This window comes from Panthera tigris, chromosome A2 (assembly GCF_018350195.1).
Source record: "Panthera tigris isolate Pti1 chromosome A2, P.tigris_Pti1_mat1.1, whole genome shotgun sequence".
Classification (NCBI taxonomy): Eukaryota; Metazoa; Chordata; class Mammalia; order Carnivora; family Felidae; genus Panthera; species Panthera tigris.
In genome coordinates, this window is record NC_056661.1 from 120,882,927 (window position 1) to 120,952,317 (window position 69,391).

The 69,391-nt window shown below is 52.8% G+C and overlaps 1 protein-coding gene across 1 annotated transcript; it reads right to left on the minus strand.

Annotated features, from left to right (window-relative positions):
* Positions 1–1,122: 1,122 nt before the first annotated feature.
* CRHR2 (corticotropin releasing hormone receptor 2) lies at positions 1,123–31,376 on the minus strand. The gene is made up of 12 exons (XM_042969327.1): positions 31,236–31,376; positions 30,972–31,097; positions 17,337–17,422; positions 15,568–15,677; positions 15,107–15,224; positions 12,819–12,972; positions 12,242–12,302; positions 10,658–10,730; positions 4,431–4,516; positions 4,113–4,248; positions 3,665–3,706; positions 1,123–2,250 (listed from the first exon to the last, which is right to left on the minus strand). The coding sequence occupies exons 1-12, from the start codon at positions 31,336–31,338 to the stop codon at positions 2,110–2,112; spliced, it is 1,236 nt and encodes a 411-aa protein (XP_042825261.1). The 5' UTR covers positions 31,339–31,376; the 3' UTR covers positions 1,123–2,109.
* Between the last annotated feature and the right edge of the window lie 38,015 nt (positions 31,377–69,391).

Genomic DNA, 69,391 nt, shown 5'->3' on the forward strand with positions numbered 1-69,391 from the left:
TGACCTCTACTTATTTATGTGCAAAGGCTTCTCTGCGTGTGGGGGTATAAAAATGAAGAAAAGAAAAAAGAAAAGAAACGATGCCGAGTCCTGATTCGTTCTGGCAATAAACATTCACCCACGGATTCATGAACGATGAAATGCCTATCCATTCCATTAAGATGTGTTTCCAATACATTTCCCTTTTGAGGTTTAACATCGACTTACAAAAACGTTTAGTGTCTGTGTTGTGTGATTCAATTGTATACTATATCTTATATGAAAAATAGTGGTAACAACTCAATCTGGAAGACGTTTTCAAAAAACTTACAGATTTCGGTCGCAGAAAATTAAATATCTCTATTTCAATTTATAAACATATTTTGTGGCAGAGAAGTATGATAAGGTGAGCAAAGAAAGACTTTCAACCGTAAAAATACTGCATTACTAGAAAATTCCATAGGGGAAATGGAATGAAGATACAAGTTCAAAGTGAAAAGGAACAATGTAAAATTTTTTGCTGTTGAGGGAGAGTTAGCTGGTTAGCATGTTTTTTTAAACAGGTGAGGGTGGTTATTAAATCACTGTTGTGTTGGGATTCTGAACGATGTATTTTAAAGTGTTGTGGCAGGTTTGTGTTAAAATGTGAATATTTGCCAAATGCCAGATATCACTCTCTCTTGCACATTTGAAAATGTATGTAGAAATTTTAGATGTCAACTTAAAAACATGCAAGATGGGATACCGGATTACAAAAAAAAAAATGTTCTGGGGGTATTCCTAGAGCAAAAGCCCTTTTGAATCCTGGCCTGATGGCTCCTCAGTCCCTTCCACTCCCACCGTCTCCTGGAAACTCCCTCATGGTTGTTTCCATGTGGGGCCCCATGTGGGGCCTTGTCTACACTTGCCTCTGGATTTCAGGACACTGGCCTTTGGGACGGGCTGCGGCCTGCTGTGTGAATTGCACCGGTCCTCTGTGCTGAATTAAACTGCCCTTGGTTGGGGAGGAGGGGCAGACACTGTCCCGGGGAATGATAATGGACAGACCTGCAGACACACAGGTCAGAGATGGAGAACCAGCCCTAGGCCAGGGCCATGGGCTCTGCAAACGAGAATGGATCCAGCCCCCCATCCTTGGCCACAGCACCCCTTCGCATGCCTGGTTGACTTGACCTGAGGGGAGGCTGTTTCCACAGAGGCATGGTTTATTTTGCAGAGAGCAGAGACATGGTTTCTGAAGGGGAGGCTGAAATGAAGCCCAGTCTGAGGTGGGGGTTGGGAGATTGGTTCTGATCATCAAAGACCCACTTTGGTTTCTGATATTCCAGTCCTACTCCTTGCCCCGGTGGAGGAGTGGGGGGCAGCCTCCTCCTCCCTTGTCCTGCACTACACCTTTTGGTTGGCCTAACAGTGTATGGCTGCCCTAACTGTGTCTTCCTCCCCACAAGTCCCTCCCCAAGGTCCCGAGCCTGTGGAGAAGAGGTCTCCCAAGACAGGAAGCAGCATCCTTCCTAGGACCCCAGGGACAGGAGCATGGCTGGGGAGGGGCAGAGAGATGACCTGATCTGGGGTGGGGGGTAGGTGAGAGCCCCTGGGATGAAGCCAAATTAATCCTTTACTTCCTATTGCTGTGACCACCACCCTCAACCGCAGAGGGCAGCACTGAGCATGGAGGCAGAAGGCAAGGAGGGCCAACCGCATTGAAGGAGGCAGTGGGGACCCCCGGCTCTGCTGAGAACTAGCTGTAGGACTTGGGCAGGCCCCTCCTGGCTCGGGGCCTCAGTTTCCTCATCTGTGAATGGGGCTACGGTGAGGATGCAGTGAGAGGCTGGTGTGGGCAAATGCCTGAAGACTTGTAAACTGCTCCTCTGTGGGGAGGGGGGGGCTGGTCCCTGTGACTCCCCTCTGCTCCCTCTGCACTGACACTTCTGGCCTGGCTGGCCCTGGCTCCTGAGAGCCTCTCAGGCCACCTGCCGCACAGCCTCTCTCCAGCTGGCCGGGCTGGTCTCTTCTCTCCCTTCCGCCCCCACCAGGGCCCGCGCAGCAAGGTGAACCCAGAGACAGGCGCCAGACAAGGATGGGGAAGCCGTCCCTAAGGTGGAGTGATGGGCGAGCGGGGTGGCGGAGGGGTCACACGGCGGCCGTCTGCTTGATGCTGTGGAAGCTGATCCGTGTGGGCGACGTGGGGATGGACGTGGCCCGGGCCACGGGCACTCGGAGGGAGTGGTGGTCTTGCCAGCGGTGCCACCTCTTTCTCACAGCCGAGCGCACCTGCGGGAGAGGCAGAGGCTTAGCTGGGCCTGCGGGGGCCAGTCCTGGGACCCAGAGTCTTCTCCCCTGCCCCCTGCCCCTCGCAGGGCCCTTCAAGGGAGGTGGGGCGCCCTTCTGACCGCCACCCTCACACCCAGGCACTGGCTGGTTCCAAAGGCAGGTCCTCCCCCTGAAGCCCCTGTTGGCCTTGGAATCTCAGCCTTGGCGCCTCTCCCCTCCTCTGCACTGACCAGGGCCCTCTGGCCTCATCCCTCTCCTGGAGAAGCTCCCAGCCCCCACTCTTCCTTGGGACACCCTGCCTTCCCTGCCCCATCCCTCTGCCACCTCATAGCTATGGTGGGACCACAGCAGCTTCTCAGATCTGCCTCTCGCTCTCCCGGGGCATCTGCCGAACTGTGAGCTCCTCATGCATACTCAGCATCGCTCTCCCTCCTGAAAGTCCTTCCTCCAACCTCCTCCACCTGCTGACAGACCCTACCTCACTGACAGCATGTGCTGCAGAGATGGAGAGCCAACGGTTCTATTCGTTTCAAAACCTGACCGTCGCTGATGCCGTATTATTCTCATTTGCATGGTAAGAATTTTTCTGCACAATGGATCGTGTTCCCCATATGCTAGCTTAGCACACGGCTGGACAGAAGAAATGCCCCAGAGACATTCATTGTTTGTTTGCTTTCACGGCTCTTTCTCTCCCTGCCCCGGCCAGTCTCCACTGCTGGACTTTGCCGTCTGCGGTCTGCATTCATCGACCGAGACCTAAGCGAGCAGAGACACCCCACCGTCATCCCCTACGTCGGCAGGTGACGTGCCTCAGGATGGCACTGGCCCTCCTCCTGTTTGGAAGCTCTCAGCACCTGGGGACTGTGTCTAGTCTTTGCCCCATAACCCACCGTGTGTCCTCAACCACCACCGGCCTGTGTGAGCATCTCTCCCAAGCTGGTCACACTAAGATTCTGGGCTTTGCGAGCTAACCAACCAGGCCGCCCCCGGTGCCTCGCTCCCTGGAGCTGGCCTGAGGGTGTATGGTCCTCCCTGTGGTGGGGGAATGTGCTGGTGTCTTTCCTGCTCCCTGGGTCCATAAAGGCCTGGCTGCGTGGCTCACACCTGACTCGCTCCCGGAATGCTTTCCCCTGTCTGCCTGTGTTCTGCTTCCCTCTCCTATGGGACCCCTGCAGCCCGGGCTCCTCTGCTCATTGCTCGTCCGGCTCTCCGAGTGCATTTGTGAAGCGCTGGCGTGTTGTTTCTGGCCAGCACGGTTGGCCTTCTAAACTGGTTTGAGACCCTCAGGCAGGATTCCCGTTTCCCGAAGTTGGGTGGTAGAGCTCGGCAGAGCCAGGGACCCAGGCACTTCCAAAAGGCTGGGCTACTCCACCAGAGTGGGAACTCAGGACTAACCCGGAGCCTGGTCTCCTACCTCTCCATTGAAGAAGCAGTAGAAGACAGACACAAAGAAACCCTGGAAAGGAAGGAGGGAGGCGTCAGTGACTTGCTTGGTGAGCCACGCGGCAGGGCTGGCCCGGAACACTCTGCCCCCGAGGACCCCAGAGGCTAAGGGCTGCGGGGAGCCAACCCCTCATGGCGCGGGTGTCCTGGGGTCCACTGCAAGCGACAGGCTGCCACGAATCCTCAGAACAGGTGCCAGACCTTCGGTAGGTGCAGGCTAGGGTGACTGAGACCCAGTCAGGAGGGGAGCCCACCCTGGGGTGGGGGTGCCAGGGGCCGGGGCTCGGGACCAGTGTGTGCATGCATTCATATTGCAGTGTGCACATGTATACACCAGTCCCGGCGGAAGTCTCTGTGAGGGCACTGGTGCCCGAGCATTCTAGGGCAGGAAGGAGTCCCCATCAGGTCACACGCCCCACCTGGAATGACTGCAGGAAGGAGTTGAAGTAGACGAACACGATCTGCGACAGGTCGTCCTCCCCAGGGTTGATGAAGAAGAGCATGTAGGTGATGCCCAGGAGGGGCAGGAGAACCAGGGTGGCCTTCACTGCCTTCCTGGGGGGGGCGGGGGTGAGAGGGTGACAGGACTGGTCTGAGACCACACTGCAGGCAGGGCCCCACTCGGGTGCTGTTTCTTCTGGGACCCCTCAGCAAGCTCCCCGGCTGAGGACCAGGAGGACTAAGAGGGCCAGGCCGGAGGCAGGCTCCCCTCGGGGGGCTAAGGCGCCCACGCTCACCGGTACTGGATTGTTTCCGATGTGGTGGATGCTCGCAATTTCGTCATTAGGATCCTGACGATGTTGAAGAGAAATACAAAGTTGATCTGGAGGGGGAGGCAGGGAAAAAGGAAGGCGCATGAGGTGGGGAAAGAACCGACAGGCAGCCACTGACACCTGGAGCCCACCGAGACGCATGCCCCATGCACACATCCATCCTACCGGTCACCCCAGCCCCTGCCTGGGGGCCGGAGGCCTCTGTTTCTCCCGCACCAGGACCGGCAGGCACTTTGCTCAATTCCTTGTCACCCAAGGGCTCCAGAGCCTGCTTCTCCACCTCCAGAGCCAAGAGGAAAAGCAGCCTTAGAAAGCAGTGAACAAGGGCACAAAGGCCGCTTCTCCTGAGCCGCAGCTCCTCAGAGAGTCCCCAAGCCCCTGCTCCTGCCTTGTCGATTGAGGGTTCCCCTGAGGCCCTTCAACCCTTGGAGCAGACCTGGCCAGGAGTGACTAATCTCTCCCCATCCATCCCCTGCATCCAGGAAAACTCTAGAACCGTCACAGACACATCTGAGGCCACGGAGATGAACGATCTGCTGGGCTGACTCCCAGGCTCCTGGAAGGACCTCATTTATCTTCATCCTGAGCCTCTTCCTCAGCATCAGAGCCCACGCACGCAGCCTCTTCCTGGGACCTGCCCGTGGGCCCTCCTCCTGAGTCATCCTCACGCTGTGTACGGTCACCGTGGGCCGCAAGCGTCCCGTCCATCCGCGTCAGCTCGTCTGTGCGACTGATCTGGGGCGGGTCGAACCTTCCGGTGGGTCTGTTCTCCGTGCCTGTGTGTGTTTGCCTCAGAGAGTGTGTGTTCGTGTGTGAGCGTGTATCTGGGGGCGTGGGCAATGCCAGTGTTTCTCTCTATCCATCTCCAAGTGTGAGCAGACAGGAAAGTGAGACTCCCTTTCTTGGGAATCTCTCCCGAGAAAGTGCACTTGAGTCACAGGGTGTCTGCTGGCTCATGCAGATGCACACACACGAGTACATATGTGTGCACATGCATACACACAAACTCCTCCCGTGTCTCTGTCCTGAGAATCCGTCACTTCTTAAGCCCTCCTAGGTTCTGGGTATATACCAGGCTGGGAGTTGGGCTATACCGGCAGACATGATCAACCACAGCCTGCTGCTCTCGTGCCCATGGAGGCATGGCCAGGGTATGGGGTGGGAGGGATGCCTGCAGCCAGCGGCCCGCTGGGCTCTGCTTCTTCTTCAGGCTCGTCTCATTTCTAGCCCCTGCGTTTCTGGTATATTTCCTTGGATCACAAGAGCACCATAACACATAGGTCAATCCTAATTTTCTCGTACAAGTGATACAAAATACTTGACCTTTTCTGATTCTTTCTCACTTCTCTGAGAGTAGAGGCAATATATTCTCATTTCTGCCACATTCCCTGCGTTATATCCATTTACCCATCATCTATCAACCCGCTACCAATTCATTCAATTATCCATCCATCATCCATCCAAGTATCTACTCAACAATCCATTCATCAGTTTATCTACTCACCCGTCCATCCACCCACACACCCATCCATTCTGTCAGTTGCAGAGCACCTGCAGGGTCCTGTCCCATGTGCTGAGGCAAAAGCAGGGACAGGGTCAAGCGTGGAGGATCTGGGAGATAAGGCCTTATCCTCTCTACTCCGTGAGGCAGGCAGTTAGTGATGCTGCCCCTGCCGCATCACAGCCTGGGTCTGTGCAGCCCGGAAGTCACTCTTCCCTTGTGAGCGTGGTTCCCAGCCTCCCCCTCCACCACACCTTCTCCACCTCACCCTCTCACAGGCACCTTCCCCCTCCTCCAGGGAGCCTCTCACCATCCAGCCCACACGGAGCTTTCCCTTCCTGGCCTCCCAACCCTGCCCCAAATCCCAGCTCTTCAGTGAGCACTGCTTACTGTCCCAAAGCCTTGACCAGCCTAGTCTCTTCATTCATTCATTCATCTAACTGACTTGCTATGTGTCAGGCCCCTGCTCCCAGAAGTCTTGTGGTCTGGAGGGAGGGGGGGGGGCATGCGTCTTTCCTAAGGGGTCAGAAAGGCCTAGAGAAATGGCACTGAAGGAAGGTGGGGGATTGTGTCCCAAGCAGAGAAAGGGCCAGGGGAGAAAGCCTTGGGGTGGGGGAGATAGGCCGGCTGGGGCCACTGCAGTGAGTCCAGACAGTGGAATCTATCTACCTCCTTCTACAACAGCAGCTGCAGGGCCCTCCCGGCCTGGGATGTTCCCAGGGCAGCCTGTGTGGCATAGGCTCTGGGAATGTTGAGGGGTGAGGGTGCAGGATGAGAGGGCAAGGCCAGACCCCGTGGAAAAACTCCTCCAGAGAAGTCCAGCCTCGCATCCTCCTGCCCCGTGTGTCCGGAAGCTCTGATGCCGGCAGCTTGGGTTCCCACTGGCACGTTAGGTCCTCGTGAGGCGCTACAGGAAGAATGCCCCAGGCTGGTCAGAGCTCTGGCAGGTGGTGGGTGTCAGGCCCAAGCTGGGGGTCTGGACATTACGGTTGCTACCAGGACCGACACGGGAGGTTCGGTGTTCCCTAACGTGGCCCAGGACTCACACCATTCCAGGTTTTGTTTTAAGCACTACACAGCTACTCCTCAAGCAGCAGCTGTGATCGTTATTCCTATTTTACAGATGGACAAACTGAGGCTCAGATAGGCTACATCACTTGCCCCTGCCACAGACGTAGAAGGCGTTGGTATCAGGATTCGAACTGAGGCAGCTGGCCTCGGCATCCTTCTCCTCACTCCCACATCATGCTGCTGCTCCTGCAGGGGTTAATGAAATCTGGGCCAGACGGAAGGAACTAGAGTGAAGGCCCTCAGCACAGGGCCGGGGAGGGGTGATCGGAGCTCAGGATAGCACCGCATGGCCTGTCAGCACAGGATCCAAACCTGTGGCTCCAGGGGCTAGGCAGTGCCCCTGTGTCCCGGGCCGCTGGTCCTCACGGTGACCCCATGAAGCAGGGACTGGCATCCTCGTGTTACAGGTAAGAAACTGAGGCTCCGAGCAAAGAGCTCCCTCGGGGTCACCCCGCAAATCCCAGGCGGCTGCCGCCAGTGCTCGTTCCAGGATGCCACAGAGCATATCGCCTCCCACCAAGGCAGAGACGATGAACAGACGCAGCTCACTGGCTCTTAACCTCCAGCGCATGAGTCCCATGGACCCGCTCCACCCCTGCGAGGGGCAGGGTGCTTGCTGACTCCTGGTGCTCATGGGAGACCCTCCTCCAACTTCACTGTCACACCTGCAGTGGCAGGCAGGGAGGGAGGGAGAAGGAAAGGGGATGACATTTCTGCCTCCTGCCTTCAGACACGGTTCCCAGCCTTGGGGATGTCCTCTGCTCCTTCCAGTTTGGGTATCCAGTGGGTTTAATGGGGGTGCTGCGAGGTTCCTCCTCTCACCGCTCCACAGTTCTCAGCCTCCTATACTGCACATGCACCCGGGCAGTTAAACACGGCCAGCCTGCCTGAGCCCCGTGTATCCGTGGAGCCTGGTAACTTGTCAAGATGGAATTGGGGGTGCCCTCAAAACCTGGAGACCAGTCTGTTTCACGGCCCCTGGGGGCCTGGTCCTCACTGGATGCCTCTGTTTTCTCCTCCTGTTGGCATTTTCTAGGCAGGTGAAGCCTTAAAGGCCTATGTCCTGAATCCTATGATGTGCGGGGTCCTGGCTGGGCCGTAGAGAACCGGACAACACATGTCCCTGCTTGGCAGGGCCCCGGACGCTGTGCTTCTCCAACTAGAGTGTGCGCATCAAAGGTACTTGGGGCCATTGGTCCAAATGCAGATCTGGCCCCCTGCCCCAGGCATTCCCAGTGGTGGGTGAGGGGCCTGGAATTTCTATTTGGAACAGGGGCTGCTAGGACATTGCTGGGGGGAGCACCGAGCGAGGAGACTTTAGTCAGACCCGATGTGGCACACCCTGTAGGCATGCGGGGTTCCGGGGTTCCGGGGACCTGCGTTCACCAGCAGCTGCAGGGGACGTTTCTCGGCCTCAGGCTTCCTCTGGGGCGGGGGAGCTAGTTCAGCCTCAAAGCAGGGGACCTGGAAATATGGGGGTCTCCTGTCCACAGAGCAACCTCCACTGATGGGGCGTGAAATGTGTAGATATGTAACCCAGCTTCCAAACCTTCCACGGGGAGTTCTGAGACTCTTCTGCGTGGTTGCCTCCATGGAAGCCAGCTCGTCACCTCACCCTTTGTTGGTTTCCTTCCTTCCTTGTCTTCCACTCCCTCCTCCCTCGCTGTACTTCCTTGGACCACCTCTCACTTGAACGCCTGGCACACGATCTTGTCACATGGTGCTAATTCTGGCTGTTCAACTGGCATTCAGGTGGCCCTGGGCAAGTTGCTTAATTAACCTCCCTAGCTTCTGCTTCATCACCGGTCCAAAAGGGATACCACAGAGCCTGTCTGAGAAGGTTGGCACAGGTTAAAATACTCATGGAGAGCACTGAGCCTCGGGCCTGGTCCAGAGCGGAACCCAAGAAGTGCCACATGCCTTTCCCATGACAACAGCCTCCTACAAACTGAACCAGCCAATTCACTTCCCGGAACCCAGAAATAAGCTCGTTCATGTCTTTCAGCAGCAGAAACGCAGCTGTGAACCATTGGGGGAGGGCAGAGCACTGAGCACGTATCCAATGCAGAGGACAGGCAGGTGGTGGGTGACTGGTCCCGAGTCTCAGCTCAGCAGGCAGTTTCATCTCAGTTCCTTCATCTGTAAAATGGGCATCATAATTCCCATTTCCAGGCAGTGACGATATGAGATTTGGAAGTAATGAAGACGGGGCTTCTGGACAGGCTCAGTCTGGAACCTGGAAGCCTTTTACGTGTGATGGCTGGCCGTGTGCTAGGCCCAAAGGGAGAAGCAAAGGGCTCTTGGACCGAGAGGTGAGGGCAGAAGCAGAGAGAGGCGTGGAACAACAGGTGAGGAGTGGGGGCTGGCACGGAGACCTCCGTGCCTTTCCCCCCTTCTTCATTTCCTTACTGCTGCCCAACATCCTTGCAGCTGGGAGTCCCTCCCCACTCTTGCTGACCATCCCCCCTCCCCCCCGCCCCCCAGGCCAGCCTTCCTTGGCAGGATCCCAGATTCACAAAAAGCCCTCTCCCTCCACGATGGGCTCTCAGCAGCTGGCTGGGAGGGGACGGGTCTCAAGGGGTTTCCGTTCACACTGGGGGTAGGGATGAGTGACTCATTGCAGCTGGGACTCCAAGGACACTCACTACTTCTGCCTTTAAAATGAGGTGGAATTTCTGATGGTGGAATTTCAGGCAGTGGGTAGAAACCTCCCTAGTCATCTCTAGTGCATATACATCAAGGACACTCCAAAGACGGGGGTCATATGAATCCCAGAAGAAGTCACAAAAAGGAGGAGAGTCAGGAAATGAAAGAGATAAACACTCATTGTCTCCAAGGTAGACCAAAGAACCCCCGTTAGGCACCTGCTGTGTACAAGAGGAGGATGGCGATTGTATCCCACAAGGAGCGGGTGGCCCTTTAAGGAAGCTGGTGCATACAGGAGCCCGAAATTACCAAGCCTGAAATAAGTCTTACGTAAATGCCAATTTCTTATGGGGCTTTTTTGCATGTCTCTTTTTTAAAATGTGTGATATATAGTGGGTTCGCTTTTGCAGAACACAGCCTCTACTTAAACTCTACCTTAATTAAAGCTCGTTATGGATTAAAGACGTGGTGCAATTATACCTTAGATGTGAATACATTTGGCAAAGGGCGGGGAGCTGGACAAGGAACAATTGCTCATTACGCTTCATTCTGGTACCACTGCTCCAGGCTGGGGGCGGTGGGCTGGGCCCCGGAGGGGGGCGCTGGGGGCTGAGGAGGATGTTGGTCTGAGCTGAACAGAAGTCCACACCCCCTTCTCTTGCCACCAGCTGCCCCCTCACCTGGCTGTCTCAGGACCTGGCAAGGGGATGTCAGATATGGGGGGCGCTAGAAATCTGCCGGTCAGAACCATTCTCTGCCCAGAGAGAGAACCCAAGGGCCAGAGGTGACGGGGCTGCGCCAGGGCATGAAGCTGGAGAAGGGATAGCGGGAGGGGGTTGCCGGGAATGGGCTGGCGAGTACGGAGTGTGTGCAGGGGCCATTCCAGGCCATGTCTTCCCCAGCATCCCTGCAGGGTAGGTCCTCTGCTGTCCTCCTGGTGCCCTCCCCATCCCAGTCCCCACTGAGGACCTACCAGGAGCACGAGGATGATGGGGCCTTGGTAGATATAGTCCACCAGGTCACCAGGCTCCTTGCCAAACCAGCACCTGCAAAGACGGGGTGGCTGTGAGTGGCCTGCTGAGCGGTAGTCTGGGCACCACAGTAGACCTGGGCCCAGGGTTCTCCGGCTTGACCCTTCCTGAGACCCAGTCTCTAGGGCTGTGCCTTCCCCAAAACCGTGGGACCTTCTTGGCTCACCCCCCGGGCTGCCTTTTACCTTCCATGGAGGGCCTGGTCTCCCCAGCTGGAGACCTGGGTCTCCTCCTCCTCCTCCCTCCCCTCCTCATTCCAGACTGCTGGGCCCAGGGCGGGCCATGCAGGAGGCTCGTGAGTGATGGGACAGCCAGTCCCCCCCTTGCTGGCCCAGGGCCCAACCACCCTGTACCACCTGTTTCTGCATCGCCTGGAACCTGCCGCCCCACGTGCCAGGCACTCGGCTGCACAAAGCAACAGATGTAGAGGCGGGAGCGGTCTCTGGGCCTGAACTCTGGCCTTTCTCTGAGCTGAGCCTCATTCACCCAGTGAGAGGAGCCCACTGCTCCCAGAGGCTTGGTTATTCTCTGGGGATGCCGGCGGGTGGAGAAGCTCGAGTCCAGGGGAAGGGTGGGCCCAGGACACAGTCTGGCTCTGTCAGCAACTCCTGCTGCACCTCCGGAAGGTCCACGTGGACTTTGGGCAATTCTGGCTGTGTCCTCGGAAACCTTAGAGGTCACCCAGTGCACACGGCCTTAGACAGGAATCTGCCCCGGTACCTGCCAGCACTGAGGTTTCTGATCTTTGCTTCAACACCCCCTTGGACGGGAACCTCGCTACTTTACAAAGGCGGCCTTCCTACTCTTGGGTAGTTTTTGTCTTCAGGAGCTCTTCCCGATGTTGAGCTCTCGGAGCCCACCCAACTCTGCCCCTGCTCCCAAATCCCATCTGCTTTCTCTCGCCTCGGAGACCCCTTGGAGATTTTTATCCAGAGACTGACATTCCCCTGTCCCCTCTATTTTCAGCTGGAGGTACCCAACTTCCCAGCCACTTCTTGGCTGACACGTGGCCAGAACTGCCATCATCTGGGTGTGGCTTCTATTATCAGCATCTCTGGTGCAGGGAGGGTCCCAAGATGGGACAATGTACCCTCGGCAGAGACTGGGAGGCCTGAATAAAACAAGCATCCACTGCCCTGGTCCAGGGGTCTGTGAAAAAGGCTCAGTGACACAGCCTTGGATGTGCTCTAGGCTGAAAGCCTCCTGTATATATATACCCTTGGCCAGACCTGCCACTCCGACGGGGAGGCCTTACCAAAGGCCAAAGGCCTTACCAAAGGGGGTCAAGCGTTAGGGCACTTAAAGGAGCCATGACTCCTAACTCAGATCAACAAAGTTGACTTGACATCTACCACATGAGTACCCCTGGGTGCCAGGGATTTTTTTTTTTTTTTCAATTTTTAAGACAATGAGAAAATAAATCTGTCCTGGAAGGACTTCATTTCCTGCCCCATGGCTTGGCTGGAGCCCTTGGCTGACCTTTTCTAACACCCCGCGGGCCCCTGTGACAGGTCAGTCCTACTTACTGTTCATTTTCATAGTAGAGTTTGCCAATGGCCCAGGCGATGATGATGGGGCAGGGGATGCCTGAAAGAAGGACACACACAGGCTACAGCAGACAGACAGACGGACAAGGACCCTCCTGTAGAACACAGGGTGAGGGGACCACAAGGGGCCTGGAACCAATCGCCAAGTGCATGGCCATCCATGGTCCCAGGAGGGGCCTGCCCTAGACCCTGACCACACCCTTCCCCCTCTCAGCATGCCCCTGCTAAACAGGTCAGACTGATGAGGGGATGGCACGGTTTTCTGAGATTGTTGGATAGAGAAGTGATGCTGGCTAACTTCTCTTTCCCGGCGAGAGACAAAGGTCCTTGGATTAGCCTTTCCAGGCAGAGAGAGGAGGACTACTTGTAAAATGTTCTTTTGGAGGGACAATTTGCTCCTTCCTCACCAGCAATGGAAGGGAGTGTGCATCCTCAGACTGTCCTGGGGACAGCAGGCACGGCTGTGGACCTGTCCTTGGACCCAAGATGAAGGGAGGTGACCTTGTCAGCAGTGCCCCCTCCCCACCAGGCCCTGCGGCCTCCCCGGGAACCTCACACCATCCGATGAAGAGGAAGAGCCACTTGCGCAGGCGCTCGGTGGAGTAGGTCATGACAATGGCCGTGTGCAGGTAGCAGCCCTCCACGAACATCCAGAAGAAGTTGGTCACCACGAAGTAGTTGAAGATGGTGGTAATGCAGCGGCACCAGACCTGCACGGGGCAGGCGGCGGTCAGGGGCCGCCTGGGGCTGGGGCCCAAGTGCGCCACGGGCGCCCGTCTGAGTCGTCTAGTGGACACGGTGTTAAATACCCTCAAATCTCGCTCTGGGAAGCTTCAGCCGCCGCCATTTCTCTTTCATGGTTTTGGAACCAGGTAAGGCGCTGGTCTGCCCTGGTTCCTTCTTTGGCGTCTCCCCAGCACTTGCTAATCTCCCTTTTTAACAGAGAAAGAGGGAGCCTGGCTCTGAGCTTTCTGCAGGCAGGGGCTAGAACTGAACAACACTGTGGTGTTTTCGTGGTCATTTTTCTGAGAGTCACCTTCAATCCACAGCAAGTCAGACTGGTGTCCACTCAATATGAAATTGCATGTAGGAAAAAAGGAGGGGGTCAGTGAAAAGAAAGTTGTTATGTAAATAACAGAACGGGGTTCATGAAGGGGAGCTGTAGCTATGGAGGGGTTCTGTAGAATCTCCCGTTTGGGAAGATTCTGGGCTTAGTATGATTACTGCTGGCTACGGAGGGAGACTCACCAACGCCGGGTGAGTCGACACATCCCTCTGAGCCTCAGTGGGACATGGAGAAAGTAAGAATGCCATCTTACAGGGCAGTTGAAGAAGATGAGAGTGGCTAAGGCAGGCACCAAGAAATGAAGGTTACGTTGCCATCTGCCTTCCCGGCAGAGGGAAGGGGATTGGTCCTTGTCCCTTTGAGCAGGGCTACTTTCCTGATACCCTGCAGACTGAAGGTGGGCATGCAGACAGACAGAAAGCCTGTCTGGGGCCACAGCAAGCCATGGCCAGGCCTCAGGCCTCCAGGCCAGACCTCTACTCAGCAGACCCTCCCTGGCCACCTTTCCCCAGGCTTCGTCCCCCAGGCATACTCAGAGCCGAGGCTGAGATAAGGGAATGGTGGTCAGAAGAGCCCAAGTTCTCTGCCCCCACCTCCCCCCCCTCCGTGGACAGCGCATCCCCTCTCTGGCTGGCTCTGATGGCTGTCAGATGGTCCTGTGCCGCTCTGGTCTCTGCCTCTGCAGCTTTCCCCCATGGTCCCAGCCCTGATCTTGGGCCCCATGTGGTTGTCTGTCTCCTCTTCTCAAAAAGTCCTGCCGAGGGGGAAAGCTAAAGATCCCCTCCTCCCAGCCTTGCTTTTTCTCCAGGTTAAGCGACAGTTTATGAGCTCAAACTAACATCGGGCTGCAGCATACCCCAAATGGGGTTTAACTCAGTTAGCACTGAGGCAGGGCTTAATGCGGGGCCAAGTTAAGGGTCAAGCCAGGCCGCATGTCGGCGCAGGCCCGCTGTCCAAAGAAAATGTATTGAGAAGTCTCTGATGGGGTGCCACAGAACTCTGTGCTTGGCCTCATTAGTCTCAGTGGCCTGGACATACATAGTACAGCGGCAGTTGATGCAAATCCAGGGGCACATAGCAAACACATGGGGTGGCCTGGTCAAGATCCTGCTGGCTCAGATGTAGAGGCATCAGTAAAGACTCACATAACCTGGGGCGCCTGGGTGGCTCAGTCGGTTAAGCGGCAGACTTCGGCTCAGGTCATGATCTCACGGTCTGTGAGTTCAAGCCCCGCATCGGGCTCTGTGCTGACAGCTCAGAGCCTGGAGCCTGCTTCGGATTCTGTGTCTCCCTCTCTCTCTGACCCTCCCCCGTTCATGCTCTGTCTCTCTCTGTCTCAAAAATAAACAAACATTAAAAAAAAAAAAAAAAAAAAAGACTCACATAACCTCCCTGAGCCTCAGTTTCCATGTCTGTGTCATGGGGAAAATAATCCCTACAGGCGTCTCATTGGAATTAAGCGACATAAAGCTCAACAGAGCCGACTTCCAGCCTCTTCTTCTCTAAGGGGTCTTTGGGAGGCCCTGAATTCAGAAGATGGGGCGTGGGACAGGATCAACCAGTCTTGTGTGAGTTTAGGTCTGCTTCCAAGACCCGGGCCTGGCAGTGCCTCCCTGCCCCCACCCCTACCCAGCCCTGACTCTGGCCCCAGCTCTGGAGGGATAACGACTGGGGCAGAGGTGAGCTCAGGCCAGGCCTACACCTGAGGACTGGGCCCGAGAGGATGCCGCCAGAGCCCAGAGCCCCACCCCCCCAGCCCCAAGCCTCAGCCCAGTGACCTCGTTGCTCTCGTGCACTTCGTGGTCGATGAGCTGCAGCAGGAACCACATGATATTTCGCAGGATAAAGGTGGTGATGAGATTCCAGTGAATCACGTTCCGCAGACAGCGGATACTCCTGTGGGAGGCCCAGGTCAGGGGTCAGCCGGGGACGGGGAGTCGGCGGAGATGGGCTCTGCCTGGGGTCAGGGACCAGTGGGAATGGCGCCTCCCAAGGCCTGGGGTGAAGGCAGGTCTGCACCAGGAGCCACATTCCCGCCTGTGGCGGCCATGGCTGGGTCGCTCAGTTCCCCTTTTGCATCCTGCAGGCCTGCCACAGGTTGGTGGCCTGGCACCTCCCCGCACTCCTGTCCACTGGCTTCAGGGCCCTCTGAGTGGAGGCGAGAATGTCTGGGAGGGGTGAAGGGGGTGCTATGGGGGGAGGGGCAGGGAGAAGCGGCCGTGGGTAAGGATGGACTCACCGCAGAGCCAGGAAAAGCAGGAAAGCGGCCACCAGGGCTGCCACAGAGACACAGTGGCCCAGGTAGTTGACAACGAGGGCGACGTGGTAGTGTATGTCGTACTTCCTTTGCTGGACAGACAGACACGTACACAGGCAGACGGAGGCACGGGGCACATGAAGGTTTGGCTGGGCACTCTAGCTATGGCCACCCTGAGTGTCCTGACCTTGGAGGCAGAAGTGGCTTCAAGTGTCATCATCACACCTGGCTCCCAGGGCTCACGCCTGTTGGCCATGAGGCTTTTGGTATAAATGGCTGTAATCAGGCCTCCCGACATGCAATCTGGGGGCAGGCTTGGACACAAGGCATTCTGAGATATGCCCGAGGTGTGGCTCCCTAGATTTTATGGTCTCTTTAACTCTGGACTCAGGAGTTGCCACACCTGTGTTTCACCTCAGCTCAGACCCTTGCTGGCTGAGTGACTGTCAGTTGATTTCTATCTCTGGGCCTCGGTTTTGACATCTGTACAGTGGGCCAAAATGCCCTCCTGCCCCAGAAGCAGCAAGCCCTGGGAAGTCTGGGGGAAGCCTTGGGATCAGTCTGTCCCGGATGTAGCAGGGAGGGGGTGCAACGTCTGTAGAGAAGTTAAGAACAATATCAAAACCAAATAGAAGCCAGTCTCCTTGTACTGACCCCCATGTGCCGGCAATTGTAAACAGAAGCAGTGATAAAATACTCCTTCCTGCCAGGGCAGGCTGTCCCCCACCCCGTGCCCACTGTGGTCTGCCGCTGCTCAGAGGGGCCGTGAGGTGGGGAGGGGAGGACAGAGGTCTGGCAGGAACCTCCTTCTTTCCTTTATGACCTGTCCCACTAGCCATTCCTGTGGCCCCACTGCAGACCCCCTTTGGCTCGCATTTTGTAGAATCACTTTCTCAGAGTAGATAAATGTTTTTCCTCGGAACTTGAACTTCTTTGCGGGGGCAAGTTCCAGCCTCACTGGGGGCTGTAATGGGTGAAGGAAGAGGGAGATGAAGGGGGCACGTATCATTTTGGGCCAGGAGGGAGGCGTAGCTTCAAAGGAGAAGAGGCTGGCACTGTAAGCGGCAGGGGGTCTGGTTCCTGAGCAAGGGGGCTGGTGAGGTCTGAGCAGGACCAGCTTCTCATGGGGCTCACCCTTCTGGGGGCTGTGCTTATCTCCCTGCGGAGTCACAGAATCAGAATGCCAGATGGGTTGGGGCGCCTGGGAGGCTCAGTTGGCTAAGCATCCGACTTCGGCTCAGGTCGTGATCTCGTGGTTCGTGGGTTCGAGCCCCGCATGGGCTCTGCGCTGACAGCTCAGAGCCTGGAGCCTGCTTAGGATTCTGTGTCTCCCTCTCTCTCTGCCCCTCCCCAGTTGTCTGTCTCTCAAAAATAAATAAACATTAAAAAAAAATTTTTTTTTTTTGAAGAATGACAGATGGGGAGACTGAAGCCTGGGGAGGAAGGAAGTCACACAGCCTATTAGATGTTGGGACACTGATCACACCGTCATTCCTTTCTTATGTCACGTGCCATCTTGGTTGTGTCTTCTGCTAGCCGGAGCTCTCCCAAAGGTGGGGGTCCCTGTCCCCCTTCTCTACTATAGTGTCACTGAGCAGGGGACAGGACATGGGGGCAGGAGAAGCAAGTGCAAAAAGGTGTGGTTGGATTGCACAAGGACCGATTCTGTCACCCTTGGGATCCTCCTATGCTCAACCTGAGTCCTGATGCTTATACAAGGACCGGGGTTGGGGCTGGTGGGAGCCACTCACCTTGTCATCCAAAATGGGCTCGCACTGTGAGTAGTTGATCCGTGAAGCCCACGTCCCATTCTCCAAGCACTCTCTGTAGGCGTTCCCTACAAAAGATGCCAACCACCAAGGGGCAGGTCCCTCCTCTCCTCAAGAACACTCCCTGGCTCCCTGGGGCCCACAGGATGAGGGCCATACTTCTCAGCCTCTCTAAGCCAGGAAACACAACGCCCGTCTAAAAGTTCACGTGAAAGTCATTTATGTGAAGGTTGTGCAAAAGGCTGCCCACACATGGCAGCTAAAAGGCATGATAAAACCCGTTTCTGACACAATCTGTGACTAGCATTGTGTATACTTTCTTCAATTTTATTTGAAACGGAACCTGACTGTGAGCCCTGGGTTGTGGCTGAAGATTCGCTGCTTTCAGCACACCACATAATTTCCATTCTTCTCTCGTTTTATACTTATGAGATCTGTACCTTCCCCACCAGTACCAGCATTTCTGGTTTAGTAACTCTGGGGCACCTGAGTGGCTCAGTCTGGCACGTGTCTGACTCTTGATTTTGGCTCAGGATTATGGTCTCATGGTTCGTGAGATCGAGCCCCACATTGGGTTCTGCGCTGACACTGTGGAGCCTGCTTGGAAGTTTCTCTCTCTCTCCCCCTCTCCCCGCTGTGCTCTCTTCTCTCTCTAAAATGAATGAGTGAATGAATGAATGAATGAATGAATGAATAACAGCTACCATTCACATAGGCGTTTACCACAGACCAGAACCTCTTTTAACCGCTTTGGGTACGCTTGTCCATTCAGTCCTCCCAGCAGCCCCATGAGTAATATAAACCCATTTTACAGAGGAGGAAACTGAGGCACAAAGAGATTAACCTACTTGTCAAGGATATAAAAATGAGAAGAGGTAGAGCCAGGCTTCAAATCCAGAAGGTCTAGCTTCGGGTTGCCTGTTCTTAACCCCTAGGCTGCTGAGCAGGGGTACACGGGAATGAGGCATGTTTGGGGAAACAGGACTGTGTTGCCAGACTTGAGCTGCCACTGCCTGGGAGAGCACCCCCCATGTGAGATCTCCCAGTGTCTGACAACCGGCCTCCCTGTTAAAACTGGAACATGATACGTGAAAAGACATTTCAGAGCACCGATGTCTGAGATATACGAGTGCAGGTTTCGTCAGCGGGGAATGTAGGAAGGCCAGAGAAGGCTTAGACTTACTTTCCTTGAAATCCTAGCTTGACCGTCAGTCCTAGCTCTTAAGCCACCTCCTCCAGGGAGCCCACCCTCAACTACCACCCAGAAGGAACCCTCCCACCTGAGAACTCCAAAGCCCTTTGCCAGCCTCTGCTTTGCATCATTAGAGTGTATCTGACCTCCCCCACTTCATTAGGAATCCTGAACGATCCATTGTTTGGGAGTGACGTGTACTAGGGTTTTCTGCTCTCTGGCTAATGGGCAGTTGTTTGTAGATTTTTCTTTTGGGTTGATGTTAGATATGTGACATAAAGCTAATTAAAATAAATAGGTCACAGAGCACAGAATCACAGAGTTGGGAGGGGGAAACTTGGGTTGTTTTTGGAAGCAGTGAGTTCTAAAATAATGAAGGTACTTTAAAAACCCACTTCTGTTGAGCTGACAGTTAAAAGCAATGGAATTATTGAGGGAGCACTTGCTAAGGAGCAGAAACAATGGGGGAGATTCTACTAGCTTAATTGTTTTTTAATTTGGTGCTCTGAGCTCCCGGAGTTTCAAATTCAGGGTCGTTACTGGCCTGTTCCTACCTCCCGGGCCTGTCAGCTAGAGGCTGCCTTGGGCAGGGCTCTGGCCCTGGTGGGAGTCAAGGCAGTTCTGACCCCAACGTTGAAGACACCAGCTCTTCGCCCCTCACCCGGCACCCACATCCACTCTTGACACCCTTGGGTTTTCTCATTCCTCAGGGTTGTTTTGCTACAGAATGGTTGTGTGTTAAGAGAATTTGATGCACAGGGTTAGTGATGTTACTGAACTAAAGGACAGTGTGGAGTGAGTCAAAAGGACCCACGTAGAGGTATCCCGGGAGGACAGATCCTTTTGTAAGATGAACAATCCCTTTAGAGTCCCTCTCAACAGGCCTGGTTTAAAGCGCAGAACATTTATCTTCCGGGGATGTGTTCATAGATGTTATCCAGCTTTCCTGAAGTTCAGTGCTAAGCCCCTTCTTCCAGGAAGGCCTCTTTGATTGCTCCCATCTCACAGATTTCTCTCCCCTAAGCCCCCACCCCCACCCCCTACCTCACCCCAGAGTCCTCATAGCCTGAGCCTCACGCTTCATCCCTGGCTCATTACCTGGCCTGAGTTGTTCAGGTGTGTGAGTCTGGTCTTGCTGATCAGTGTGGGGCTAACCAAAGACGGGAACTCAAGAATACTTTCCCGAGCATGATAGCTCTTGATGGCACTGACTACAGGGTGGGCTTGAGGGTGGGAGGGAGTCAGGATAGAGATGCTGCAAATCTGAGACCATTCTGGTCCCTCACGTCAATGTCCCCCGGGGTACCAGGTTTTATGAATTCTGTCTCCTGGTTTTCTTTCTCTGGAACCCACCCCCTTCCCGCCACCTCTCCACATGGCACTTATCACTTGCCCTCGCAGGTCTGGCACCCAGCCGGATCTAGGCTGAGCCACCCCTTGAAACACACTCCTCGATGCTCTCACCCATGGCTCACTGACAAATGCCTACCTACCTTTGAAACCCCAGCTCAAATGCCATCTCCTCCTGAAGGCTTCCCCAACACCCTAGGCATTTAAGGAGTCACTTCTTCTTCTCCCTCTAAAAGCCTTCTCTAGGTCTTGCCATCTCTCGAAACATAGGCCTTCACATTCTACTGTGCTTGAACCACAGCAGTGTATCTATTTTATGTCAAAATCCCGTACTCACCCCCCTACCCCGCCTCACACACACCCCCTGCATTGGTGGGTCCCGTTTCACAAAGCAAAATTTATCTTGACCACAGCTATAATACTTCTCTTCCTATTCTGTTCTACTGAGTTCTATTTATTTTATGTACAAATGCTGGTCATGACTCACTAAATTGACTTCATAATCCACTATTGTGTTCTAACCCATAGTTTGAAAACCAAAAAGCTATTTTAGACGATTTGCCATAATTCACTACGGACTTCATCTTTTTGGACCTGATTCTTTTTTTTTTTTTTTTTTCCCTTTGCTGCTGAAGTCAAGCTCCCTGGGGTAGGTAGGCAGAGACCATATGGGAGTCTCTGGACCCCCCCCCCTTAGGAATCAGCCATCAAATACACCTTTTCAGCATCAAACAAACTCAGATGTGCCAAAACCTTGGAAAGCAGGGTCTGAGATGTGGGATGTGCTGGTGGAAAGGGGCTGCCCTCTTGGGGCCCAGTTGTGCCTGGAGATGAGGTTCTGGCTACAGACACCAGGTACCAGAGGACTGGAAGACAAATGTGCCCAGTTCTCCAGGGGAGCCGGCTAATGGGGACACTGTGCCCTCAAGCACAGCTTTGGACAGGAGAGACTAAAACAGGAGCCCCCTGCCCCCTACACCTGGGAATTATGGGAGGATGAGCACAGAAAGTCTGAGGGCAGGTGGCCAGACAAGAATCGCAGGGATGGATGCAGCGAGGTGGGTGCCTGTTACCACAGCAACACAAGCGCCCCTGCCGAAGATCAATGCTGATGGTGTGCGGCATGGCCTGCCAGGGGCATTAGGGTCTGGATGATGCAAGCAAGATCCTCTCTTCCAGGGCTCTGTGGCCTGGGAATCCTGGTCCCTATCACCAGCAGCGTGCCAGATCTCTTCCCGCAAAGTGGCCCTGGTCTGCTGAAAGCTCCCATTATAACAGCCTTTCCCTCTTTCAGATGCCGACCCCTTTTTGATAAGAGCTCCTCGTTCAGACAGTCACTTGCGTGGTTCAGAAGCCAGGCTGGGAGAAGATGAGGGCTTATATGCTAGCTGTGGTTTTGTCTCTGGCTGGTTGGCTAAGTGACCTTAGCTAAGTCCCTTCCCTCTTGGCCTCAGTTTCTCCTCTCAGTAAAAGTAATGTACATCATCTGAAGGATGTTATTTATTGGCATGTCAGGAAGGTCAGGTATCTATTGTGTGGGACTTTTCAATCCACTAAATGCCAGTGGAGCCATTATGGCAACCCCAAACACCCCTATGTCACTTTCAAGTGCTCTGTAGACTGGCATTTCTATCTCTGATAGTCTAGCTGACAAGGCATGGGGGACAGGGACTACAGGGCCCGTTTTGGGTGGGAGTTATGGGGGAGTGGGTGCCAGAGACAGGCTGGGCATGGGGAGTGAATGGGACTGGTGGAAGGGGCGCAACATGGTCATTGGATATCTGGAAAGAAAATGACAGGAAGTTAGGGCAAGAAGGTGCTGGCAGGGAGGTGGGAAGGGCCAGAAGCAATATTTACTGAAGGAATGGGGTCACTGTGCACGGCAGGACTTTTCAGCACTGCGGACAGCAGAATGACACCACTCTCCGCTCCCCACCAAGGCCTGTGTGAGACACTGGAAAGCTTCTGAGACACAGCCCTCCCACCCTGCATTCACCCTGTGTCCCTGGGCCCAGCCCAAGAAGATCACACTAATTCAGGCCCTGTCTCAAGGCCCAGCTTCAGCCCCAGCTCCTCTAGGTGCTTCCAAGGCTGCTCCGGCCCCTCGAGGGTTCCACTACTCACTTCTCCCAGCTCACTCTGGGTCAGGATTCCTCTTTCCCAGCTAGCGGGGCAAGGCCAAGGTTGCCCTCCCCTCCGGCCCTCTCTTAAGAGCTACATAGAATCGAGTGCACGGGATGGACCGAGATGGTGCTGTTGTCTATGTGACTCTGGATGAAGACAAGAGACTCACTTGGAGTGGGCCAAGAAGACCGCTGGCCACCGCGGGGGCCCAGGCTCTGGAAGCTGCACTTTGTAAATGCAAAACAGTCACACATGCAGGAGGCATCTCGGGTCTCATCCACATGCCACAGGTGGGCCGAGCACGACTGCCAGCGCTGCGGACACCGTCAGGACAACCCCACGAGGGGTAGGAATGGCAGTCCAAAATCGCAAAGCTGCTGTCAGGCATCCTCCAGATTCTAGGCAAGAAAGCCTCGACCATTCCCAGGAAAGCACGCTGGAAACGGAGTCAGCAGGCACCCCCTCTTGGGAATTTAAGAGGGGGAGGCAGTTTCTCCCTCATTTGGTCTGGAGGAGCCCGAAGAGGGACAATGACACGTTGGGGGTCGCCGAGCAACTGTGTTCCAGGAGATGTGGCAACTTGTGCCTCTACTGCGGTGTCTTAGCTACTTCATGTCCAGATCCCCAGTGCGGGAGATGCCTGCAGGAGATGCCCGACGTCCCATCCTCAGTCCCCTTACTGACCTTCCCTGGGAGTTGGGCTACTCCAGATGTGGCCATATCCTTCCCGTCTGGCTTGGGGCCTTGCTGGGAAACCGTGGCCCTTCACCTTGCTCACCTTTCTTATCTCTTAATCTCTACTGCCTGAACGAGGCAGTGATGCTGTGGGGCATGACAAACAGTTTTCTTGCCTCCAGTTAAGGCACCCTTTGGGAAGCAAGGCAAGGTCATGGCACCAGCGGTGAGTTCCCCTGAGCTTCCCAAACACAGGGCTTCTCCCTGAGTTAACACTCTTGCATCGCTGAAATGCTGCTGCGGCTGACCAGGGCCGGCCTGCTCTGGGGCCTGGCTTCAGCGTGTCCTGTCTTGGTCTGATCGCAGCCCGCTGGTGGCAGGGGCTGCAGTGGTGACGCTCCTCTAAGCTCAACCAGCATGACCTGGGTTGCGACACTGGGAATCTGCCATCGTCCACACGGTCATCAGGTTGGGAAGGGCCTCCCCAGGGCCATCTGCTCAGGATATGTGGGACGAGAGACAGGGAACTGCTATTCCATTTCTTCAGTGTCGTGTGGACACTGCTCCCGGGGCCCCAGCTGTCCGTCTAGACCTCCGAAAAACCCTCAGCTCCTTATTTCCAAAGGCCTTTTCACTAATGATGCCTTTCCCTCCTTGAGTACGCATGGCACGGTTAAGTGTCTAAACTTAGAGCAGACGGGGGGGGGGGGTGGAAACTGAGTCAGGGAGGCACGGAGCAGTTTAATGGAGACCACACTGGGCCCATGAAACAGGGAAGAGGTATGACTGGAAGGCAGCTCACTGTGTGAGGTCACTGCCCTCCCCAGGGTGGGTGCAAGTGGGAGGAGGTGCCTATCCCCTGCTCTCGCCTCTACTGTGCAAGGCTTCCTCCTTGTAGACTTCCCTAGCAACACTCAATGGGCTTGTCGCCATGACGCCAGTCTGTGGCCTGCAGGGGGAAATAGGGAAGAGAAGGCGAGCAGGGGACCCCTGAGGCAGAGGCTGCTGTGGCACAGAGGAACATCAGGGTTTGGGGACCATGAGAGCTTGTCAAGCTCACCCCCCGCCTAATACAGAGACACGAAGCCTCAAAGAGGATAACGTATAGCCCAAAGGGGAGACAAGCAGGCTGTGGCCTGGCCGGAATCAGAACAGGCCTTCAGGGGCGCCTGGGTGACTCAGTCGGTTAAGCGTCCGACTTCAGCTCAGGTCACGATCTCGCGGTTCGTGAGTTCGAGCCCTGTGCCGGGCTCTGTGCTGACAGTTCAGAGCCTGGAGCCTGCTTCAGATTCTGTGTCTCCCTCTCTCTCTGCCCCTCCTCTGCTCATGCTCCGTCTGTCTCTCTCAAAAATAAATAAACATTAAAAAAAATTTTTTTTAACAAAAAAATAAAAAAACAGGATTTCAACTTGAGTTTCTGTGAGGTAATGTGGAGTCAAGACATCTTTGTCTGGCAGAATCCTATGTCCTCCCTTTACCAACAATGGCATTTCTCTGGAGGGCCAAGGACCTGCCTCTCTCCAGAGGCCTTTGGGGATCAGGCCGCGGAGTGTAGGTGGATTGCTCCCTCCCACAACACCATCCAGGGGCCATAGACTTGTGGTGGCTCTCGGAGATGACAGAGGCCACACCCCCCAGAACGAGGACAGCCATCCTTGGCATGAACAGGACCCTCAAGGACATGATCCCAAGGATACAACTGCTCCTTGGTCTGGGCCCCATACCCCCCCCTTTATTCCTCCTGCTGACAACACTCCAGCTGTCCTCAGGAACCCCAAACAGCATCGTCTCCCCAGTTTTGACAGGGCCTCACAAGGTCAGCATGTTTTCTGTCCCTGTCACACAGATGAGGACACTGAGACTTGGATGAGGGGGACCTCCCTGTCACTCAGTGAATCAGGGCATAGCCAGGATTTAGATCTGCCCTCCTGAATCTGGGCCTGGGTTCCTCCTGGTCTCCTTCACCCCAGCCTCCACCCCTGCAGGTGCTAGGAAAGGAACTTCCCACCAGACTCTGGAGCGCCTGATTTCAGGTGGGTGGATTGCACTTGGGGCCTTTGGGAGGATGGTCCCTGGGAGTCAGTGGGGGTGGGGCTTTGCTGTGGGGTTCCAGACTCAGCAGGTGGTTGCTTAGCGGGTGGAGGGGGTGTTCTCAAAGTTCTCAACCAGCCTGGATTTAGATTTCAAAGGTACATCCTGAAAATGAAGCAGTGTCCCACCAGAATATTCTGTTCCTGCACCATGGGGCTATGAACAAGCATCTGGGAGCACTACCACTAGCAGAATCGAGGCCCACACCCTGGTTTGGCATTCAAAGCCTCCATGACCCTGTTCCCTTCACCCATGTCTCCTCTCCATCTATTCCCACTCTCCCTTCCAGCTGGCACAACACTGGCCCTAGTTTTCAAGGCCCCATCCAACAACACTTCCTCTGTGAAGTCTTCCCAGCTTGCTTTCCATTCCTTTTGGAATCGACCTCCTCCCATGTGCTCCTACAATCTTGACTTCACTTAAGAGTAAATATCAAAAAGTTCTCTTCAAGAGTCTCTCTTGGGAATCCCTGGAAGGCAGGCTCAGGTCTTCCGCACGTTTGAAAACCTTGTTTACAGTGAGAAGAGGCCAATACTCCCACGAAGCCAATGAGAGGTGAGCCTGGGCAGGAAAAGGGCCTGTAAGCAGCTGGAGAGGTCCTGGGGAGGGAGGGAGAGGAGATCGGGAGTGGCTGTGCTTTTGGTCCTCTCTGAGATGAAGGGTCCTCAGGCAGGGAACACCTGAGATTCCCCCAGCACACTTCTTGGCCACCTGGGCCCCATGCATGCAGAGGTGGAAAAATGCCAGAGCAGGTGCCAAGAGCTCTCACAGCCAGCAGATGCCGTTCAGGGCCCTGGCTTTCTGCGAGACCCTGGGCAAGTGTCTTTTGCTCTCTGGGCCAGTCATTTCCCACCCTTAAGTAGCAGGGGAGGAGAGGCCTGGACCGGAACAGGCTCCTGGCCTCAGGGGTCAAGGTGTGAACAGATCTCGCTGGGGACTAAGAATGCAGACCTGAGTTTCTGGACTCACGGCTTCTACTTCCTCAACCCAGAGGGGAGACTCTGTTTAGAGCTCTCCCTGAGGCTCATACCCTTGCCTCATGGGCCAATAGGTGTGACATCTCCACCATCAAGAAGCACTCCCACCTCCTCAAGGAAGCTTTCCAGGAATGCTCCAGTGCCCACCGCTGGAGCCCCCCTATCCAATCCCTGACTGCTGGCTTGTGTGAGTCTGGCCTTGAGGCAGCCTGGAGTTCTCCGAGGGCCGGGCTCAGCACTGATCACCGCATGCCCTCAGGGCTGAAGAGGCGATTTCTACAGAAGCGGGAGTTCCCAACAGTTTATGTGTTTCCAGCGCAAGCAGTGTTTCAGCATGTCTCTAGAGTGGGGTTCTGGGAAGTAGGGACCCACAGTCCTCTCCGTGGGGTTAGGTTAGGTGGCGTGTATGTTTTCCCCTTGTCCTGGCAGATGCCTCAGTACACATGGGCCCAAAAGTTCCTAATAGGTTATGGAGGGAGTCTGAGGTCAAGGAGACTGAGGCTGAGCTATGCTGGGTTTAGCAAGTCTGCAGGAGGAAATGAAAATGAACCCCATCCAGGGGGCAGCAGGACCCTCCTTTGCAGCCACAAGGGCCACAGGAACAAGCAGGAGGAGGTATGGGACCACGGCAGATAAAATGAGGGATGGGAGGAGGGAGAGGCAGAGGATTGAGCAGGGGGTGGAGAGGGGGAGGGAGGGAAAGAGGGAGTAAGGGAGCTGGAAAGGGAGAGTGGAGGGTGGGAAGGAGGGAAAGAGAAGGAAGCAGGGATAGAAAACGAGAGAAACTGGGAAAGACAGAGACATACACATAGAAAGAAATAGAAAATATACCCACAGACAAAGACAGAGCCACACACAGGCAGGAACAGAAACAGAGACAGGGAGACATACAGACATGCACACACAGACATGGGCTCAGAGTCTGCACAGGATGGTGGGAGGTGGGAGAGAAGGGAGTATATTGCCTGCTTCTGGCCAACCCACTGGGGCTAATCAATTTCCTTTCTCCTTGCAGACAGGGAGACTGAAGCCCCGGAAGGGTTTTAGAATTGCACCGGCTTATACTACGTACAGACATTATGGAATTTGGGTGGCCCAGGACTTGAACCTGCATGCTGTATGGGCTCCGGGAAACCTGTGGGGGCCAGAGGCCACTTCCTGCCACAGAGCTGAAATGCCAGGTTCTCACCTTCCAGGCTTCCCCGTAGTCAGAGCTGGAGTGTGGGACCTAGAGCCTCCCATAGTCCCCCACCCCACCAGATGCACCTGCTCCAAGGGAATTATGGAGCTGGGGGTCCACAAAACAGAAACGGAGAAGGCCTCCCTGAGGCCACTGCAGAAAGCTTAAGCATCACAGGCGGGGTTGGTAGCAGGAGTGTGGCCTATCTGGTGGCCGGTCTTAGAGAGAGTAAGGTTCCCTCACTGGGCCAGCTCTGCCCTGAGCTCTTGGCTGGGGGCCCCAGCCCACCCAGTGATTCCACAAGCTCCTTGATATTCTTTTACCCAATCCCTTCTCTGTTTAAACCGGCACAGTTGCTTTCTGAGAGGCAGCAGAGCCCGAGTTGGAATCCTTACTCTTTTATAAGCTGTGTGACTATCATCAAGTCAATTAACTTCTCTGTGTCTCCGTTTCCCCATGTGTAATATGAGGATAATATTACACCTCATCAAAGGGTCAATGTAAAGATTAACGAGTTAACAAAGGTCAAACGACAATACAGACACGTGGACCCTGGGCCACGGAAGTGTGGGTGGTGGGCAGAATCCTGGAGGGAACTCAGACACACAGACTCTTAACTTGGCTCTGCAGGGACAGCATGTGTGACCATGGACAAGTCCCATCCCTTCCTTTGGTCGTGCTGCAGCTGGAAATGGTCTCTGGGTGAAAATCATTAAGGCTCTGCATGGGCCTCCTGCATTGCCCCCTGCAGCAGTTAGCTAACCACACATCCAAGAACTCTCAATGCCTTGCTTCTAGCAGGAAGTGCTCTCCTGGGCTTTCCTCTTCCGGCCGACTGCATCCTGGATGGACACCTGCACTCAGATGTCTCTCCAGCACCTGAGGGACTACGTGTCCCCAACTATGCTCAGCATTTTCCTGGTGTCATCCCTGATTCCTCCCGCGTCCCCATCCCACCCCAGTCCTATACGTGACAAGTGCCCAAAGTCTCCTGCACCCATCCCCTCCTCTGCTCCCGCAGCCTCCATTAGACTTGGGCCAGCAGAAGTAGCCTCGTAACCCCTCCTCTTGTCTCTAGAGGCTCCGTGCTCCAAAGCTGAGCTCCTCTGCCCCAGGTTCCCTCCTGCACCTGACAGTGAAGTCCTCTGCAATGCCCTGCATCATCTGACCAACATCCACCCATCTGCTCTTGTCTGTTTCTGTCTCCTCCTACCTGTGCTCCACACAACACTCGCCAGTCCCGAGGCACAAAGCATGGTCCCATCTCCTCCTGTATACCTGTTACACTTTCACCTGCTCAAATCCCACTGGTCCTTAGAAGTCCAGCCCAGGGGGCTAAGCCCGCCCAGATCTTCCAGGGTAGAAGCAGCAGTCCTTTTCCTGTCTCCTCAAGAACTTTTTTCGAGGCAGTACTGCCCCAAAGAGAGCGAGGGCTGCGGATTCCTCTGCCTGCACTGGTGCATAGGAGGGGATTATATAACTTTGAAAAGTCACTTCGTGTCTCTAAGCCTCAGTTTTCCTGTCTGCAACATGGGCATAAAAGCAGTACATATCTCAGGGGGCCTTCGGGAGGTGGGGATCGGTGGGATCACGTGTGCAAAGCTCTCTCAGTGGTAGGTGGTGCCTGGAAATGATCCTCTTGGTAGCTTTGTGGCAGACTCTCTGTGCTCAGCTGAGTGGAAGAAAGTTCATGGGGACTACAGGCTAAGCTGCTGTCTTACCCTGGGAATGCTGGCCCTCTAAAGAATGAGGCTTCAGTGGGGGGTTGACTATAGCATAGCAGAACTGGGCAGGAAGAGGAACCAGGTCCTTGCTCCTTTTCCTCAAGGCTTCTCATAGGAGTTCATTTCCTCCCTGCATCCTTTATAAAGGAAAGATCCCATTGAGAAGGGAAAACAGCGTCCTGGCAGGGCAGGGGAGAAATCAATCACATTTCCATTGCCATTAGCTTCCTCGCTCTTCCCACCTCAGCCGGCCGCTCTGGTTAATGGCAGTGCTCCCAGCACCCCATGCTCCTGTTCCCCAGCAGCTGTAGTGTGGGCAGCACTTTGGTCCAAACGAGGAAAATTGCTCATTAGGTACCAGGAGCTAATTGGCACTCCATTTGCCAACCTCGGTGGCGCCCTGACCGTTTTTCAGCCTCTCACTTGATGTGACATGAGTGGTCTGGTATGTGCTCCAGCATCTCCTTTGGGAAGTCTTCCCTGCCTTGTCTGTCCCCTTCCCCCCATCCTACAGTCCCCTTGCTCTGCTCCATTTATCACTGTATTTCTGGGCATTTATCACTGTATTCCTTTGTCTGTTGCAATTGTGAGAGAGGGTGTCAATGATAGTGCAGTGGCTCGCATATAGTAGCTGATTAGTAAAAGGACTGACTCAGGACCGTGCTCAGCTCTGAAGAAGAGACCCAGGCTCTGCCCTCAAGGAGCTCCAGGCTGGTTGGGGAGAGCAGGGGACAGCCCAGGCTGAGGTAGAAACCAGAGTGGAGCCCCCTTAGGGCCACAGACCATGAGGTTGAGATGCCCCATCACCTCACTTGGCCCTTTGTCTCAGGCCCGGTCTGAACTAGAGACCCAATGATCCTGTGATCTGAAAGTACAGTTTTATAATCTCAGGACTGGAAAGGAGCATAAAAGTCACTCCTTCTGCTTGCATACTTCCTGGGTCGGGGAACTCACTTCCTCCCAGAGAGGTTGTTTTTTTAACACGGCCGGGAAGCACGTCCTTAGATAATGCAGAAATCTTCCTCAGCGGCTCCACTACCTCTACCACGGGCTTCCTTGGGAGCACCTCTCCCGATGGGCTCCTCAGAGCACAGCCCCTCCCTGGGCCCACCAGAGCCCTCTGTTGGGGCAGACAGGGAGTGCTGCTTAGCATCAGAGGCGGGCGAGGCTGTCTTGCTCTCTAGCCATCTCCTCAGCCCCTAAGAGTCTGGACAGGTGTGTGTGAGTCGGGGCGGTGGGGGCGGGGGGGGGGGCATACACATGTGCCAAGTGTGAGATAACAGGGGGGGCTATGCTACTGTTCAGGCACAGACATACAGAGAGAGGTTGCTACAACGTTTCCAGGTTCAGGGGCTTCAGATAAACAACCCAGCTTCCCTGAAGGTCTGAGAAGGACCTCTCTCTGCTGGTGGGCTGGGGCTGGAGATGTGAGTGGCCGGTCAGGGTGGCCAGTGATGCTGTGTCCCACAGCCTCACAAGACACTCCCACTTGGCACCCGTGAGGCCTTCCCCAGGGCACAGATTCTGGTCCCCTCACTCCCAGTGCCCATGCTGCATCACCCCACCTGGGTGCTCTGTGACTCCAGCAGCTTCCGCTGCCGTCTTCCCCAGAGTGTCAAGCCAGCCAGTGACTTGACAGGAGGAAGGAGGGCACAGGCTGTTCTCCCTGGGAGATGGGGGGTGGTCCTGATTCAGACACCACACATTACCTGGGCAGTAGGAGTAACGCTGCCCAGGAGCCCTGACTCACTGCCCAGAGGGCCACTCTCCCACATCCAGGTAGGGATGAGGTCACACCCACACACTCTGGCCCAGAAGTGCCTGTGCTCTGTCCCCACCCAACACAAGCGCACACTCCGTCTTTCCTGCCTCATGGCCCTCCTTCCTCTCTGGCAGGAAAGAGTCTGACCACCCCACTCACCCTGGGGTCTGGAAACCTAGCATGTGCGACCCCTCCTCCCTGGAGTGGATAGCATTGACTAAACAAAGAGGGGGAACTTCAGGCACTCAGTATATATTGTGAGAGGCAGGCCTGCCCTCAAAAGGGAGGAAGAATTTCCTCCTTCCCTTTCTGGGCTCTGGGCAAATCACTTTCTTAACTGAGGTCTGAAGCTACCGTGGGGTAGGGCCTGGGGGAGAGCCCCCGACATTACAAGGGGCTCAGCGTTACGACGCTGCCACCGCCTCAGCAGGTCTCCGACGCTAGGTCCGGAGCCGTCCCTACTCCCTAAACCGCTCTTCTGGGCGGCGGGCGCAGAGCCCGCGGCGGAGGATCGGGCGTGGGGGGGGGGGGTGGGCACTCACGGGTCGTGTTGTACTTGACGCCGTTGAAGTACTCAGGGCACGGCCTCTCCACCAGGGCTCCGGCGGCGCTCCGGGGCCAGCACGTCCCGATCTGGTCCAAGGTGGTGTTGCAGTAGGAGTCGGGACCTGGAGACGGGAGAGAGAGGAGAGAGGGGCTCCGGTAGGTGGCCGGCGGCGCGGGGCGCTCAGAGCGCGGGGCCTGGGGCGCACTCAGCACGCCGGGGAAGGAGCCCCGCGCCGCCCGCTGCGCTCGCCTCCGCCTACCCTCGGGGTCCAGGGGCAGCCCCCAGCCGTCCAAGAGCAGCTCTTCGGCCAGCGCCAGGCTGCAGTTGGCCTCCAGCAGGCTGTAGAGCAGCGCCGCGTCCATCGCGCCCGGGAGCCGCGCGCCGACAGGGAGTGTGAGTGCGCGCCCGGCGTGGCTGCGAGGGACTGGGTGCCAGAGTGAGCGGTCCCGAGAGCGCCGGGTCCCGGCCCCTGCCCGCCCAGCCCCGACCTGCCGGGCAGCCTCGGAGCGCCGCGCCCCGCCGCCCGTCGCTGCCAAGTCGGGACCCTCGCGGAGAGGAGCCGCGGAGCGCGCGGAGCCGCGGGTCCACCCGCTCGGTCGCGGCCAATGGCGGCGCCAGGGGGCGGGGCCGGATGGCTCCAGTCGGCCGGGCCCAGCCTCCAGCCCCCCGGCCACCAGTCCCCGCCGGTCCCCGGCCCTGCCCCGAGTCCGCCTTCTCAGGCGCGGGCGCCGTCCAGACGAGGGCGGCGGGGATGGACCAGGTGGGCCTGGGGTGGTGGAATGCCCCGTCCGAGGACCGCAGGCCCCGGGGCTGCACGGGGCAGCAAAGCGCGCTCGCCCCCGCGCCGGGGAGCCCCCCGCGGCAGGCATCCCTCACCGAGAGCCAGGACTGGGCGGCTTGACGCTTGAGTTTCCCCTCCTAGAGCCAGGGCACTGGAGACGGGAGCCGGGGGGAGGGGGGGAGCGGAGAGTCCACGTGCAAGTCTGTGCTCTAGAAGAGCCCCGGTGGCCGATGGGAAGGAAGTGGACTGGAGGGGCTTTGAGGGCAGCAGGGAGGCCACGGAACAGTCTAGCGAGATGTAGTGGGCTGAACGGGTGAACACTTGCACCAGGCGGTGGGGCTGGATGGAGCAGTATTTCAGAGGACAGCTTGCTCTGGTGAAGACGGATTGGAGAGAGGGTTCCAGCAGGAGCCAGGAAGGCAGGGATAGCAGCACGTCTTCCCCTTGGGTGACTGGGGAGGGGACAGTGTTGCCATTTAATGAGATGGGCAAGTCCAGGGGAGAAATTGGCTGAAATTATCTGGAGGACTTCAAACACCCTGGTCTTACTCTCCCAGGCTCCAGAGAGAATAAAGTGAGAAGTGAGAACCTCTCTCTGTTCTTCTTGGCTTTGGGCAGGGCCACCTGAAACTACTTTCCATATGTGTGTGTGTGCGCACGTGTGCCCACGCATGTGTGTGTAGTACCTAAACACCTTTATATGGAATTTGCCCCTAATGTGTTCTGATTTCACTGTCAGAGTGCGCAAGGTGGGCCGGCTGCTCACCCCTGCTGACCGGGGGGGGCGGGGGGGGGGGGAATCCTGGCTCAGCAGGCAGGGCCTGGGTGTGGTATGTGTCAGCTCAGGCTGGATTCTGGTTTTGCCTCTCTCTATTCTCCCTGCATGTTACCCCAGTTCCTGCCCTCCCTTTTGGGGCTGTTTCTCCATAAGGGAAAGGTTCTCTGAGGCCCCTCCCATCCCTGAGAGTCTCTGGTTCTGAGTTTTGAGACGCAAAGGCAGAGGGAGATGTGCATGTGAGTGTGTGTTGAGTGTTTCTATCTTTAGACGGCAGGGAGAGCTGGGACCCAGTCCCAGCTGGGCTGGAGGTCTCAGAGGAACTAGTCTTGTCCTCCCCCTTGCCGGTCTCCTCTGGGGACAAAGCTGCCAGAGAAGGTCAATAGCACCCTGAACCAGCACTATGCCCTAAGCAGAGAGAGGGGGAAGAGGCAGGCTGGGCTGCCTTTATGTGCTCCGGTTTCACCAGCCTCCGTATTAATGCTTCCGTCACTGCCCCGGCAGAGCCAGAGAGCACTGAGACCAGGGATGAGCACTGGACTCTCTCCAGGGCTTGCTGATTGGCAAGTATAAGGTGCAGATCAGCCAGCCAGCCTGTCCTCTGCCTCTTGAATGGACAGTTAGAGCCCTTGGCTCAGCTCTGGGCATCTGCAGAGGCAAAGATCCCTTGGTGTTCATAACAACCATTGCCAGGAGCAGGGGAAGATAGGTTGGGTCCCAACCCCAGCCTAAGATCTGAGTCTCAAACCCAACCCTAGCCAGAGCACTGTCCCCAGTCCCGGGCTAAGCCCTACCCCACAGGGTCCCACATAGGCCAGAATGTGGCAGGCAGGGTCAGCCCACGTCTTCACTGGGAAATAGTCTCATTCATGCACAAAGGAGGGCGCTCCACACGTGGATCGCAGTACAGGGGGAAAGGGAGACATCAAGCTTATGAATGTGCTTGTCACCAGAGACACCACGCAGGGGAATTAGCTATCTTGGGGTGTGGGGAGTGCCCAGCGACAAGAGGCCAAGACTTCTTGCCCCACGTGCAGAGCAGAATGGCCTGGGACACTTGGATCGCTCTTCACTGGGAGAGCACATGTAATAGAGATTCCTCTGGGAAGTGACTATTTTAACAGTAGAGCCAAAAGATGTTCTGCGTCCTGATGGACAGTCAGGGCCCGAGCACAGACCCATGGACCCAAGGTGCCCTGGCTTCCAGGATGAGGGGCATTTCTTCATGGACCTTTTTACAAGCACGATTGTTTGTCACCCTAGATGTGACAGAGAGGAAACAGCTTTGGAACGAGTTGGCTCTTATAGCTCACTTGAGTGTTTGAAAATAGGTGAATGAGGAAGAAATTGTAGAGAGCTAAAAATTTCCTCAATTAGGTTACATCCAACTGCAAATAAAGTCTGGGCCTTTTTGCCAACTAAGGAAGCAGAGGCAGAGGGGAGGCCCCTGGGACGGAGAGGGGCTCTCAGGCTGGGCACTGGGGGAGAGGTATTGGGATGGTTGTGTGCCCCCAGGCTGGTGAGACAGGTTGCAGGTAAGTTCAGGGACGTGTGACACCTGCGTGTCAGGAGCAGTATGGGGTGAGGTAGGAGCTCCTGGCCCACCTCTGACGTCAGCTGCAGTGGCAGGGGACAGTTTCAGACATCCTGGTCCTCCAGAGGGCACAGCCTAATAGGCAGGCAGAGCGCACTGGAAACACGCACAGCATCTCATGGTCATTGCCTCCACAGAATCACCCACTTCCTCCCATTCATCCCACCATCCATCACATGTCAGCTGGAAAACAGGGTTTGAGGAGATAGTCTGTCTCTGCCTCTCTGAGGGGCGATGCCTGGTCAGACAGAATACACAAGGAGTGAGCAGATCCGGGTCAACGCTGTGGGGTTTTCTGGGCGTTTTCATGGGTCTGCTCAGGGCATGGAGTCTTGGGAGAGGCCAGAAGGTGCCTTACGCTTGTCTGGTGGCACTGAAGTTGGTGGCCCCAGGGCGGACACTTCTCCCCTACACGTCCTACGCCATCTTGGCACAGGAGGATGGCCAAGCGGAGATGATATCTTCAAGTCCAACCATGGGCCAGGCTGTGGGATCAGGAAGGGCCCTCAGACACTGATTTTTCTACAATTAAGGTCATGGCATTCCTCCTAAGAGTGGCTCCCCATTGCCCTCAGGCTGGAGCCCAGCTTCTTTAGCAGTGCAAAGAACACTCTTCAAGATTGTCTATCCTTCCTGCTCTCCCTCCTGCCAACCTTGAGATGCTTTTTGGAACAACTTGTCATTCCCTGGAACCATTGTATACCCCCACACCTTTGCATGTGCTGTTCCCTCTGCTGGGATGCCCTTACCGCTCTACACTCCAGTTAGCCTCGCTGACTCCCGCTTGCCCTTCAAACGTTCCGCTTGGCTCTCCCCTTCTGGGTCTTGTCTGGGTTGGGTGGCCCTCCTCATTGCCTCCATCTCTTGGGACTGATCTATATCACGCCAAGGTTGTTAGTTTTTTACTGTCTCCTCTATCAACCCATGGCTCCCTGAGGACAGGGCTGGTCATGTTCACTGACTGGTCCCCAGCACCTATCAGAATGCTCTAGGCCTGTCTCCCTGACCAAGACTCTTTTCCCATTTGACCAGCCTTCGTGTGTGTGTGTGTGTGTGTGTGTGTGTGTGTGTGTGTGTGTGTGTGTGTTTGTGTGCACTCATGTTGGATTGGGGAGTTGCTTTATTTCAGGGGATCCATGAATCCATTGGGATCCTTATGTTGCCTAAAGACCGAATAAATAAAATGCCATACAGTCTATGCCCTAATAGGTGCCTCTGTGATGAACAAAACAAATAATCCATTTAAAGCCTGTCTGAAGTCTCTTGTGGTTATGTGTGGTTTTCCTTTATTTGCACCTCAGAGGCATACAATTTAACTGGTCATAGCCTTTGATTTATGACCACCTGTCATCGTTAGCCCACACATGGCCCAAATTTATTTTATTTTAATTTTTTCTTTTATGGAAGTTTGGGTACAGTGGTAAATAACACGGAATCTATCACTGAATCCAAAACTAGATCGTTGCCAGTCGCTTCCATTTTTATCTAAATACTTCTTCCCCGGAGGGAACATTCTCTTGGACATTTCATTGATCATTCTCTTGCTCTTAGTTTTTCGGTTTTATCATATGTACGTATGTCTAAAGAACAGATTGGTTTTACTTGTGTCCGCACTTTATGTTAGTCATGGTCCATTTTCTCAATCGGTGGAGATCACTGAAATCATGAAAGGAGATCATTTTCCTGTGGGAACCTCAGGTTGCAGGGCATCTTATCTGTCTGAGTCCCAACCTAAGGGCATGGTGAGTGAAGGAAGGTGAGTCCCACCACCGCTGCTGCTAAGAAGCATCATCAGTGATATGGTGGAGGCATATTTCATGACATGGGAAAGCGCTCACCCTGAGTTATAAGACCAAAAAAGCAGGTTACAGAATTGTGGACACAGGATCATCCCAGTTTGGTCAAAAAACATGAGGCTCTCTAGACCGATAGACTCCTAGGGGATATAATAATAAAAATTCCCAGATGGTGGGATAGTGAGTCCTCATGGTGTTCTTTGATTTGTAAAAACATCCCCCCCCCAAATTTATATTAATGTAATGTACCCCATTTACAAATGGATGAATGATATTATCAGTTATGTAGGGGAGGCCTGTTTGGAAAAGTTGAACCCCTCCCCACTAGACTCAGACCCGCATCCACCAGGGGTCAGGGGAAGGTGAGGATCTGTGCCATGTACTGGAGAAGGCAGGGGGTTTGCTGATAAACCAGTGTTTCCCTCCTGACAGCAGAGAGCTCTGGTCGGGGACCCCCTGAAATAGGGGTCTTTCATTGCCTGGCTCATGGAGCATGCTGGGTGTCTCCGTGACCTCTCATTCAAACTCCAGAGTAAGCCTCTGAGCCTGACTTAGATCTGTTCCTAACAGATGAGGAAACTGAGGCTCAGACGGTCTTATGGGCTGAATGGCTGAATTATGTCCCCCAAAATCTATATGTTAAAGCCCTAACCCCCAATAACTCAGAATGTGACCTTATTTGGAGACAGGTAATGAAATTAAGACGAGGTCGTCAGTGTCGGACCTCATCCAAATGTGACTGGGGTCCTTGCAAGAAAAGGAATCGAGAGGTGCCTGGGTGGCTCAGTGGCTTAAACATCGACTTGGTTTCAGCTCAGGTCATGATCTCACAGTTCGTGAGTTTGAGCCTCACGTTGCAGAGTGCAGAGCCTGCTTGGGATTCGTTCTCTCCTCTCTCTCTCTCTGCCCCTACCCTGCTTGTGCTCTCTCTCTCTCCAAAGAAATAAATAAACTTAACAAAATGAAAAATGAGTAAAATAAACAAAATTTAAAAAACAAACAAGAAGAAGAACCAAGGACCCAGACGTGCACAAAAGAAAGAGCACATGAAGACAAAAGGGAGGAGACGGCCACTGCAAGCCAAGGACAGAGGCCTCAGAAGAAACCACCTCTGCTGACATCTTGATCTTGGACTTCTAGCCTCCAGAATCGTGAGAAAATACATTTCCCCCATTTAAGCCACCCGGTCTGTGGTATGTTACATCAGCCCTCGCAAACTAATACAGATGGCTTAGGTGACTCAGCCATTGCTTCTAGGTGGAGAAGGTGGGACCCAGACTTGGGTCTGTCTGACCCCTGCACTGAAAGGCAGGCTGGTAACAGGGCCGTTCTCCTGGACACCTGACCCAGGCTGCGTGTGGGGCTGGGCCCCATTGCTGGGCAGCACCCTTACCTCCTTGTTGCCTTGCCAGCAACTTCAGATCCTGGGGCCCTCCCCAGGCCTCCTCCTTCCCTGCTGCTACCGTGGGTGCAGACCTGAGACCGCCACGACACCGGGCAGGGCTTGGGGACTGCTCTCCAGAGCCCGTGAGAGCCCAAGGCTTTTCTGAGCTCCGCAGGTGGCTGACCCTGACTCCAAGTCGGCGGTGGGGCGGGGGGGGGGGGGGGGACTCTGAGGAGTCAGAATTCAGAGGCCCAGCTGCTGTCTTGCAAGTCCTTACCAGGAGGTGACACCTGTATAAAGTTTATAAACAGAGGGTTACCCCCTCCTTGTGCTCTCGAATGCCAGCCCAGCTAGCTTCTGTTACGTGCGGGGAGCTGGGAGCTGAGGGCTGGAGGAGGATGTCCAGCCAAGTCCTTCATCATCAGTGAAGGGCCGGAGCCCCAAACGGGGAAGGGGCCTGCTCAAGGACAGAAGCCGGCATTCACCACCCCACATGGCTTGGGCTGGTCCAGGAGAGCGGCCTCATCCCTCCTGGCCCTGAGGCTCACCGTTCTCTCTTGGGGTCTGCCCCAGGGTGGCAGCGGTGGGCTTACCTGCGAGGTTGGCGAGAGTCATCACTGCCCGGCAGTACTGCTCCAGCATTGCCCACAGGGGCTGGTCTATGGGCGCCTGGCTTGGCCCGGCAGCCTAGGGGATAGGACGGATGAGGGTCAGAGGTCAGGCCCTGGCTAGCCCCTGTAGCACCCGTCTGCTCCCCTTACCCAGTTCTGTCACTCATGCATGCAGCAGAATGGCGGCCTGGCCTGGCCAGGAACCCCAAAAAGGTCTCAGAAGTGTTCCAGTGCGGCTTGACCTCGGAGGCAGGGATCTGTGCTTTCTAGCCCCTGGCGTCCAAAGCTCTCCTCCTCAGGACGGGATGTGCCCCGTGTCCTTCGGTCAGCAAAGCCAGGTGGGGAGTCCACCAGCTCTTTGTTTACCTAACAAATATTTGTAGAATGCCTGCTATGTGTCTGGCCCTAGTTGGAAGACCCAATGTCTGTCCTTGGGGTAGTCCCAGGCCAGGCAGGGATCCCCTCAACTTAGAAGGTACAGAAGGGAGGGGAGGAGAGTAGACAGTGTAACTTTGTTTCCCTCTCACACAGGGAAACAGGCAGTTAACAACAAAAGGCGTCTCCCCGTGGAAGAGATTTCCCTGGATTTGGGAAAACAGGGAAGGCTTCCTGGAAGAGGTAGCACTTTGGGGGCAAGCAGAAGAATGAGTAGGGGAAAAGGAAGGGACCACTGTGCCAATGTGGACACTCACCAGGGAACAGACATGGTTGTTGCTACCATGGCAATTCCATCCAAAAGATAAAAAACCATCCAGGATCCCATCTTCTGAAAACACCATGAGAATCGGTGCTGGGGATGGAGGAATAAAGTAAAGGTGGTTATCTCTGCCCCTGAGGAGCCCACCTTCTGGCGGGAAAGAGGGATGGGTGACCAGGTTGCTACAGCATCGATAACTTGCTGAGGTGGAATGGGGTAGCATCTCGGAGAAGGTCATGCTGATGTGGGCTTTGAAGGCTGAGTAGGAGTTTGCCCAGCTGATAAGGATGGTGCCGGGAAGAGCATCCTAGGTAGAGAGCACAGCATGTGCAAAGGCAGAGAGGCTGGGAAATGGCGTGAGACTGAACGAGAGTAATGGACTCTAGAATTCTAACTCTCGCCCACTATTTCTCCCAAAGGCACCACTTTTCCAACTCTGTGGCCTGTGTGTGTGTGTGTGTGTGTGTGTGTGTGTACGTGCATTTGTGTCCCCGTACGTATGTGCGTGTATACGCAAAATGACTTCTGTGCCTCTCCCAACCCTGACATTCCTGATTCCAAGATTGTAGAAGGCACTGCCCACCAGTGGGCAGCCCCTCCCCTTTCCCTGGCCAGTCACATGTTCTCTCCATGACAGCTGGATCAATGTTTGTCCCGGGATGTCCCCAGAGCTAGAGCCCAACAGCCCTCAAACATCACGTTCCCCACATCTGGCTCAATCCATTTCCTGTGCCGGGGCTGGAGGCTGCACGTTTAGCCTCAGCAGGCTGGCCTGGAGCTCCTAATAAATGACCCCACCTGGCCAGATGGGTTTACACTGCCTGCTGCTTCTCGGAAAGCCGAGGGCAGCGGGGACGCCATTCATAGGGAGTCACTGCACCTGGGACCAGCCAACTCTCTCCGAGGAGGCTGGGTACAGAAGGAGGTGCTGGGGAGCAGAGACATGTGTGCGTAAGGTGTATGTGTGTGGGTGTGTATTATGTCTGTGTAGCACCTGTGGTTGTGTGAGTAGTATATGTGTAGGGTGCATTGTGGGTATGTGTGTGTGTGTGTGTGTGTGTGTGTGTGTGTCTGTAAGGGGCTCTCTGGGCCATGAGCTGGGAGCTCTGGCCTCTCAGCCTGCAGGACAGACACTGGGGGCCATGGCCTTGCTGTTCACATATCCCGGAGGCTACTGGGAGCTTTCAGCATCAGCTTCTTGGGCATCAGGAAGGCCTCGCTGCCCAGTGAGTCCCTGCCAGCGGTGAGGTGGCTAGGAAGGAGAGGGGACACTCTTTGTCTTGGGATCTCCAGAAGAATTCTGAGGCCCCACACTCAGCTGGATCTGGGGAGATTGTGGGCTCTAGGCCTGACCCATCATACACTTCCCAGCCCTCTTCTTGTTTGAGAAGCAGCTAGTAATGCCCTCCCCGGGGTGGGAGACAGAAGTTCCAGGGAGTCAGCCTCATCTGGAGGTCATGGCAGAGGCAGTGCTCCACCCAGAGGTGCGTGGTGTTGCTGGTGGACCTCCAGGCTGATCAGATTTTGTGTCTTAGATGCAAGCTCCTTCTCTCAGAGCCCCCCAACTGCCACGTTTTGACCGCATCCCCCAGCTGTCTCATGTTCACCTTTGGGTGGGCAGTCTGAATCCCTGGCTCTGAGCCCACAGACGGAGGGGCGGGGTCCGGGCATCCTCACTCGGGCAATGCGGGGCTGTCCCTGCATCAGACGCTATGGTCTCAGGCTGCGGCTGGGTCCCCTTGCTGCGCAGAGCACTGGGGCGCAGGTGACCGCGCTCAGTATTGACGTGTGCCCTTCAGGCGTGGGCAGCATGGGCGAGCAGCTCAAAAGAGGTTTTGGAATGACTCCCAGATCTGGGCTCCATCTTCTGTAACCTCTCCACCGGTCCAATAAGCTGGCACAGCTAAAGATGTTCTTTCTCTTCAAGGGGGCTGGCTGGGTGGATTTGACTCAGTTCAAACCCATGACATCCCCTGCTGCCGGCGGCGGTGGTGGGTGGGCAGCGAGGAGGGAGAAGAGGCCGCCGCTCTCTGGAAGCACACAGTGGCCCCGGGAAAGCAGAGACACGGCCATGAACAGTTACACCTCAAGGCCTGGGCCGTGAGCTCTCGGAGCAGCTAGGCTGTAAACACCCCCATGTTCAGGGCTCCGGGCGTGGTGCTTGTTAGCCCTGTGGCCTTGGCCAAGTGAATTAACTTCTCTGAGCCTCGCTCTCCTCATCTGTAAAATGGAGACAATACAGAGCCCATAGGGCTTTGGAGGACATTAAACAAATGACTGTACGTCACGAGCCTGGCATATAGAAGGCATGTGTCACATGGTGGCCCCTGTCAAGGACTCGAGGAGGGGTCCAATTAGAGAGCTCAGAGATGGGGGTGGGGGTTCAAGCCCCACTGTGGGGAGTTCCGAGGCCCAACTCAAATCCTTCTCCAGAAAAGCTTCCTAGAACCGTGTGTCCCTCCTTCCCCACCTCTCTCGCCAGCACAGATACCCCTCAGCTTTCAGCACCCCTCCCAGCACTGGGCCCTGGCAATGCAGCCTGAAGCCCCCTCATTGGGCACACCGTTCAGCAGTGCCCAGTCAACGCTGGCTGGGGAAACTCAGGGCTCCGTGGAGGGCTGGGCACTGGAGCTCAATCCAAAAGCATGGGACCAGGGTCCAAGGTAGGGGGAAGGATAAGAAGAGCAGAAAGAGATCCCCGAGGCAGGAGCCGAGCAAAGGCTTGGAGGCAGGAAGGCACAGGGCCTGCTCAGGAAGCAGCCGGCCTCTGGTTTGAGGATGCCATTCACAGGGCAGAGGGAGACAGGAGAGAAGGAGAGGCTTCTTTAACCTGAAATCAGCACTCACAGTGTGCCACACACAGCTCTCAGGGCTTCACGACAGCTCATTTGAGCCTCACAACAGCCTCTGAGGTAGCGACAGATAACCCCATTGTACAGATGAGGCAACTGAGGCCCAGAGAGGTAAAGTCATCTCCCAAGGCCACGCAGCAAGCAGGTAAGGGGCGGAGGCAGGACTGGACAGCCAGTCTGGTAGGCTGTGGCCTGGTCAGATACACAGAGAGGCGTTGGTCCTGGGTGGGGAATTAAAGGAAGGCCTGTGGTCCACAGATGCCGAGAGTATCACACAGTCCCAAACAGGGTGGCTGTGGGGCTTAGGAGGCCACTCAAGTAAGAAGCTGTTGTCACCCGTGCGGTGGGGCCTATAGGCAGAAAGCTGGGTCACAGGAGGAGTGTGGGCGGACCCAGCCAGCCGGGCAGGACCTTGCACATGAAGTTTGGGCTCTATAACTTATCCTGAGCCCCCTGAAGACCCATTATTTTCTCTTCTGCAGAGAACACTTGAGGCTTCTGTACCCAGCTCTTGGGTGTCCTAGGGGCAGAGAGCCACCCTCCACCCCTCACCTCTACCCAGTGAGACCATAGGTGGCCCACATCTGCCTGGTTCGCATCTGTGTCCCCAGTTCCCAGTTCAGAGCCTGGCACATGGCAGGTGCTCAACAACTGTTTGCTTGGACGGACAGATGAATGCGACCACAGTCCCGTCAGCCAGGTGGAGCTGCACCCCTACCCCCAGTTCTGGGAAGCTCAGGTTCTGGGCTCTCTTCCTGCTTGTCGGATTCCTTCTCTCTCACTTTTCACTTTGAGGCCAGCCAGTTCCTGGTTCCAGCCTCTGCGTGTCTGGAATTGGAAGCCTTCGTGTTACAGAGGGCAGGGGAGAGGCCCCGGCAGGAGGAGGCAGCAGGTCAGAGCCAAGATGCCAGCTGCTCTTCTTCCACCTTGGGCCCTGTCCAGGCAGAACCTGTGCTCCAGGGACCAGGCAGGCCTCAAAGGTGTCACCTCCCTGGAGCCAGGGTGTCGGCCCAGCCTGGTGCTGCCTCCTGTTCTGGCTACAAAACTTCGTCTAAATTTAGCCCCTAGTCTAAGCCTGGGAGATTTACGGACCACAGGTCCTGTGGCCAGGCTGCCAGTCGCCAGAGAGGAATGGGGTGAGCTCCCTTCCTGCCTCCTCCCTCTCTGCCCAAGGTCAGGGAGGACTCCTCTGGGAGGGAGAGGATCCCTCCCCACTGTTTCCTCTCATTCACTGGTTTCACTGAGCCTGAGTTAGGGCTAGAGGAGGAAGAAACTCGGCCCTGAGAGAAAGAGGAGAGGAGGATGCTGGAGATGAGGAGAAGGTGGGATAGGGGAAGGGGGGAGGAGGGGGAAAAGGAGGTGCTGGGGGGATGGCAGGAAGGTGAGAAGGAGGGAGACCCTGGGCACTGAGCAGACCCACAGGAGGCAGTACTGGAGCTGAGGCTGGTTGAGGCAGAGGGGAAGGGACCGGAGGTCATAAGAAGGAAGTAGGCCATTATTTTCTGGAGTATCTGGGCAGGCTTCCTGGGAGGGGAGACTAGATACTCAGTTCTAACTTACCAGGTGCTACACTTCAAGTGAGGACCTCAAAAGCCCCAGCAGCTTCCTGTGGGTCCTCCCATCCCTGAGGGGTCCAGCAGGTGACTCTTCTTAAGATGCCCACTCTCCCATCCAGTTCTAACAGCCAACAACTCCCCTGGAGAAACTTCCAGGCCTCTTTTTACCATGTGCTCTCTGACAGCCTGTGACTCTCTCTTCTCCATGCCTCTCCCCTTCCTGTGCCAAGCTCTGGGCCCTCACGCAGATGTCTGAGGATGGGGGACGTGTAGGATGGGGAGGCCCACTAAAGGGGGAGGCAGCTGGCCAGCAGGAGGCCCTAGAACAGGTCACTAGGCCTCAAATGATCTCCTTACTTATCAACTCATCTAATGTCCAGTTGACCTAAAAGTCACTCCATTCTGATTTGTTTTAGTCTCTGAGTGTCCTAATTAAATTCTTGGAGAGGGAAGATAATCTGGAGTCAGGCTGCTCGGTTTGAATCCTGACCCTGCCACTACCAGAAGAGTGACCTTGGGCACGTGAGGTCACCTCAGCTCCCTCATCTGTAAAATGGGAGTATTGATGGTCTTATCCTCTAGGGATTTTACAAAGCTTAAAACAGGCAATGGGTACCAGGACTTAGGACAGTGCTGAGCATGTGCTGAGCCCAGTGTAGATGCTAAATAGAATAAACAAAATAAGCTTATTGGATAATCTATCCTTCCCTCTGGTGGATTTGAAATGACATTTTAAAAAAATTACAATTCTGAAGAAAGCGACTTTAGACAAACTGGCTGAGGATTCCTAATAATGGCTAAAATCAGATAAAAGGAGAAAATAGCAGCTAAGAGGATACAGAGTAGTCCTGTAATTCGTAAAGTGCTGCAAATTTAAGACTTACCAGGAATACAAAATTAAGTAAACAGTGCTCTCAGACAAATTGGTTTTTTAAAAAGTACATAAACATCAACAAAGTGGCAAGAAAAAAAAAAAAACAACCCAGAAAGATTAAATTAGATGATTGGCTTAGTCAACTACTCCGAGAGTAGTTGAATTTTAGGGAAAGGTTATTACGATTTAGCTCCTGGCAAATGGCCCTTGAGCCCCCTGCCCACACCCTGTAGACCCTGGGTGTGTAGGAGAGGTGTGCAGGGCCCTGGCCTTAGTCTTGGGGAGGGCTGTGCAGCTCAGGGAGGGTCCAGGCTTCTGGAGCCAGGGACTTTTCTTGTTGCTGAGCCTCCTCGGGCCAGAGCCCCCCACCAGAAGGCAGGACCTAGAGTAAGAGGCCACAGAAGCGCTATTCTGAGACCTTGGGGGTGCTACCCAAAGGTCCAAGAGGCTGAACCCAGCCAAGAGGAACTGATAGACTCCTGGGATCTTCACAGAGGGTAAGTCAACTACCTCAAGAGGTTAGAATCAAGAGTTTCAGAATCCAGCGGCCATAGTACTTAGCCTCACTCAACCTCGGTTTCCACCTTCCGCCCTTAGCCCAGCCTGGTGCACGAGATAGGCTTCATGATTCCATGCTGCCACCTGAAGCAGCTTCCCAAAGGCCTCGCAGGGCAACCAGGAACACCAAGGTCAAGGCTCGGCTCCTCTGGGCTCTTGCAGTGTGGGCTGGGTCCAGGGGTCTGCCCCGCTAAACTGCCAGTTGGAACTTCCACAATGGCAAGTCAGGGCAGCCCCCTCCCCTACTCAGGAAGCTTCCAGAGCTCCCCAAGCTTTCAGGACAGAAATCTGATCCCACCAGGGCCCAGCAGACCCCAAAAGCCTGGTGCCATCTCTTCTCAGGGTTGGGGCTTGTCCGGGGCCCTCACCCATTACTTGCTTTCCCCTTGGCCATCTTCCAGGGCTGCCCCATCCCTACCCCTGCTGTCCCATCTACCTCCACCAGACTTTATCATAACCCCCCCCCCCACTTTTCTTCGTTCCGAAGACCAGAGTTTATAAAGGCACACTTATTCCTAGCCATTATTTTCTTCCTGCCGGTGCCTCTGGCTGGGCCATCAACTCCAGAGGGCAGGAGCCCTGGGCGGGTGTTTTCACCTCCTTGTCCCTACCACGCATCATCCTCCTTAAATGCCAATTCAGTAAACGAGAGGCATCCTGGAGACCTGGCTCCTCCTGCATCACCTTCCTTCCCTACCGCCTGCTCTGGGTCCCATGTTCTCTTTTCACAGTGAGCAGAAATCTCAGAATAGTTGGACGAGGACCCAGAAATAAATTCTGTTACCACAAGGAAGCCTGCACTTTCGGGCCAGAGAGATCACAGTTCAGTTCCTCTCCAGGAGGTTATGTGCTGAGCAACTTTGGCCAAATAACTAATCTTCAGCCTCAGGCTGAGGTCTCCCGGGGAGGGTCTGGTTGACTCTAAGGGGCTACAGACTGTTGCCTCTGAGCTTCTCAGTTCTGACACCCCCAGAACCCAGGGGACCCTCCCACAGACTCCCTCCGCATTGGCCTGGCTCTGGGGCAGGGACCAGAAAGCTCTCCTTGGCTCACCAGCTTATGTAATCGGCATCATGGCCCCCCAGAGGGGAGGGTCAAGGGGCAGCCCTGGGCCTAACATCCGGCTCTCTTGGAAGGCATGTATCTTGAGAACACGTGGCAGGAGGCAAAAAAGAGCTTAAAACTCAGGGGATGTGGGGTGGGGGAAGCAGGTGAGAGTGAACCCATCCCACAGCCTCTACTCATCCCAAGTATAGACTTCAATGTCGTTAAAAGAACCTGGCAGATTTCAGGACCATCCGCCCATGGGGGGCACTGACCGCCCCTCTCCTGCACCTGACTGGACCCACCGGGAAGGCAGGGCCCTTAGTGGCATCATGCCTTATCTATAGTTCCTGGCACAAAACCGTAGCTGAATTTACTGACGGCTTACTCTGTGCCAGGCACGGTGCTAAGAGCTTTACTCTATTATCTAATATAGCCTAATATTATCTCAACTATTCCTCATGACAACTCTATCCAGTAGGCACTGATATCACCTTCATTTTACCCATGAGGAAACTGAGGCTTGGAAAATTGGAGTAACCTGTCCGAGGTTACACATTAAGCGGCAAAGCAGGGATTTGAATCAGGTGTGTTGGCAAAGCCACTTTGCCACAATGGATGCTCACTACCTCTCTGTTGAATGAGCGTTGAACAAATGAGTCCTCTGTGTACATACAGGACATGGCGACCCAGGCAGTCCCAGAGGCTGGCGTGTGGTACAGTAGGGACAAGACCTGGTTTTCTGACTTCTAGCCTGGTTCTTCTCCCCTGCACTGTGTGGCCCCGGGGCCCCTCTTGCCTCTCTGAACCCCTTTAATGTCTTGGCTCTTCATGAGAAGTGTGACTTAGGACAGATGTCCCTCCTTCTCTGAGCTTTGGTTTCCCCATCTGTAAAATGGGGAGAGGGTTAGAGGTGGACTCCTTCTGCATCTGTTTCTGGGAACCATCCCGTTCCAGCCTCACCTCCACTTCTTCAGCTCTTTCTGTATAGTCCCATCCCTCCACCCCTGTACCCACCTGTACACCTTGACTCTGGTCACAGGCAGGGGTGGGGGGTGTGCCCACAGTTTTCAGAAACCCTTGGCTAGATTGGTCCTCCCGGTGCCTCCTCTGCCTCATTGCTCAACGGGGACTGGGGGTTGCTGCTTTAAGGCACTGAGAGGAGGGTAGGCAAAGGGTGGCAGGAGATGGGGGGCACAGCTCTGGTGGGCTCTTGTGGGAAGGGCCAGAACTGAGGCGGGGTGAGGAAGGGTGTGATGGGAAGATGGAGAGGGACCCGCCGGGGAGGGTACAAAATGGACAGGGGATAGGGAATGCCTGGACCTGAGGACGAATTTTTGTCCTAGAAATGAGTGTCACCAGGAACACTCTGTCCATCCATAAGGGTTTCCATGTCCCATCCTAGTTGATGTTAGTTTCATCTCCCCTCCACCTGCCCCCCCCATCCCGGCAGGAGACCTATCTGCACCCCCTCATCCCATATAGGGATCCCCAACCTCAACCCGGCCACCAAGTCCTGAGATCTCCCCAACCCAGCTCCTAACTGGGCTGAGTGAAACCCGGACCAGTAACTAACTGAGCAATGAGACCCGCCTCCCACCCCGGAGCTCCGCGCTCCCGGGCGCCCCCACCCCGAGCCGGATCCCCATCTTCGTGCACTTACTTTGAGCAGCGGCGGGAGGAGGCAGAGCAGGCAGAGGAGGGGGTGTCCGGCGTGGACGAGGCGTGGGGGCCCCTTGGGACCCCCCATGCTCTCGGTGGCTCGGGAAAGGAGCGCACCTCCCCTGCTTGACGGTCCCGCCCAGCTTGCCCCTCCCCTCTCCCCCCTCTCCCCCAGCCGGAGCCCAGTTGGCCACCTCCCTCCCTACCCGCGTGCGTTGGCCCAGGTAAGGCCCTGGGCCCAGGGACCATTCTCCCCACCCCCACCCCCACCCCAGGGCGGCGTGACACCTCCCCACAGCCTGCCCCTCCGGGTTATTTATAGCGGGTGCCGGGCAGCGGCTTCTGCCTCCGCAGCCAGGGGCCAAGCTCTGCGTCCAGCCTGCACACAAGGGGTTAATGCCTTTTATCAGCCCGTCCCTTTTGCTAGGGCTGTAGCTTCTCAACTTGGGGAGAGTGGAACTGAGAAAGGAAGGAGGGGGCCTTGGGCTGTGGTGGCGGCCACAGCACAGAGTGGCTTAGGCGGGTCGCATCCCCACCAGGCTTCCTGAGGGCATCTTCTGATTATCTGGGGAGCTTTACCAGGCTCCAGTGCCTATTGGGATAATTGAATTGAATGTGGCAGCGAAATTAAATAATAGTACTGTATCAATGTTCAACTTCCTGGTTTTGATAACGACACTGTGGGTAAGAGAATGTTCTTGCCTTTAAAAAGTACACATTTAGGGATAAAGGGGCACCACGTTTCTAAGTTACTTTCAGATGGTTGGGAAATATACACACACATGCACACAGAACAACAAAGCAAAATGTTGATAACTGGTAAATGTGGGCAATGGGTATATGGTATAGATTTGATCATTCTTCCAACTTTTCTGTAAATATGAAATAAAATCCTAAATTAGAAAAACAAACACACAAACCCAGGGGCACCTGGGTGGTTCAGTCTGGTAAGCATTGGACTCTTGATTTTGGCTCAGGTCATGATCTTGAGGTTTGGGAGTTCAAGGCCCACATGGGGTTGTGTGCTGTAGCTTGGAGCCTGCTTGTGATTCTGTCTCCCTCTCTCTCTGCCCCTCCCCTGCTCAAGCTCTCTCTCTCTCTCTCTCTCTCTCTCTCTCTCTCTCTCTCAAAGAGAAATAAACATTAAAAAAACAAGAACGACGACAACAACAACAACAAAAAAAACAACAATAACAACAAATGCATCAATGCCAGACCCCCCACCCTCGGGGATTTTGATTATAGGTGGTGATGGTCAGGGACTCAGGCACTGGCATGTTTCAGAATTGCTCAAGGATCCTAATGTCAAGGCAAGGCTGAGCAGTATTGGCCTTGGGTGGTGACAGGCCTGGGTCAGGGTTCAGGAGGTGAGGCCTGCTCTCTGGGAGCCACTGAAGCCACCCTTGCGATTGTTCTAAAGGCGGGCCTGGTGTAGGGACTTTAACAGCTTAAACAGAAGTTCCAGCGTCTTAAAATGTGAGGCGAAAGCATTTGAGGAATGTGATTAGTGGGGCATTTAGCTTTTCCTGGAGGTTGCAGTCAAGGTGGGGAGAGGCCCTGGAGAACTCAGCCTGAATTCAAGAAACTTAGACACTCTGTGTTTACTCTGGTCTCTCTGCCTGGGACACTCTTCTGTCCCTCCGCTCCTCCTCCCCTCCACCTGCTTCCTCCAGGCAGCCTTACTGGACTGCACCAGCTGTGGAGTGTGACCCTCCCCTGAAATCTCACAGGCCAGAGTCAGCCCCTGGCTCTTCCTCAATGTGGGCTGTTCTCTGTCCCTGGGGCGGTTGAGGCCGGCCTCCAGCCAGCTTGGGGGAGGAGGCAGGAATCACTTCCTGAGTGCAGACCCCCGGTCTCCCCTCCTCTGTTTATTTCTTCTCCCCTCCCTTCTCTGTTGCACAGAGCCTAGCCCCAGTGGTGGCAGGTGGGGCAGGGGGGACTCTTTATGGAAAAACTGAGGAAAAGTTGACCAGATCTCTCCATTCATTTGAAGGTGACAGGGTAGAAACCCCCTTCCAAGTCTTGGGACAGGATATGGCTTGCTGGACTTAGTCAGATGGGCTTCTGGGCTCCTGGCAGGAGATGATCGCTTGGCAGGACTCAGAAGGGTGGGCAGACTCAGAAAGAGAGCTGATGGGTCGGCGTGAGGTGCACCTGTGCTCTTCAGCACCTGTCACTGAGCATCTGCATGGCTGGTCTCACCATGACCCTGTTCAACAGACAGCAGAAGCTCTGACCTCAAGGCTGATCTCCTAGCCTGGGGAGTGTGAGGAGTATGCCAAAAGAGGAAAGGGATGCGGAGCCCATGAGGTGTGGGCATAAATAACGGAGATGGGAGCTGAGAGATGGTACAAGGTGTGGGGCAGCTCAGGGAGTGACGGACAGGACGTCGGGGGGAGGTGCTGCAGAAGCACCTTGACTGGTTTAAACAGATGGAGAAGGGCACATCTTTACTCCAGATGTAGGAGTCAGGGTGGGCAGAAGCAGAGAGCTGGGCAAGTACAGGCTGGCTGGGCCGGGGGCCTGGCTGGGTGGGGACAGGGTAGGGCCAGGGAATGGGGGGCAGGCTGGAAGGAAGCTAGATCCACTCTGGTTCTAGGGGGATCTGTAGAACAGGCACATAGGTGCTCGGCCGCAGTCCTCCCTAGCAGGGCATTCCTTGTTGGAAAACTAGAACTGTATTTTGTATGAGGTAGGGATCCCCAGGCATCCAGAGTTTACATCCCCCCCATGCTCAAAGGCATGCTTAACCATTGACTGCCTGGTGCTCCTTTGGCCAGAGGTGGGTGAACGCCAGGTGTAACTAACACGTGGGGCTCCTGTGGGGTCAGGGGAGGCTGGCACTCGGCATGGCATCTCGCTGCGGTGGGACTTCTTTGCTTTCTCTGTCCTGCTTTGCCCCTTCTCTTCCCATCTCACCTGGGAGCACTTCCCTCATCACTGCTTGTGAATTCTTATCTCACCCCTAGGGACCTAGGGGAGCCTAGAAGGTCATGGAAGTCTGAACTGGACCTCTCTACATGTAATGGGTTAAAAACAAACTACAACAACAATAAGACACCGAACAAAAACGGCTGAGCCTCTGGGGTGTCCTCTGAATAGCGCTTCTTGACTTTCAGAGGCTGTGCTGGTGGAAGAAACCCAGCTTACAACTGTGATCTGAGCAAGCGAATACAAAATTGTCATGAATACAACATTGTCATTCGCGAGCTTTGTGTTCCTGAGGGCAGACTCCAGGGCGGAGAAGCCTTTTTATTTTTGAAATGCCTTCAAGGCTCTTTTTGATTATGAAAGACGAACTCAGGGTGGCCTGGAAGGAAGGTGGGTGGTTTGCTTTGTAAAAATCAAACAGTGGAAATTCTTACATTGAGCTTGGCATCCAAGATGGTGAAGGGGAGCAGGCCTAGGATCAGGGCGGGGGATTCTTCCACAGACTCAGAGGGAAAAGCGGGCACAAGGACTGGTGGGGCTGACCAGGTGCAAGGGGGATGGGCGGGCAGGCCTTCCCCGTGGTGTGAGTGGTCACTGAACATTAGTAATGAGGCTGTGATGAGCCTCCCTGGTCTCCGTCTTCAAATTTTTTTTTTTAACGTTTATTTATTTTTGAGACAGAGAGACAGAGCATGGACGGGGGAGGGTCAGAGAGAGGGAGACACAGAATCTGAAACAGGCTCCAGGCTCTGAGCTGTCAGCACAGAGCCTGACGCGGGGCTCGAACTCACGGACCGCGAGATCGTGACCTGAGCCGAAGTCGGCCGCTTAACTGACTGAGCCACCCAGGTGCCCCCCTAGTCTCCATCTTCAGGAGAAGTGCACACCAGCGTGTGTCACCGTGCTTGGGGGGAGGGGGAGGTGCTGCAGGAAGCAGGAGGGGGACTGGACATTTGTTTGTTTTGTCCAGAATGCTCCCGTCCTTCTGAGATGTGCCCCATCCTCAACTCCGGTGTTGCTCAATGTTGCTTCTTTTCATGATCACCACCCCTCCTGCCCCCGAAAGAAGCCTTTTTAGATTTTTTCCTTAATTGCCCTCCCCACTATGAAATTTCAGTACTATGGACATACTGTGTGTCTGGTTATGTACTGTGGTTCTCTGGAGGGCCACCAACCTTGTCACACCCAAGATCGTTCTGCCCTCTGAGAACTGCCTTCGCCTTTTGCGGGGGGGGCACTGTTGCCCACTTTGAGAGTGCATGCTCTACTCCCACACGTGATTTAATTGTTTTTTTTTTTATTTTATATTTGAGAGAGACAGAGCGCAAGCAGGGGAAGGGCAGAGAGACGGAGACAGAATCTGAAACAGGTTCCAGGCTCTCGGCTGTCAGCACAGAGCCCGACATGGGACTCGAACTGACGAACTGCTAGATCATGACCCGAGCCGAAGTCGGACGCTTAACCGACTGAGCCACCCAGGGGCCCCGCACACCATGTGATATGATTGGCAGCGGCCACTGTGGACTGGCCCAGTGCACTCGAGCAGGCAGGGTACATGGGAGGCCTTCCTGCACTGACCACAGCTGGTTGGTACAGGAATGGACAGCTGATCTGAACTGACTCGATCACAGTCTTTCCCTGGGATTTAAAAACTTTGCATCAAAGAGGAACTATTCCTCTTGGAAACAGTGAGAGCGGCCACGCGCAGCAGCTACGTGGCTGTGGGCTGCTGTTAGGAGAAGGCCAAACCAAGAGGATGAGCATCCACACACAGGGAGCAGGGAAGAGAGGGGGAGAGGAGGTCCTGGTGGCCTTCCAGCCTCTGGTTCCAGTTCAGTCGGAAGCCCGCTTTGCCGCTGCCCCCAGTAAGGGAGCTCTCCAACAATTCTTCCCTGATGCTTGAGCTATTTTGAGGGGTCTCTGCCGCTTACTACTCTAGGCATTCTGACCAACACAGAAGGGATCAGAAAATGAACAGGAGTAGCATTCAGAGTGAAAGGTGACCAGGAAAATGTGTGGGAATGACAAGAGGTGAAGGGGGTCCAGAGTTTTCTGTAAATCTGATGGGCTGGGGGCAGGCGAGTCATCGTGTGTGGCGATGCAAGGAAAGGGTGACTTTGGAGGACTGGAGTTTTAGAGGGACTTGAGTTGAGCAGGGGAGGGATGGGATTAGGTCTGCGTTCTAGGAGGCTTGCTTGAACAGCAGGGTGGTCTTGGGTTGGAGACAGCAAGCCCGGAGCTAAGGAGAGAGCAGGGCAATGGGTACAGCCGTCCAGGCAAGACATACGATGGTATCTCAGTCCAGAGCGGGGTCTGTGGGGGAAAAGGCAGGGCCTGCACCACGCAGAGGCCATCAGCCAGACTCCCTGTCTTACCTTTTGGGGCCCCACACTGACCCTCTCTCTTGTCTGGGGCTGAGCCTTGCCAGACCAGGCACCATAGCAGATGAGGGGGTGCTCTCCCCCATCTTGTCCCCCAGGCTCATGACGCCTTTTATTTTAGCTGTGGTCACACCGATTTAGCCTCAGACTGAAGAGTCTGCTTTTGCAATGCAACTTCAGGATACAATTTTATAGCCTTGGTAGAAGAACAGGCATTGATTTTGCTCATGTTTTTATTTTTATTTTTTTCTGTGGGTTCTGTGGGATTTTACTTCGATTTCTCTCTCTCTCTCTCTCTCTCTCTCTCTCTCTCTCTCTCTTTTTTTCCTCCTTAATCCTGCTTCAGGAAGGCCAGGTCCAAGCATGAGTTCTGATCCGCTATTGTTGTCACTCGACTCTAAAGAAAAACAAGTTATCGTGTTGATTAGTAGGGATTAAATCTACTCTGGCAGAGTTTCTACCTGCCCATGAAGGAGCCTTGAACTTTGTGCCTGGAGAACAGCTGTGGGGCTAGTGTTTTCCGGAATAGTTTGGGTTCCAGTGTCGAGTGGCACTCGGGGCGTGGCTCCTGCTTGTCATGTCTGTGGTTTCAGGGTCCTCTGTCTTCTGTGCAGGCTCCTCCCAGGAGCAGGCGCCATGGGCTGGGCTGGGCTGGGCAGCAACCCATGGAGGGGATCCCAAGGGCAGTGAGGAACAGGCTGATGCTGTCCCCTGGGAATAGTCTATGGGTCCCACCTCCGCCCCCGCTCCAGCATTTGCTGTGACCCCTGTGACGTACATCTTGCTCCCTTCACCTTTTCTCCTGAATTCCTCCACTGCAAAATGAAATAATAACACCTGCCATGGAGGGCCATACCATTTTGAGGACTGGGTGGGAAAACCACTCCCTAGGAATGTGAGGACATACCATTACTGTCACTGTTTCTTCCAGACACTGAGGGGCGCCCGGGTGGCCCAGTCGGTTAAGCATCCGACTTCGGCTCAGGTCATGATCTCGTGGTTTGCAGGTTTGAGTCCTGTGTCGGGCTCTGTGCTGACAGCTCGGAGCCTGGAGCCTGCTTCAGGATTCTGTGTCTCCTGCTCTCTGCCCCTCCCTTGCTCACACTCTGTCTCTCTCTAAAAAAATAAATAAAACATTTTTTAAAAATTAAAAAAAAAAGTCAGCAGACATTGAGGACCCACTAGGCACAAGATCCTGTGCAAGGCATTACTATAGATGCCTAAAACGGAATAGATTCTGAACGAATGTTTGTCAAGTGAACAAATGAATGAGGATGACCATGGGGGTCGCAGGGCAAGAGGTTTGGAATGTCAGGGACAGAGGGATTTGAGAAGCCCCGACACAGTGGGCAGAATCTGGCTGTTTCCATCCAGGTCTGTTTCCTGGACTCCTACAAGAGCACCGGGCTAGAAGACAGAAGACTGTCCTCAGTATGAGGTCCACATACATTTATCGAGCACCTGTTAAGTGCAGGGTGCAGGGAGAGAAGACATAGTGGCTGTCACAGCATGGGGGGGGGGGACACAGACCAGTAAATAGGCAACGGCTATGAGGGCCAGTGAGTATGGGGTCACCAATCCAGCCACCAGGATCGTGGAGGATGAGCAGAGCTCAACTGGGTGAGGGTGAAGGTGTGGAGGCCAGTGGAAGTGGTGGTCAAGGTGGAAGGAGGGACTCCCAGAGGATGAGACAGGCTCAGGGACATGTGGAGGTTTGTGGGGGTGGAGTCCATCGCAGATGGTAGTAGGGACTACCTTGGTGACCCTGAGCAGTGGACAGAGCCCCGGCCAGGGGGTGTCGGGGCTGGGCAGGGCCGCCACTGGAGGAATCAATCATGGAGGCGACATGGTCACATGGGCATTGTAGAAAAAACTGGGTGGAGAATGGCTTGGCTGAGATAGGAGAGAGGCAGGAGGCCGGTCAGGAGGCTCTGCAGGTAAGAAGTAGTGGGGGCCTGAGTTCTGATTCTGATTCCGGTCCCCGGAGAACCTTGGAGCCAGAAGGGACCTTAACAGTCACACAGTTCACATTCCTATTTCATAGATAAGAAACTGAGGCCCAGTGAAGCCTGATGGCCTTGCACCTGCAGCAAGGCCATATCCCAGAAGGCTTCTCCTCGGCTGCTGTGCTGGCTCACCCCCCTGTCCCACTCTGCCTGCAGAGTGAGATGAGACAAGGACACATGTCCCTTGCTCTTCTTCTGGATCAGGTTGCCTCTGTTTTGGGGTGACTTGGGGGCAGAAGCCTAAGACATAAGTTAAAAACAGGTGAGTGGTCTGTGAGGCTCATAGGGCCTGGATTCAGCCTTTTGCTGGTCAGAGGTCAGGGCTAGTACCTGGGTGGCTTGGGGGGCATCTGATTGAACCTCGGAATATAACCAAATGTGTGGCGAAGGCCAAGGCTGGTGGTACCAGACTGGCAAGGCGAGGAGGTGGCCTTTGCTAATGGAGCTCCCTGGGGCCACAGGAGGACAAAGGAGCAAGCCAGAGGAAACCAGAGTTTGACACCCCATCTACTCCAGACTGTTCTCCCGGTGGCCAGTGGGACGGGCTGGGAGAGTGTGGTAGCAAGGCCAGTGGCCTGGAAGTCTTGTCCTCTGCCTTGCTCACTTGGCCCCACGCCTGGACTGGGAGTGAGGGTTCTGGTCCTGCTGTATCACTTACCAGCTGTCCACCCTTGGAAGAAAACGTCCCCCTCGGGGCCTCAGGCTTCTCATCTGTTGAGTGGGGATAAGGATCATCTGTGTGGCTGGGCTGCCTTACATTACCCTCAGGTCATGGAAGAAGCCAGAGAAGTTCAGATTCCTGGGGCTGTGGGCTCCCTGTTGGGGCCCCTGTTCTCTGCTTGGCCACTCTCCGTGCTGGCCTCTTGGGCAGATGCTGTGATAGCCTTCCTGGTCTGGTGGTGGGTGGAAAGTCCGCTTTGCTCCCTCAGCCTCAGCCAGCCCATCAGTAACGTGGGATGAAATCCACTTCCTTCCACCCCTTATCTCTTCTCCGTGGTCCTCAGCTGTTCCTGCAACAAGACGAGGCCCTGAAAAGGACAGATTAGGCCCTGAGAAGGACAGCTGAAAGTAGGCCCTCCTGATTCACTCCCCTCCCACCTTCCCAAGATACACAAAAGTCACCAACAGGGCTGAAGGCTAGAAATAAACCAGAAACAAGGAGGCATTTAACTAATCAAAATCCAAGAAAGGCCTGAAGCAGGACACTGGACCCCTTGTATGCCCTGCCTTCCTGCCAGCATGCTTTGGCCCGTGGAGAAGAGGGAAGCCGGGTCCCAAACTGTGTGAGGGCTGCCGTCTCCTCAGCTGTGCCCATCCATATCTCTTTCCATGTGATGACAGCTGTCCTTTGAGATTTAACTCAAGTCGGTGCAAGCACGCTATCCTGCATCCCAGGGGAGGCTCCGTGACCTCCCTGGGCGGTTATGTATTCCAGGGAGCTCATGTTCTCATGGTTGCCTCTGGGCAGAGTCCCGCTTTCCGCTGGTTTCTTGATCTAGCTCTCGTCTCTTCTCTCTGGCTTGCACAGTCTCATGCATGGATGTCCCCTGAGCCCCTGACCGTGGAGCAGGGCGCAGCCACTCCTGCCACATGGAAACGCTGCTGCAAGACAGGCTTCCACCTTGAGGAGCCGGAGACCCTGCCGCTCCAGACCGGCTGCGCTGGGATCTGCTGCCTCTAACTTGGCATCTGCCACGCGTTGGCCCCACTCGCTCTTGCCTGGGGACAGCACATGGCTGACCATGTGGGCCCCTGAAGTCCCTGCAGCCTGCTGGCAGATAGGGAGGGAGAATAGTCTCCTCCTCTGGTGTTTCTCTGTTTGGGATCCCACAGAAAGCTGCTGGGTGGGGATGGTTCAAATGACAGTCACTGGGACACACTGAGGCCATTCTTTTTCTCTGGCCTCTGGCCTGCCGTGTCTCCCCCTTGAGGGTCTCAGAGCAGCTCTGCCATTTCACCTTTGCTTATGTTAGGGTTCTCCCGAAGAACAAAACCAGTAGGATATGTATACAGAGAGCTTAAACAAAAATTTTTTTAACGTTTATTCATTTTTGAGAGACAGAGAGAGACAAAGCGCAAGCAGGGGGGTGGGGGGCAGAGAGAGAGGGAGACACAGAATCCGAAGCAGGCTCCAGGCTCTGAGCCGTCAGCACAGAACTCGGTGTGGGGCTCAAACTCACGGATTGTGAAATCATGACCTGAGCCGAAATCAGATGCTCAGCCGACTGAGCCACCCAGGTGACCCCAGAGAGATTTTTTTGGTAAGTTTATTTTATTTATTTTGAGAGAGAGAGAGAGAGAGAAAGAGAGAGCATGCATGCATGCGAGTGGGGGAGGAGCAGAGAGTGAGGGAGAGAGAGAATCCCAAGCAGGCTCCATGCTGTCCCTGCAAAGCCTGACGGGGGAGGTGGGGGCTCGAGCTCACACACCGTAAGATCATGACCTGAGCCGAAATCAAGAGTCAGATGCTTAACCAACTGAGCCACCCAGGAGCCCCTGTAGTGAGATTTATTTTAAGGAACTGCCTTATACGGTTGTAGGGACTGGCAAGTCTGAAATCCAGAGGTAAGCCGGCAGGTTGGCAATTGAGGTGAGAGTTGATGTCGCAGTCTGGGGTCTGAAATCTGTAGGTCAGGCCAGGCAGTCTGGAAACTCAGGCAGGGCTTTCATGTGGCAGTTGTATTTTTTTTTTTAATTTTTTTTAACATTTATTTATTTTTGAGATAGAGAGAGAGCATGAACAGGGGAGGGTCAGAGGAAGAGGGAGACATAGAATCTGAAACAGGCTCCAGTCTCTGAGTTGTCAGCACAGAGCCTGATGCGGGGCTTGAACCCACAGACTGCGAGATCATGACCTGAGCCGAAGTCGGATGCTTAACCGACTGAGCCACCCAGGTGCCCCTTTTCTTTTCTTTTCTTTTCTTTTCTTTTCTTTTCTTTTCTTTTCTTTTCTTTTCTTTTCTTTCTTTTCTTTTTTTTTCTTTTCTCTACTTTTCTTTTCTTTTCTTTTCTTTTCTTTTCTTTTCTTTTCTTGTTTGTTTTTTAACTGAAGTATAGTTGACCTATGATGTACATTGGTTTCAGGTGTACAACATGGTGATTTGGCAAGTCTGAACATCATGCTGTGCTCCTCACAAGTGCACCGACCCTCTGTCCCCGGACAGCGCTATTCCCGTTGACGACACCCATGGGGCAGACCTGAGGCTCAGTTCCTTCATCTTTGGGAAAACCTTACTCCTTGTTCTTAAGAACTTCCGCTGATTGGCTGAAGCCCATCCACATTACAGAGGGTAATCTGCTTTACTTAAGATCTGCTGGCTTAGGGGCGCCTGGGTGGCTCAGTTGGTTGAGCGTCCGACTTCGGCTCGGGTCATGATCTCACAGTTTGTGGGTGCCAGCCCCGCATCGGGCTCTATGCGGACAGCTCAGGGCCTGGAGCCTGCTTCGGATTCTGTGTCTCCCTCTCTCTACCCCTCTTCTGCTCGCATTCTGTCTCTCTCTCTCAAAAATAAATAAACATTAAAAATAAAAAAAGATCTGCTGGCTTAAATGTTAGTCACATCTGAAAAATACCTCCGTAGCAACACCTGGACAGGAGTTTGACCAAGTAACTGGGTGCCGTAGCTAGCCAAGTTGGCACATAACATTAACCATGGCACAGCCCTACACCTGTTTATGTTATAGTCCTGTGTGGGTGAACCCTGAATGTGGTGAACTCGGCTTTGATTTTTCCTGGGAGCCCCGTAGACCACCTGTCAACATCCAATGCTGCCAGTTGAGTGTAGAGGCCTAACTCCTTTCCTTGGATATTGCTGAAGCTTGTGCCTCTAATATCATCTATTATGAGAGGATAGAACCATGTTGTCAGATAATTCCAGATCATGGGAATATCAATGATTTATTTTGTGTGTGTGTGTGCTTTTTAGTATTTTCCAAACATTTGCAAGGATATATATTACTTTTAGTAAATACTTTTACTTTAGTAAATTACTTTTAGTAATATATAGTAAGAAAAAAGTATTTAAAATGGAAGGGATTGGCCTTTAGCAGGGGAGATAGGTTATGGCTTACTCTGTGGGATGGAAAGGGTTTCCTTCAGCCCTCTACTTGGGTGGGTTAGTCGGGGCATTTGAGCAAGGGTACCATGGAGTAGACCACAGACCTCCTGACCCCTGGGCCTGAGCTGCCCCCACCTCACTGCACAGCCTCACGGTTCCCAGTTCCAGTTGGAGACTTGGAGGCTAGAGGGTGCAGCAAGAGTGAGGCCATTTGGGTTAATCCAGGGCCTGGAGCCTGGGGATCTGGGGATCCCTCACATACAAGCCTGCAGGGTGTGGTGGGGGATCTGTTTCTGGGTCAGACTGGGGCGAAGTGCAAAAATTAAACCCCAGCCAGGCTTTTGAAAATCCTAGAAGACATCAGAGAGGAGGCCAGCCCTTTTAGGCTGGTGGAAGCCACACTCTGTAGATGGCTTTGCGGATTAGTTGTGGCCAGAGTCACCCTAGAATGTCTTCAGAGCAACCTTGTTGCCTGTGGTCAGTTGGTATGATTAGCCCTTCTCCTGATCCTTTCTGTGGGCCTAGCCCTGTCTCAGCTCTCCTCAGGGAGGATGAGAAGAGGCGACCCAGGCTGATCCAGAGGACAAGAAGCAGGGGAGGAGAAGCAGAGGGAAAACCCAGACCCCCCTTCTCAGCCTGACTCCCCCACCACTGGAGAACAACCCAGGCTGGGGTGTACAAGGCAGCCAAGGAGAGGCCATGGGAACCCAAGGATGGGTACAGTTGGACAGTGGAAGGAAGAAGGGAAAGATGGACATTCTTGTTGCTTTGCATTCAGGGAAGGCCGTCACACTGCTCTTAGAAGGAAGCATATTTAACGAGAAAGTGGAATCCCACACTTAAACTCTTGCACTTCCAAATAGTGGACTTTCTGAGTTAACCTGGAACTGAAATAATAACACTGATGCGTATACTGAATGGAATTCTGTATTCAGAAAACTTACTGGAGTCCATTTTGGAGATGAAGAAACTGAAACACAAGAGAGATTAGATAATGGACCCAAGGTCACAGATCCAATAAGTGGTAGGCCCAGGAGTTGAACCCAGGCAGTTTGGGTTAGGAGGCCATGCTCTTAACCTCTATGCTAGGGTATCTTTCTTCAGGAAGAGGGTCTCCAGGTCCTTAGAAAAGCCACTCTTGTTTTCTCAGAGTTTGCTATGAAATCTCCCACCCAGTTCTTGTGACAAAGTTCAGAGCCAAGGGGGTCATCACCCATCTGCCCCCCTAGCTGCCCCCCTAGCCAGTCTTTACCAGGAGGCTGTTTGTGAAGGAAGAATTGGAATTTCACTCAAAAACTTTTTCTTCCCCTAAGAAAGATAGTGCTCTCCAGCTTAGCACTGAAGCCACTGATTCAGTAACAGTAAGATGTATTTGTGTGGAGAACTGCATCTCCCTGCACAATCTGCTAATGTTCTCTTTGGCATGTAGATAGAATATCGACAGGAGAAATCCCAATTGTCCTGCATTTCCCCTGGCTGCTCGGGAAGAAGGAGCAATTGGTTTTTAACAAAGCAAAAAATAGCATCAGAGATGTCCCCGAATATTGATTCTGTGCAGGGGCTTGTATCATATGCACATAGTAGGGGCTCAACAGCAATTGATTGAAGCCAGACTGCCTGGTTAGAATTGTGTCTGTTGCATTCTTTTTTTTTTAATTTTTTTTTTCAACGTTTTTTTATTTATTTTTGGGACAGAGAGAGACAGAGCATGAACGGGGGAGGGGCAGAGAGAGAGGGAGACACGTTTTTTTATTTATTTTTGGGACAGAGAGAGACAGAGCATGAACGGGGGAGGGGCAGAGAGAGAGGGAGACACAGAATCGGAAACAGGCTCCAGGCTCCGAGCCATCAGCCCAGAGCCTGATGCGGGGCTCGAACTCACGGACTGCAAGATCGTGACCTGGCTGAAGTCGGACGCTTAACCGACTGCGCCACCCAGGCGCCCCGTGTCTGTTGCATTCTAGTGGCATGACGTTGGGGGAGTTCCTTCAGTTTTTTGGGTCATAATTCCCCATGTAAAGTGGAGCTCAGCAGGGTACCTTTTATAATCCCTACCTCCTCTGAGGATAATGGGGTAATCATAGCAGAGTGGTTAGTTCAATGACAGGCCCATCACACACTCTCAACCCGTCTAGCTGCTGCTGTGACAGGTTTTATATGGGAAAGTGAGTGGAGAATGTGGCCTAGATGGAGGAGATCACCCTGGCTACCCTGTTCCCGATGGTCTAGGCCAGAAGTGATATTGATCTTTTACGGATGTTTCTGTTGTGATGGAAGTCTAGGAATAATTGGCAAATTAATATAGAGTTTTCAAGTGACTTTAGAGAGCATCTAATTTAATTACCCTCATTGTAGATGTGGAAATAGAGGCCCAGAGAAGGGAAGTTCTAGAGTTGGGACTTAAGTCCCTCTAGGGTGCATTGCTTTCCAGATTTGTTTCTCTATCCATGACCGTGATCTGATCATAGGTCTGAATGTCAAAGAATCAAGAACCCGCCTTTAGGAAAAGGCAAACACAACTCATGGTAGCAAGTTTGGCACTGAGGTGGTGCCAGGATCTACCTACGGAGGGACAGCAGCCATCAGTTTAATCATCAGACCTCTTAGGCTCGGTCGGTTAAGTGACTGAGTTTTGATTTCAGCTCAGGTCATGATCTTGTGGTTCATGAGATCGAGCCTTGTGTCAGGCTCATGCTGAAAGTGCAGAGCCTGCTTGGGATTCTCTCTTCTCTCTCTGCCTGTCTTTCTGCCACTCCCCAACTTGTGTGCATGCTCTCTCTCTCTCAAAATAAATAGATAGATAGATAGATAGATAGATAGATAGATAGATTAAAAAAATAATCAGACCTCTTAGTTCTGTGACTAGTTAGCCAGGGAATTCTTTCTGAGAGGATCTCACCGTGATTTCTGTCCCAGCCATTGATGACCGAATCTATGGGGTGATAGGCATTTTCCAGATCACCAGAACCACAGTAATGACATTGCAGGATCCAGAGACACCTTTCTGCCCAGTTCATAGGGAAGGAAAAATGACACCCAGGGAAATATTATTTGCCTCTTAGCTAGTGAGTGATAGACTTAAAACCAGAACCCAGAATTGCTGACTTCACAACCAGGAATCTAACTGCAAGAAAACAGTTCTTGCCGCAAATCTCCTCTTACTGATTTTCCTAGTAGTGATGTTTTTGAGAGGTATTTCAGAAAATACCCCAATTCTGGCCCTTATAAAGATGGACCCTATGGATATGGGAAAGAGGATCTGATGCTCATTCAGACTTGAGAATGGTAGACATGACTCCAGGAGCAAGTTAGGCTTTGGTCATTTTTGTCTGGCTTTGACCGACCCTGAGAGTAAGAGGTCTAGCCTAGCGCTGCTCAAAGCAGGTGTCCACAGATGCTGTCAGTTTGTAAACTTTTGGCTACCAGTCTGCAGTAAGTACAGAAATTGAGAAGAAGCATATGGAAACTTTTATGGCAATTGACAGAGCAGTTTTATGCTTGCCGAATCTAAGAATTAAAATGTGACCGTATGTTTGTGCAACTTTATGGTTTATTTCATTTTTTCTAGGTGTCTCTTGTGTGTGTGTGTATCTCTCGAAAGTGCTGCTCTACAACTGATTGACAATAATGGACAAGTAGCAGTCCTTCACCTTAGATGAAGTCTGAGAAGCTCTGCTGCCTGGGTCTCTTCTCCAGAGATTCTGATGTAATTGGTCAAGGAAGCAATCCAGGCACTGGGTGGTTTCAAAGCCTCCCCCCAGGGAATTCTGACCAGGAGTAGGACTGCGAACCACTGCTGTTCCGGATCAGCAACATCAGCATTACCTGGGCACTTGTTAGAAATGCAGACTCTCTGCTTCACCCCACACCTACTGGATCAGCAATTCTCTGGATGGGGCGCAACAATCCTCCAGGCTGTTCTGATGCAGTCGACTACTGCCTTTGACTGAGTTCCTTAAGGTCAAGGTCTGATCATCTCCCAACATTGCTCAGGGCCTAGCCCCGTAGGCACAGGCACACGTGGACTCATCTGGTGAACAGCTAGACCTGAAGCCCAAACATACCCTCCAAGGCCTGGAGCCTTTCCCCTCCCCAGCCCCACTCCTGCAGGCACACGAGGAGAGCAGAAATCTTCTCTTTATACCTGTAGAGAAGAAAGCCTCTCTCTCTATCTTCTCCTTTTTCTCTGACGAGAAAGCCAGCATTGCCTATTTTTTACTTAATCATTATTCATTTATTCATTTATTCCATCATTTGTTGAACCAAGCGTTTTGATCTCTCTCTATACATAAGTGCAACGTGGGGGCTGGGAGAGTTGCAGGGAAGATGCAGATGAATGAGAGATTGGCAGGTGGGGTGGGGTGGATGGGGCAGGGCACCTTCCGCGTCCTGGTTCTGGCCCGCCTCTCTGCACCCCGGGCAAGTCATGCTCCTGCTGGTATCTGTAAAATGGGTGAAGTTCGGACTAGATGAACTCTGAGGGCCCTTCCAGCTCTAGTGACTTCTGCCGCCAAAGGACGGCAGATGGCTGACGGAGAGTACTGGGTCCATAGGCACACAGGCGGGAAATGAATGTATGATTTAATAAAGAATATGCAAATGAACAGATGAGCCAACAAAGGGACACGTGGATGAATGTGAAGGGGCAGGAGAGGTGGCGTGTGTGTGCGTGCGTGTGCGTGCGTGTGAGTGGTCCTGTGGCTTAAGGAATGGGGACATGTCAAGCCCTGCATCTCTGCTGTCCTGCACCCTGGTCCCCAGCATCATGGGCAGAGTGACCAGGACTTCCCAGCAGCCTGAGAAATCAGAGCACAGGAGAGGCTGGGCCAGGATCAACTCTATGAGGTTTCCTAGCCCTATTTCCTGTCTGGGCTGGAAGCTCCCTATGCAGCTTCCCAGGGGCTGGGCACCCAGCTTCTGCTGGGGCAACTCGTCCTCCTCAGCCACTCAGATCTCACCAGCCTTTGGGGGATCCCTCCTCCAGGCTGCTTTCCTTGACCGTTCCAGCCCACAGTGACCTCCCACTCCTGTGCTCCCCCAGTCCCAAGTCTGAGCCTCATACTCCATTTTATTTATTTGTTTGTTTATTTATTTATATTTTCTATTTATTTTTTATCTTTTAAAATTTTTATATCTTATTTTTAAATTTTATTTATTTATTTGTTCGTTTATTTGTTTGCTTTATTTTTTAAATTTACATCCAAAGTAGTTAGCATATAGTGCAACAATGATTTCAGTAGATTCCTTAGTGTCCCTTACCCATTTAGGCCATCCTCCCCTCCCACAACCCCTCCAGGAACCCTCTGTTTGTTCTCCATATTTAAGAGTCTCTTCTGTTTTGTTGCCCTCCCTGTTTTTATATTATTTTTGCTTCCCTTCCTTTGCGTTCATCTGTTCTGTGTCTTAAAGTCCTCATATGAGTGAAGTCATATGATATTTTCTGAATGACTTTCTCTGAATGACTAATTTCACTTAGCATAATACCCTCCAGTTCCATCCACGTAGTTGCAAATGGCAAGATTTCATTCTTTTTGGTTGCTGAGAAATACTCCATTGTGTGTGTGTGTGTGTGTGTGTGTGTGTGTGTGTGTATATACACCATATATATATATATATACCACTTCTTTATCCATTCATCCATCGGTGCACATTTGGGCTCTTTCCATACTTTGGCTATTGTTGATAGTGCTGCTATAAACATTGGGGTGCATGTGCTCTTTTGAAACAGCACACCTGTATCCCTTGGATAAATACCTAGTAGTGAATTTGCTGGGTCGTAGGGTAGTTCTATCTTTACTTTTTTGAGGCACCTCCATACTTTTTTCCAGAGTGGCTGCACCAGCTTGCAGTCCCACCAGCAATGCAAAAGAGATCCTCTGTCTCCACATCCTTGCCAACATCTGTAGTTGCCTGAGTTGTTCATGTTAGCCATTCTGACAGGTATAAGGTGGTATCTCATTGTGGTTTTGATTTGTATTTCCCTGATGATGAGTGGTGTGGAGCATTTTTTCATGTGTCAGTTGGCCATCTGGATGTCTTCTTTGGAGAAGTGTCTATTCATGTCTTTTGCCCATTTATTCACTGGATTATTTGTTTTTTGGGTGTTGAGTTTGATAAGTTCTTTATAGATTTTAGATACAAACCCTTTATCTGATATGTTGTTTGCAAATATCTTCTCCCATTCTATCGGTTGTCCTTTAGTTTTGCTGATTGTATCCTTTGCTGTGCAGAAGTTTTTTATTCTGATGACGTCCCAATAGTTCATTTTTGCTTTTGTTTCCCTTGCCTCCAGAGATGTGTTGAGTAAGTTGTTGCGGCCAAGATCAAAGAGGTTTTTGCCTGCTTTCTCCTCGAGGATTTTGATGCCTTCCTGTCTCACATTAGGTCTTTCATCCATTTTGAGTTTATTTTTGTGTATGGTGTAAGAAAGTGGTCCAGGTTCATTCTTCTGCATGTCGCTGTCCAGTTTTCCCAGCACCACTTGCTGAAGAGACTGTCTTTATTCCATTGGATATTCTTTCCCGCTTTGTCAAAGATTAGTTGGTCATATGTTTGTGGGTCCATTTCTGGATTCTCTATTCTATTCCATTGATCTGAGTGTCTGTTTTTGTGCCAGTACCATACTGTTTTGAGGATTACAGCTTTGTGGTACAGCTTGAAGTCCGGGATTGTGATGCCTCCTGCTTTGGTTTTCTTTTTCAAGATTGCTTTGGCTATTTGGGGTCTTTTCTGGTTCCATACACATTGTAGGATTATTTGTTCTAGCTCTGTGAAGAATGCTGGTGTTAGTTTGATAGGGATTGTATTGAATATGTAGATTGCTTTGGGTAGTGTCAACATTTTAACAATATTGTTCTTCCTATCAGGAGCATGGAATCTTTTTCCATTTTTTTTTTTTTTTGTGTCTTCTTCAATTTCTTTCATAAGCTTTCTATAGTTTTCATTGTATAGATTTTTCACTTTGGTTAGATTTATTCCTAGGTATTTTATGGTTTTTGGTGCAATTATAAGTGGGATCAATTCCTTGATTTCTCTTTCTGTTGCTTCATTATTGATGTATAGGAATCCAACTGATTTCTATGCATTGATTTTATGTCCTGCAAGTTTGCTAAATTCATGGATCAGTTCTAGCAGTTTTTTGGTGGAATCTTTTGGGTTTTCTGTATAGAGTATCATGTCATCTGCAACGAGTGAAAGTTTGACCTCCTCCTGGCCAATTTGGATGCCTTTTATTTCTTTGTGTTGTCTGATTGCAGAGGCTAAGACTTCCAACACTATGTTGAATAACAGTGGTGAGAGTGGACATCCCTGTCTTGTTCCTGACCTTAGAGGGAAAGCTCTCAGTTTTCCCCCTTGAGGATGATATTAGCGTTGAGTCTTTCATGGCTTCTATGATCTTGAGGCATGATCCTTCTATCCCTACTTTCTTGAGGGTTTTTATCAAGAAAGGATGCTGTATTTTGTCAAATGCTTTCTCTGCATCTATTGAGAGGATCATATGGTTTTTGTCCTTTCTTTTATTGATGTGATAAATCACACTGATTGTTTTGTGGATATTGAGCCAGCCCTGTGTCCCAAGTATAAATCCCACTTGGTCGTGGTGAATAATTTTTTTAATGTATTGTTGGATCTGGTTGGCTAATATCTTGTTGAGGATTTTTGCAACCATGTTCATCAGGGAAATTGGTCTATAGTTCTTTTTAGTGGGGTCTCTGTCTGGTTTTGCTATATACTTTCCTCGTATGACTGCCTTTCCTGTGTCCCAGAGGTTTTGGGTTGTGATGTTATCATTTTCATTGGCTTCCATGAGCTTTTTAATTTCCTCTTTAACTTCTTGGTTCACCCATTCATTCTTTAGTAGGATGTTCTTCAGTCTCTGAGTATTTGTTACCTTTCCAATTTTTTTCTTGTGGTTGATTGCGAGTTTCATAGTGTTGTGGTCTGAAAATATGCACGATATGATCTCGATCTTTTTGTACTTGTTGAGGGCTGATTTGTGTCCCAGCATGTGGTCTATTCTGGAGAACGTTCCATGTGCACTGGAGAAGAATGTATATTCCACTGCTTTAGGATGAAATATATGTTAAGCCCATATATGTTATATTATATGTTAAGTTCATATAATATATGTTAAATCTGAATATATCTGTTAAGTCCATCTGGTCCAGTGTGTCATTCAAGGCCATTGTTTCCTTGTTGATTTTTTTTTTTTTACCTTGTTGATTTTTTGATTGGATGATCTGTCCATTGCTGTGAGTGGGGTGTTGAAGTCCCCTATTATTATGGTATTACTATCAATGAGTTTCTTTATGTTTGTGATTAATTGATTTATATATTTGGGCACTCCCACATTTGGTGCATAAATGTTAACAATTGTTAGGTCTTCTTGGTGGATAGACCCCTTAATTATGATATAATGTCCTTCTTCATCTTTTGATACAGTCTTTATTTTAAAGTGTAGATTGTGTGATATAACTATGGCTACTCTGTCTTTCTTTTGTTGACCATTAGCATGATGGTTCTCCATCCCTTTACTTTCAATCTGAAGGTGTCCTTAGGTCTAAAGTGGGTCTATTGTAAACAGCATATAGATGGATCTTGTTTTCTTATCCGTTCTGTTACCCTATGTCTTTTGATTGGAGCACTTAGTCCATTGATGTTTAGAGTGAGTACTGAAAGATACTCACTCTATTTTTTGCCGTTATGTTGCTTGTAGAGTTGGAGTTTCTGGAGGTGTTCTCGGTCCTTTCTAGTCTTTGTTGCTTTTGGTGTTTATTTATTTATTTATTTTTCATCTTTTCTCCCATCAGAGAGTACCCCTTAAAATTTCTTGCAGGGCTGGTTTAGTGGTCACAAACTCCTTTAATTTTTGTCTGGAAAACTTTTTATCTCTCCTATTTTGAATGACAGTCTTGCTGGATAAAGAATTCTTGGCTGCATATTTTTCTCATTCAGTACATTGAATATATCCTGCCACTCCTTTCTGGCCTGCCAAATTTCTGTGTATAGGTCTGCTGCAAACCTGATCTGTCTTCCCTTGTAGGTTAAGGACTTTTTTTCTCTTGCTGCTTTCATGATTCTCTCTTTGTCTGAGTATTTTGTGAATTTGACTATGATATGCCTGTTGATGGTTGGTTTTTGTTGAATCTAATGGGAGTCCTCTGTGCTTCCTGGATTTTGATATCTGTGTCTTTCCCCAGATTAGGAATATTTTCCACTAAGATTTGCTCACATAACCCTTCTACCCCTATTTCTCTCTCTTCCTCTTCTGGGACTCCTATGATTCTGATGTTGTTCCTTTTTAATGAGTCACTGATTTCTTTAATTCTTAAATGATGCTCTTTTGCCTTAATCTCCCTCTTTTTTCCTGCTTCATTATTCTCCATAAGTTTGTCCTCTATATCGCCGAGTTGCTGCTCTGCCTCATCCATCCTTACCCCCGTGGCATCTATTTGAGATTGCAGCTCAGTTATAACATTTTTTATTTCACGTTGACTAGCTTTTACTTCTTTTATCTCTGAAGAAAGGGATTCTAATCTATTTTTGACTCCAGCTAGTATTCTTGTTATTGTGATTCTAAATTCTGGTTCAGACATCTTGCTTGTATCTGTGTTGGTTAAATCCCTGACTGTCATTTCTTCACACTCTTTGTTTTGGGATGAATTCCTTCGTTTTGTCATTTTGAAGGGAGGAAAGGAATTAATGAGGTAGAAAAATTAAAATGAAAAAATATTAAAATTTAAAACATTAAAATTTAAAAATATTAAAATTAAAAAATTAAACACACACACACAAATCGAATAAATGATGTTAGATTCTAGGTGTGCTTTGGTCTGGGTGTTGAAAGGGGTTTGATGGATTAGAGAAAAAAGGGGAAAGAAAAAAAGATAAAAAAAGGAAATCGTTTGAAAATTAAAAAAAATGAATACACTGAAGTAGACTAAAATGAAATGATGGAAGTAAAATAGAATTTGAAAAAATTTACACAAAAGTAAAAAATATAGTAGAAAAAAATTAAAGAAAAATATTTTTTCTTTAATTTTTTTTTAAGTTTTATTTATTTTTGAGACAGAGAGAGACAGAGCACGAATGGGGGAGGGTCAGAGAGAGGGAGACACAGAATCTGAAACAGGCTCCAGGCTCTGAGCTCTCAGCACAGAGCCCGACGTGGGGCTCGAACTCACAGACCGTGAGATCGTGACCTGAGCCGAAGTCGGCCGCTCAACTGACTGAGCCACCCAGGCTCCCCTAAAGAAAAATATTTTTAATAAAATTTGAAAATAACAATGAATTTTTTCTTTCTATATTCAAGAAAAAGAAAAGACATGAAAAAGAAAAAAGAAAAGAAATAAAATTGAATAGCTGGACTGGCAAATAGACTGATAAATGACTGAAATTACTTCGTTTTCCCCTATAAGTCAAACTATGAAGCACTTTATAGTCCATAAACTAAGCAGGCGGAGACACTTGTGTTTCTGAAGAGTGAGGTTGGCCCAGCTGGGCAAGGCTCTGTTTAGTGTAATGGCTCAGCGTAATGGCTCTGTTCTCCACTAGATGGCGCTGCTAGCCTACTGGGGTAGACCGTCGTGGCGCTTGTTGGTGCATATGCGCATGCGTGGGAGCGGTGAAAATGGCGTCACCCAGCTACCCAGTCTCTAGTGTCGGAACTGTGTTCTCCCGGATCAGCAATCGCGTACCCGTCCTTTGTCTCTGGCTTCATCCACTCCCCGCTTTTACACAGTCTGTGACCAAGCCGCAGGCAGCACCTCCCTCCTGAGTTTTGTCTCCGATGCGGCTGTTTTTCCCGACCCCTTACTTCTGAGGGACTATGGCTTTGACCCGTTATGCCCCTCTA

Bases quoted from the DNA above. Each gene is read 5' to 3' on its own strand.
- CRHR2 (XM_042969327.1), bottom strand. From the start codon at position 31,338: ATGGACGCGGCGCTGCTCTACAGCCTGCTGGAGGCCAACTGCAGCCTG. The intron at 17,423-30,971 runs GTGAGTGCCCAC...CATCTTTTGTAG, and splicing joins CGTCAAGTACAACACGACCC to GGAACGCCTACAGAGAGTGC. The intron at 4,249-4,430 runs GTGAGCGTGGGC...CGCCCCCCCCAG, and splicing joins TCGGAAACAATCCAGTACCG to GAAGGCAGTGAAGGCCACCC.